The following is a 72089-nucleotide window of genomic DNA, read 5'->3' on the forward strand; positions in this document are numbered from 1 at the left end:
TCCCACCTGCTGGGTCGCATACAGCCTGACGTAATGATCTGTCATTACTGTGTGAATGTCCGGAGTACTCCGCACATATCCCTGGTCATCTACCAGCATCTGTATAGGGCATTGGGGATGCTCTTTCCATATCAGATAGGCCAATAATTTCCCTGCTTTGTCTGCTGCAGAGTGTGAACGGGACGAATGTGCCAAATAATTGTGGCACCGCAATCTTTACAATAGTGCCCTCCTTTCCGTGTGGGTATCATCCAGACGCCCACGCTGGTCAGGTCGAATGACGGTCTACGATTCGAGCTGGAACAATTGACTCAATAGCAGACAGTGACGTGTCCAGCTGTTTACGGACACTCCATGTCTACCCCAGGCAGTGCCATCTAACCAATACTTTAAAAGCCTCCCACCCCATCAGGGTGGAGTCTGTATAGCTCAAAATAATTGATCACCGCAGTCGCCAGCGAGCCTCAAAACACCGGGTCCTCTAGGGCTGCTGTCTGCAACCACCAGACCGGGGTTGGAGGTGGACCCACCTCCCAAGCCAGATGCATTATTTGTGGATTATGTTCCGAATGTGCCCTACCCAGGTAATCCGTAGATCCTATTAGAGGGAATAGGACAGCTGGTGTTAACATGCGATCTAGGCGCAAGTGCAAGTCATGCACCAGGGAATAGAATCTAGAATGCAGATGACGCTCCCGACAGACGTCGGAAAGCGGCCATAGAAGTTGTGCATTTGAGGAAGCCCTGGTGATATTTAGAGGAGGGAAGGAGCGATCGAGGGAAACATCGAACACAGTGTTGAAATCCCCCCCAGTAGCCATGGGACATCCTTCCACCGGAGCAGCACCTACGACGGACTGTTCAGGAAGGCGCCCTGCGCAGTGTTGGGGGCATAGATGGAGCCCAACAAGACAGATTGGCCATTCTGTCTACACTTCACCAGCACATATCGCCCAGCAGGGTCCACCAGCACCTCCTCTTCCTCCCAGGGAACACCAGCTTTAACCCATATAACCACTCCTCTAGCCATGCATGAGTAGTTAGTGCTATATAACTGCCCTCACCAGCGACGGCGCAACCGGACAGCCTCAAGACTCATCAGATGAGTCTCCTGTAATAGCGAGACGCTGGTCGCTCTGCGCTGCAGGCAAGCATATATGGAGTACCGCCTGGCGGCTGTATGTGTGCCTCTGATGTTCCAAGTTATGATGTTGAGATTAGTCATTGTGGCAATGTAAAGCGAACAGGTCCCACTTGTGCGGTGTGCCCACCTGTGTGAGATGAATACCCCCAGGAAGGGTATATGTGGTGGCAGCAGGCCTCTGACCCAGGTGACTCATGCAAGGGGAGAAAATTATTATGTATCTTCTGAACATCTTGAAACAATACAAGAACAGACCCCCCCCAACATGGAGGTCAACCAAAACAAGCATGCCTCATCATGGCAACTAGTCTATTGTCGTTGTTTGACTTTGGGGAAGGAGCACCGATTGAACGAGGAGGAGAGAAGAGAGAAACAGGTACACGTTCCAACCCCCTTATTCCCCTTTCTATAGAAGGAGATAGAGCATCGGGTGGGTAATTGTACATGGAAAGTCCCAGGAGTGCCTTGTGGATAAACGGGGACCGGCAGGCAATCCAGAACCTGTGATCTCTGTCCCAGGGAAATCCGAGGCAATTGGGGTGGCAGACTTCATGTTCTCAGATAATGTTGTCCGAGGTCTGGGGAGTGACATCTGGCGATCGAGGCGAGCAGTGGGTATGGAGCCCACATCTCCAGACTTTGGCAGGGATCTGACGGAGCTGGTGGGTGAAGGTGATCTGGCAGGTTGAAGGGTCGCTGCAACCTACAATGCCACTTGACGTTCTGATCGGATCTGATCTGGACCTGGGGCCACAACAGGCAACCGCATTCCTCCACCTTTCTTCCTGTGCCGGCCGCGACGGGGTCGCACATGTGCTTGGAAATCCTCGGATGGCCTAGGGGCCATTGTCAGCCAGTTTTCTTCAAGCCAGTCCCAGGCCTCCAAAGGGGAATCAATTTATCGGGTGTTACAGTCTCTGATAACCCAAAGTCGGGTGGGAAAGAGTAGGAAGTATCGGAGCTCCAAGTCTCTAAGTTCTTTCTTGACTGCGCCGAAGGTGACTCGCCTTCTTTGAACGTGGGCAGTGTAGACTGGGAAGGAGGAGACGGCGACATTTTGCACCTTAGGGACAGGGTGCTTTCCGATTTCCTGCAGTATGGTATCTCTGTCCCTAAAGTTCATTAAATGGAACAAGAAGGGACGAGGGAGAGCACCTGGAAGAGGTTTGCGAGCCGGAACTCTATGGGCCCGTTCCACCACAAACTGCGTCAAGAGCGGCCCTGGGGGAAGCAGTTCTCTCATCCATGCTTCTGTGTAGCCTTCTGGATCCCGGCCTTCTGCCCCCTCCGGTAGTCCAATCACCCTCCCCCTCATATTATCACCTTCTCCTCTAGGGTGCACACTCGATCCATCAGATCCTGCAGTGTGCACACACAGTCACGGGATTAGGGCTGGAGGCCTGCCAGTGTTGCCTCCGTTTCGTGGACCCTGTCGGACAGCTTGTGTTGATCAGCGCGGAGAAGAGTGAAGTCAGAGATGGTGTCCATCCTGCCCTCTAGGGAGGTGCGCGTCAGCTCCAGTGTGGTAACAATTCTTTCCACCGCCACCAATACCAAGTCTAATTTGGCTGATATGTCTGGTTGGTTTGCCCCCGCTAGTGGTCCTGAAGCCTTGGGTGATCCTTTGGACTGGCCTCTGGGAGGGACATTCTGGTGCGCATTAGAACGTAGGCAACTCATGACGATCTGCTGAGCACTCCGCATCGGGGGCGAGTTATGAATGTATCTTTTGTGTACTTTGTAGCGCCTCCGCCGCTCTTCCCAGCGTCTTAGGACTACGTCCTACCCCGGAAGTCACCCAGATGAACTAAGCACATGTCTTTTAAATGAAAGGTTCATGGGTGAGGGACCACTCTAGTCAGTTGTTAGCACTGCTGCATCCCCGCCCGACCAAAGCAGGGGAGATCCTGCGAGGGAGGAGCTTGGTCTGAACGGCCCCCAAAACCCCCCTATCGCAACTAGTCGCTACCAGACTCTGGCAACAACCTCCGTGGTGGAGTCAGGATCAGCATAGGCCTGATCTGGCCCCTGCACTGGTCCTCACACTACAGTGCCTAGGCAGTCTCCTGCTATTACTCTGTGTTGTGCCTCATGGGACCTAGGCCGGACTGACACCGGATGCCCCCACCTCAGTTGAAAAGTGCCGCCGCAAGCTCACCTGGTACGGCTCTGCTTCAGGGGATGTGTGCCCTGCAAGATATCCCCTCTTACTAAAAGCAAAGGCCTCTTTCCGTCTCTGCTGTCCTTAGGATCACCCCCAACGTATGCCTGCCACTTCTGGGGGCACAGCATAGCGTCCGGTCTGATTACCACATGTGCAGGCCCACCTCTGCCGCAGAGTTCAAATTGTGGCATTTCAAGAGGCCCGACCCAGTGGACCCCCAACTCCTGTTGACAGAGGCCTTATCAGTGCTACTCTGGGTTTGGGTGCCCAGCGCTCCAGGCCGGCTCCAGTCTCAAATGTGGCACCTGGGCAGCCCTGATCTCTTCTGCCGGCCCCACAGCGTGCCCAATCAGCTCAGGCCCGCCTCAGCTTTCCCTAGGCACACTGACAGTCTCTGGCTCGGGGGCACAGTCCCTCTGATTGCTCCTTGGGCAAGGACTCCTCGTGCCGCTCAAGAGCCCCAAATGGCACCGTAGGGGTGGGAACAGGGAGAAGGGGGGGGCGGGGGGGGGGGGGGGGAGGCCCCGCTCCGATTCCAAGGAGGACCCCTCGCACTCACCAGGCCAGCTCCAGTCTCCGCTGAGGCACCCGGGCAGCCTCAATCTCTACATCCGGTCCCAGGCACACCGGCGGTCCACAGCTGGTGGACAAAGTCTGTCCAATGGGTGTTCCCGGGCAAGGACTCCTCACGGATCACTAAAGCCGCCGGGCAATAGCGTGACCGGCAGCCTCAGGGAGCCTCGCCCCACCCCCCGGATTGGAAGGTGGGGCCCCTCTGCAGTCCTGTGAAAACCACAGACTGCTTAGTCAGTCCTGCCGCACTTGTCTCCCCTGCAGATACTGCGCTCAAATCAGCTACACCGCTGCGGCTGCCATTTTGTGCTTGTCCAGGAGCCCACGCCGCTCGGGTCCTCGTGGTTGGCCGGCGTAACACAGGCCGGCAGTCAGGGCTCCGTCACCATCATCTCCTCAACCGTGAGAGACCCCTCATCTGGAGCAACGTGTGGGCTTCTGCATACTCCTGGGCAACAGGGTAAGTTTCCCGTTGCTCCACCTCAGGATTGCCAGTATAACATGGGGATACGGAGCGGAGTGTTTTCAGATCACGTCCGCCATCTTTGGTGCTTGGCCACGCCCTATGTGCATCTTCCCGAATAGGGCCAAGGAAGGAGGAGCTGAAATCTGGATGTTTGGCTCCTGCACCCCTCAGTAGGGTGTGTCACTATGTTATAGCATGCTGGGAGTTCGATGACATTGGCTACACTTAAAGTGACAGTGCATTTGTTTTTGTTTCTATTGAAGGCCACATGCTGATGGTGAAAACTTCTTTTCACACTTTTTCTATCAAGAAAGGGGAAATGCAAAAGTGGCTTTCAATTTTTTTTTTCTTTTAAGGAAAAGGAAAATGAAAAAGGGTTTGGTAGGAAGATGTCATACATGTTTAAATGCCATTTTAAAATTAGTAATCAACGCGTTCATATTTTCTGATAAAAATGTTTGAAAAAGATTACAAATAAAAGCAAAATGTGCTTTCACCAAGGTATTTTTATTTGCTTTTTATAATGGAGAAATGTTTTTAAAGGGTTCGAGTGTTCCCTGCTGCAGGCATGCATGGTTATTCAACATTTATGAATAGTAGTGCTTACCATCATACTCACACCAGACAAGCACAACACAAGACCTCAGTTTGTCCTCCAGTTAATGCTGAAACAAAGAAAGCCACTCAGACATTGGTAGGTTTTTGGGCTACACAGGAAACATGAGCTTCCTGTTTTCTTGCAGCCGCTCATGAAGACGTGGCTCAGCTTCTACACAACACGTTGTTTGAGAAGGCAGTTGCCCAAACAAATAGGTCAGTGACTTCTAAATCTATCCTCACCAATACCAAATCAGTCAATGTTCGATAGTGACCGTTCCATTATTCAGAGTTATCATCAGATCTATAGATTTAATTTTGGTAATGGCTATTTACTTAGCTGCTGGGCAAATTGTGAATTTTTTGTACTATTGGCTTAGCCGAAAGCTAAATAGTAGAAATTATTTACTATTTGGCCGGCAGCCTTGAAAGTAGAAGAGCAACTCCGGCATTTACCCAGAACCTGACAAAATAGTAGAGATTCTGCACTATTTGGCCCACGGTCCTGTAAATAGCAGGAAAACTTCATTATTTACCCGTCCGGTGGCTAAATAGTAGAGATTCTGAACTGTTTAGCCTGTAGCAATCAAATTGCAGAAATAGTGAACTATTTAGTCACCTGCTGGCTAAACAGTTCACCTTCTGAACTGTTTGGCTGGCATCCATGCTAATAGGTAAAAACTTCACTATCTACCCGGCTACTGGTTAAAAACCGTAGATAATCTGCACTGTGGCTGGTGGCCATACAAAATGCAGGAAAACTTAAATATTTACCCAGTCGCTGACTAAATAGTAGAGATGTTGCACTCTCCATTTAGCTCCTGTGCAAATAGCAGAAAAACTTCACTGTTTACTCAGCCACTGGCCAAATAATATAGAATCTGCACTGTGTACCTGGGGCTGTGCAAATAGCAGAAAAACGTCACTATTACCTGTTCGCTGGTTGAATAATAGAGATTCCGCACTGTTTGTGTGGCGGCCATGCAAATAGCAGAAAATGTCATTATTTACCCGGCTGCTATCTAAAGTGTAGAGATAATACACTAGTTGGCCAGCAGCAGTGCAAGCAGCAAAACAAAAATCAAAATGTACCCAGTAGCTGCATAAATAGTAGAGATTCTGCAATGTTAGGCCAGCAGTTTTTGGAAAACATCTCCTCCCTGAACCCCTGAGGCTGTCAACATCCAGCCCTATGGGGCTTCCTTCCCCATTGCAAATTAGTTACCACCTAAACTCCGGGGTTGTTAGCTGATTAATGGTTTGTGACCGCAATTACAGTCACGAACTATCAATAAATTCCTTTCCGAATTGGAAAGTAAAGGGATAAACCCCATTTATGAACCTCCTATTTGCAATTCAGAAACAATCAGAAAAGTTTTTTACTAGTATAAAGAATTTTTCAACTCATAAAAAGGGTTTTGTACATAATGATACGTTCTTTTGTGACCACAAACGTGATTTTGGTACATAAGGCCCTTAGTGCAAAAAGTGGTTTAGATGTAGGCATTAATTTATACCTCTAATAGCTAATGACACACATTTGTGTCTGTTAGCCATTATGCACACTCAGTTGGAATTATCATAGAATAATTATACAATTTCTTATCACACAGTTGATCTTCAGTATGATTTGCAAAAGACGATCAATTATCAAAAAGAGTTAAAGATGGAATAGTGGGATTATTCAATTCCTTATTTTAGCTAACCCCAAACAAGTAGTCTGTTGGACTGCGTCATTTAGAAAAATGATTTGCATAGGTTTCAGACATGCACAGAAAAAAGATTCTGTACCTTGGACTTGACAGGACCTAGTAACCCATGCCAATTTAAAGTTAATATTGTCCTTCCAATAATCATTTTCTTTCAGGGCTAGGTCATTGAGAAAGAGGGATGCAGAGATCAATTTGTTCTGTGTGAGCGTCAAATGTTTTTGAAAGTGTGGTGACCAATTTAAAATAATATGATACAGGACCCGAAAGGTCATAACCAGTGAAATATGTGTACTTTATCTTTTGTGTATTGGACCTACCCTGCAATTGGGTTGGGCAATGTTCCCTTTGAGTATAATTAAATTGAAGACTCTGTCAATTAGCTCCATGTAAATAATGGTGTCCATAATATTGAAGTTAGAAATGGGGCCTCTAGTTGGCAATGGTTTGCACCTTTGTTCAAATAGGGACCCTTCCATCTAGTCAGGATAAGGGGGGATACACTACCGAAATATTCGATGCTTACCCCCTTTGTAGCTTGCCATGAGCATTCAGGCTTATCTCAGAGGCAGTGTGTAAAGCGTTTGCACATAACCAACAGTAATACAGTGAAAACACTACAAAAGGACACCACACCAGTTTTAGAAAAATAACCAATATTTATCTGTGCAAAGAAGACCAAAACAATAAAAGACCAACATACAGTAATAAAAAATAGGTACTTTGTAAGAACAACTTTAAATAAAGTTCCTTGAAGCTGGTAGCTCCATCCGGAGCTACCGCAGTGCTGAAAACAACAGAATCCAACAGTTCCGGCCAAACGCGTCGGTGGAAACTGGCATTAGTGTCAGCAGACTCGTAAACAGCACTTTTGTTTCTAGCCAACTGTTTCAGGGCGGGCCGGTCATGGCAACCGTCGCGGTTGCGATGTGAAGCGTAGTGGTGCCCTCAAGTTGAGGTGCAGGCAGCGGCTCGGTGACTGTCATCCAGAGGCGTTGGTGAGACCAGGCCTGCGGTGCAGAGTGAGGTGGTGCTCGTAGTAGTGCTCACAGGTCATTGTGCAAGCAACAGTGCCGGTTGATGGGAGCTGGCATCAGTCAGCCCAAAAGGCAATATGGAACAGGGCAGTGCATTGTGTGACTTTCGAGCGGTGCCCCCAAACCACGGTGCGGTCACATGTGTTGAGGTCAGTGTGCAGCAATGTCGTCGGTGAGACCAGGGCGGCGGGGTGAAGCGAGGCGATATAGAGTGCAGTGCTTACAAGTCACGGTGCAATCAGCAGCTCGGTGGCGGCAGCAGCAGTTGTTGGTGGTGGTGAGACCAGGGTTGTGGTGCGGAGTGTGGCGGTACCTTCTGCTGTGCCTTCAGGACACAGAGCCAGCAGCGTTGTTGGAGACGGTGATGGCTGTTTTTCCCCTCTGTGATAACTGAAACCCACGGTTCCAGCAGCGGTACCCAGAGGTAGGTGAAGTCTTTGCTGTCCCTGAGACTTTGTGAACAGAAGGCACGCTCTATTGCAAGCCCTTGGAGATACTGAGGGATAAGTGAAGAAAGTCCAGTCCTTTCAATACCCAAGGAAGCAGCAGCAACTGCAGGCCAACCTAGCAAAGCAACAGCACATCAGAGGGTCAGTACTCCTCCTGGCAGTTCTTCCAGCTCTTCTTCTTGACAGGTTGCTAAAGTCTCATCTACCTGAGACTTCGAACAGGAGGCAAGCTCTACTATAAGCCCTTGGAGAAATCTAATAGGAGGATGATGAAAGTACAATCCAGTCCTTTGCCCACCCAAGACAGACGCAGCACACAGCAGGCCAACACAGCAGAGCAGGAAGCAAAGGGGCAGTTCCTCCTGACAGATTTTTCAGCTCTTCTTCCTGGCAGGTTCCTTTGTTCAGCAGTAATATAAAGTTCTGGGATCTGTCCCCCAATATTTATACACAGTTTCTCTTTATTCTTTTGGACAGAGAGGGTCTGTGTTCATCCCAGACCAGTTCTGTCCTCCTTGGTCAGGCATACTGGCAGGAGGTGGAAACAGCCTTGTCCAAGGGAGAATGGGCCTATTCAGGTGCAAGAGAAATCTCCTCTCACTACTCTAAATTCAGACCAGGCCTTTTCAGGTGCTAGTGAAACTCCTCTCACTACTCAGAATGTAGCCAAGGTCTATTCAGCCCAGCCCTGACTCACCCAGGAAAGGCAGGACACACCTTAACCCCCCCCAGTGGCGGTCTGAAAGAGAAATGCACATCCCCAGCCTGTCACTCCAAAGCCAGACAGTCAATCCACATCTCAATAGAGGTACACAGGATGGCTAAGCAAGAAAATACCTACTTTCTAAAAGTGGTATTTTCAAACACAGAACATAAATATCATCTTTACTAAGAGATGTATTTCTATATTCGGAGTTCAGGCATACCAAACTCCATTTCCCTATCTTGTCTCAATAGGAAGATATACTCATAAGACATTATAAGTAAACTCCCATTCTATCCTATGGGACAGATAGCCTTTCAATAGTGAAAACAAATTACACTGCAGTTCACTATCAGGACATGTCACACACACCAGGACATGTCCTACCTTTCACATACACTGCACTCTGCCCATAGGGGTACCTTGATCCTACCTTAAGGGTGACTCACATGTAGTAAAAGGGACAGTGAGGGCTTGGTAAGTGGATGCACTTGCCAAGTCGACATGACAGTAAGAACTGCACGCAGACACTGCAGTGGCATGTCCCAGAACCCTTTGAAAGGCTACTCGTATGGGTGGCACAATCCGTGCTGTAGGCCCTTCGCAGGATTGGATTTACAGGCTATAGTACTCTCAGTGCACTTTACTAGGGACTTACCAGTAAATCAAATATGTCAATTATGGAAACACCAATCCATAATCCAATTCACAATAGGAGCACTTGCACTTTAACACTGGACAGCAGTGAGAAAGTTCGCAGAGACACTAAACCAGCAAAACCAGAGTCAAAACCAGGAGGTCAGTAAGCAATAAGACAGGGTAAGCACACCAAAAGATGCCAGGTCTAACACAGGTCCCATCCAACTTAATGTAGGGAGAACTACCCAACCTTCTTGGAGTTCTATTCACAAAGGCGGAAGAATCTGGACAGACCATCAGTGTTGACATGTGTGCCAGGGTGGTGTTCCACCATAAAGTCCATTCCCTGTAGGGAGATAGACCCCCTCAACACCTTTGGGTTCTCACCCCTCATTTACATTAATCATCTGAGGGGGTGGGTGGTCAGTTTGAGCTCGGAAGTGAGTTCCAAACAGGTGGGGGGTCCTAGCTTTTTCAGTGCCCAGACCACAGTAAAAGCTTCTTATTCCATGGCACTTCACCTCTGTTCATTGGGGAGTAGCGTCCTGCTAAAGAAGACTACACGCTGGTCTAGGCCCTAATTGTGAGAGTAACACTTCCACACCATGCTCTGAAGTGTCAGTCTGTACTACGAATTCTTTGAAGAAGTCTGTGCCTTGAGCACGGGTGCCGTCCACATAGCTGCCTTCAGGCCATCAAAAGTTTTCTGGCAGGTACCAGTCCAGATCACCTTCCTCGGCTGCTTCCTGGAAGTCCGCTCTGTCAAGGGGACAACAATGGTGTCATAGCCCTTGACAAACCTCCTATAGTAGCCAGTGAGACCTAGAAAGGCTCTCACCTCTCTCTGGGTCTTGTGGGCTCCCAAGCCAGAATGGGGTCAATCTTAGGCTGTGCCACCTGACTGCTTCCTACCTGATGCCCTGAGTACACCATAGATCCCTGCCTGATCTGGCTCTTACCGGCCTTGATCATGAGGCCTGCACTCTGCAGAGCCTTCAACACTTCCAAGAGGTGCTCCAAGTGTTCGTCCCAGCTGGAACTGAACACTGCAATGTCGTCCAGGTAGGCCGCACTGAACTCCTTCAGCCCAGCCAACACCTGGTTGACCAACCTCTGAAAGGTGGCAGGGGTACTCTCCAAATCTAAGGGCATCACCCGAAACTGGTAATGCCCCTCTGGGGTTGAAAATGCTGACCTCTCCATGGCCCCCTCGGTTAAGGCAATCTGCCAGTAACCAGATGTCAAATCAAACATGCTGAGGAAATTGGCAGCTCCCAAAGGATCAATGAGCTCATTAGCTTTGGGGATGGGGTGCGCGTCAGTCCTGGTGATGGCATTGAGCCCATGGTAGTCCACGCAGAACTGCTGTTCAGGAGTGGCACCGGCTACAGCAGCCTTTGGGACCAAGACCACTGGGCTTGCCCAAGGATTCTTGGAGGGCTCTATTACCCCTAACACCAACATCTTAAAGACCTCCTCTTCGATGCTGGCTCGGACATGGTCAATTAACCTGTAAATCTTTTGTTTCATCGGTGGGCTGTCACCAGCATCCACGTCATGGGTACACCAGTGAGTAACACCTGGGATTAGGGAGAACAGCATGGCAAACTGCCCCAACAATTGGCGACAGTCAGTCTGCTGCCCTGTGGTTAGTGTAGGGGGAGGATCACATCTTCTACTGACCCATCATGCCCCTTGGTAGACAGGAGGTCAGGGAGAGGTTCACTCTCCTCTTCCACCCCATCATCTGTCACCAAGAGTATACTTACTTCAGACCTCTTAAAGTGAAGCTGGAGGCAGTTCACATGGATGACTGTCAAAGGGTCCCTGGGAGTCTGCAAATTCACCAGATAGGTGACATTACTTTTGCGCTCCAGCACCCCACAAGGCCCAGTCCACTTGTCGTGCAAGGCACAAGGTTCGACTAGGGCCATGACACAAACTTTCTGGCCAGGCTGAAATTTTACCAGAGTCTCATTGTGGTCATACCAGCATTTGAGCTGCTTCTTGAAGGCCAGCATGTAGCTATATACACCAGGGTAGTTTTCCTGGGAGCTGTCTTCTAGCCTTCCTTGACCAAACTGAGATGTCCTCTCACAGGGTGTCCATACAGAAGCTCAAAGGGACTAAACCCTAAGGACTTCTGTGGTGCCTCCCTGTATGCAAAGAGAAGGCATGGTAAGAGGATATTCCACTTACGCCTCATGGGTTCTGTTAGACCCTTGAGTATGCTCTTCAAGGTTTGGTTGAATCTCTCCACCAAAACATTAGCTTGTAGGTAGTACGGAGTGGTGAAATTGTAGGTCACACTGTACTCCTCCCACAGGAATGTAGTATACTTGGATATGAAATTGGGTTCCACAGTTAGATGCCATCTCTGTGGGGAAACCCACACAGGAAAAGCCATTAATGCCCGGCCCACCACTGGCGCCATCGTTGTCCTGAAAGGGATAGCCTCCGGGTACGGGAGGCATGGTCAACAAGACCAGGATGTACTTGTTGCCCATGGCTGTTTTGGGAGCCATCTCAAACCTTTCAAAAGAGGTTCCTACTAGTGGAAAAGGTTGGAGAGAAGCCTTACACTTCCACTCTTACCACTTGTAGGAAAGTAGGATCTGCTTCTTATGGTTACCCCCACTTTTTGCACTTACTGCTTTGACAAGTCTGGCTGGGATCCTGTTATCCAGGACCCCAGCCTAACAGTGTTCTCCCTTAAATTGATATGTATGTACTTTGGTACAACTCCAGATTGGATACTGGGGTACCCTTATCAGTCCCTAGTATATGGTACACATGTACCCAGGGCATAGGTACCCCAGAGGCCTCTCATGGGCTGAAGCATGTATTATGCCACCCCTGAGAGGCCATGCAAAGTTGAACTCTCAATCTGCTACTGCAGCCTGTGTAAGATTGTGCTTGCACCACTTACCTTAGATATAGGTTCACTATATCTGTATAAATATCACTACACTTAAAACTTTATACGTCACCCCTATAGCAGGCCTTAACAATCCTGATGGCAGGGTGCTGGGCTTTACATGAGAGGGTGCTCCTGCATGAGCAGGGCCACTCTGCAGTCTTCGGAGACCATTCTCCCGGGCTGTACGTGATACTGCCAGACATTTAGGTAAAAGTGCATTATAACCTCGCGGTAAATGCTATCTCGAAAACGACTGCAATTAAGTATGTTGTGTTTGGGGTCAAACACCTTGGAATCATATTATTCCTCCCCTCAGAAGTGAGGTTCTGGGGTACTTAAGTCTACCGGTACCAACTTTCTGGAGCCTTACAGAACAAAATGGATGCTGCCAGCCACAGACACGAGTCTGCCCTCCTGCTGCTGAGTCAAGCTCGAGCAGGGGAAGGCAGCACAATAGGCATCCTGTCACAGGAAGGTGTGACCACCTCCCAGACAGGATTTAGTGCATTGGGGCTGGGCAGGTGCACTGTTACCATGCCGGAAAGTCTGCACAAGGGGCACATTTGGTGTCCCTGTGCATAGTCCAGTTCAAAGAAGTTCTAGGAGCCATCTGCTCCTGCTCTGGCACGATACTGGACAAAGGAAATGGGTGCAGCCACCTTCTGTCCTGACACTCCCCTAGAAGGGTACCTAGAATCTGTCCAACCATCTCCTGTGGCCATAAAATGGGTTACCTGGCTACAGGACATTAGATTTTACACGGACAAGATTCTGCAAGAAGATGCCACTACACTTCGCTGGACCTCCCTTGGGCTCGACTTGGTCTTCCCTTGCCGTCCCCAGTCTTGCCAGTGTCCGTGATCCATACAGGCTCTACACAGGACCCTGTGGACCTCCAAGACAACAGAATAATCTCCCTTGGAGTGAAGGAGTCACTCCCCTGCAAATGCAGGCACTGTAATGCATCTGACTAGTTTTCTGATCCTGAGCTCCTGTTGACTCCAAAGGCTCCAGCAACACAGGAGGTGGGTTTTGATGGTCTCCGAGGTCGAGCAGTCCTCTTACTAAGTTTGAGGCAAATATCCCTCATGGGGACCGTATAAACCGTATTCCTGTGCACCGCATCCATTTGCAATTGCACAGGTTTGTTGTCACGCAACAATTGTGCTTTGAGCCATTTGTAGTCCTGATCCCAGTGCATCTTTTCTGAGAAGGACTCTGACATCCTCACCCTCTGTGCCCTGCTAGATGGTATCCTATGAAACCACCTGAGGTCCCCTTGCGACTCCTGTGCCTCCAGCCTGTGGGTCACCTTGAGGGTCAACTTTGCTTCATTTAGGCTAACCCAGTTGTTCCAGGCCTGACTCCCCTTGCTGTGGTGAGTCTCCTGGTCCCTGTTGGGTGAGATCAACACCGAATTTGACCAGCTATGTTTGCCACTGCCAAGGCTTGTTGGAACTCCCGCCGGACACCGACCCCTCAGCACTCGACATTCTTCATGGGACCGCTCGTATCTGGCTCCTGGTCATCCTAGATGTCTCCTGGTCTGTGCAGCTGAAGAGTCAAGATCACCGTCATCACACCTCAAGCACCCAACATCGGTGGGCATTTGTTAACTGACCCCTGGTCACTCCAAAGTGATCCAGACTCCGTCCTCTCAGCTTTCAGGTTCTTCTCATCTAGAATCCACATTTGGATTACACCAGACATTCTTTTTTCCAGCAGCAGCATTTCTTTGTCAACATCTATAGAGAACGACGAGGGTTTCTGACGCCACTTCGTACCTATGCATCCGGCTCCTCTGGGATAGGTAACTCTGGTACAAAGGTATCCAAGGGTGGGGTGGCTCTACAACCTCCTAAATTCCAAGGGTTGTCTTCGTAATCTGCTGAGAAGGGTCCTTAATCTCCAATTTTCCAACCGCGACTTTACTCTTGAATTGTACGGAGCACACAGTCGTGTTCTCACTCTGCACCAGTCGTCCGTGTAGTCCCTACTCACTCACCTTGGGTGGTTCCTTGGGGTTCCAGTGATTCTACACCTTCTAGACTAGGCCTAGTCCCGAGTCGTGGTTGTTATACCAGTTATTTAGTATATGGTTTGGTCTCCCCCGAGTGCCCACCGTGTATTGTGCTACTTAAGTTTGATTCTTTGCAACTGTATTTGATTTGTGTTCTATTCTCATGTAGAGGATACTAGAGAGTGTTAGAGAATAAATACATATTTTTATAACTGTGTGGTTTTCCTTTCATTTAACCAATACTATAAGGTTGCATTCTGGTGAGGCAAGTAGCTTAACATTCCTTCAAGACTTAGCATGAGGGCTGCTCTCCATAGCTGCCACTAAGTTAGCTTTCAATAAAGGTTATCTTTGACCTAATCACCATAATGGTTGTTTGGATTGGTACAAGGTGGCCACTTTAACTAGTGGACAGCATATACCAGGCTAACTTCTCACACCACTTGCCCGGTAAGTTTGCAAGACATGCAATATGCATCTGACTGCCTTCGCATTTGTGGCCAAAAGAAGTGGATTACAAGCCTGTCATCGGTCTTGTCCTGCTCCAAGTGCCCTTCCAAAGGCACATCATGAGCCAGACCCAATAGGAAGGTCCCGTAGCACTGGGGTACCCAGGCTCAGTGACCTTAGGCCCCCTGCATAGGAACCAATTGTCCCAGTAGTTCTAGAGTGATCCAGACTGATCACCAGCTGCCTGGTGTGCAGCCTGTTGCTGCAAACCTTCTAGAGAAGGGCATTCCTTCTGCTCCCCGCAGTATTCTTCCCTGGTGGGACCACCTTCTTGCTGCCAATGGCTCAGCTCAGATAAGTCCCCCAGTTCAGCTACCCGATTTCCCCTCTTCCCCGCATTCACCTAATTGGCTTTGACATTGTTGGGCTGATCTGGTTGGTGAGGGAAGTTGGGATCCAGCATCAGTTCCACCACCTCACTTCTGCAGCAACACCCAGTGAGTTCCACAGAACGTGAATCCCACCTTTATCATTCCACCTGGGCGTGATGGAGGACCGCCAGATTACTTTACTGACGTGGCCCTCATGATTGGAAACCTGCAAAAGGAAACACAGGCCCCGACTCTTAAGGTGGACGCCTTACAGGACACCACCCTAACACCCTCACCAGACACAGTATCAGGCACCCATAGTAATTTCTTCTCACCTCAGCTGTCCGCCTCCAGTAATGTTTCACCTGTATATCATACAACAACCCCTCCTTCTATACCATTAGCTCCACCAGGACTGTTTCTGGGAGATTCAGCCAAGTTTGCTACCTTCATCAACCAATGGCAGTTGCATTTTATGAGCACAGCCTTTTGTTTCACCACGGAGCACAGAGTTTTATCTTATCTGGGGGAGGGGAACAGCTGCTACATGGTCCATCTCTTTAGTAGATCGCAATGACCCCTTGTTGTACAACTACATTGCCTTTAAAGAGTAGTTGCACCGACTGTTTGATGGACACTCATTCGTGCAAACAGACAACTGTTGAACCTAAAACAGGGGTCGAAAGATCTCATGACATATATTTCCATTTTTAACAGGTTGATAGCTGAGGCAGGACGGCCTGAGGCCAAACGTAGTGCTCTATTTTACAAAGTGTTAAAAGATGTGCTAAAAGACGTCTTGGCCAAAGTAGCGGATCCCCCTGACTCTTGCAAGGCACTAATAGATCTTTTGGCCAAATTAGATCAGACTACATGAGCAAAAAAAAAAAAAAAAAAAAGACGTTCTGAGACCAGGTTTCTTACATTTAAAGAAAGGAAGCCAGACACTGACAAAAACATTGACCACCCTGAGCCTATGACGATAGGTAGCATCAAAGGACCCTTGATTGAGAAAGACAAAGACACAGACACAAACAACTATGCTTGTATTGTGGGAAAGCAGGACTTTATTCTACGAGACTGACCTTTTAAACCAAGTAAACGCCCGAGTTGGTAAAATAGCAAATCCGAGAACTGCAGAGACAGGTTGCTCGGGTAGGTCAAGGTTAATAGTCTCTTAATTCTGATTCAGAATCATGCCCTTTCCCCTTGGCATCATTTCTTTATGAAAGCACAACTGACCTGGGGATAGAAATCTGTAGAAGTCCAAATCATGTCAGACTACGGAGCAAAAGGAAATTTTATAGATACTACATTGGTTGAACAAATGACCATTCCAGTTGAAAACAAAAAGGTAACGGAGATAGTAAAAACTAATTGATGAGAGTACCATAAAGTCAGGACCTGGCACTAATACTGCAGAATTGGGACTTTGTATCCACAAGTGCCATCATGACACAGTTTTGTTTGACTGGATTTCTTCTCCTCAGTTACAGGTGATTTTAGAACTTCCTTGGTTGAGAAATCATAACCCAGATATAAATTGGAGAGATCGAGATCTGGTTTTCTCTTCTGATTTTTGTATGTTACATTGCATGAAGGACATTACACCCACACAAGACATAGCCGTGACCACTGATTCTAACTTACCTGAATTGCCTGCCTGCTATCATCCTCTCAAAGAGATGTTTGATAAATAAAAGGCATCTGTCTTACCGCCTCATCGGCCGTACGGCTGTTGCATTGATCTCATTCCGAGAGCTAAGATTCCTTGCAGTTGAATATATGTATTGACAGAGAAAGAAATAAATGTACTTAAGAGAATACTTGGACATTATGTTGAAAAAGGGGTTCATTCGTCTTTCTAGATCTGCTGCTTCCCCAACCCTTTTTTTTATGCCCAAACAAAGAGGAGGTCTTCGGTGTTGCATAGACTATAGATCCCTAAACAATGTAACAATAAAGAACAAATACCCGTTGCTTCTTATACAGTACTTATTTGATCAAGTAAAAGATGCCCCCGTATTTACAAAACTAGACTTCGGAGGGGCAAACCACTTAGTGAGGGAAACAGAGGGCGATAAATGGAATACAGCTTTTTGTAACAAACTTGTGCTCTATGAGTATTTGGTCATGCCCTTTTGACTTTGTAATGCCCCTGCTGCTTTCCAATTCTTTATTGAAGAAGCTATAAGAGAGGTTTTGGATGTGAGCGCCATTTCATATACTGAAGACATTTCGATTTATTCTGAAAACGGCGTTAGAATGACTCAGATAATCTCTACATTAAACTGGACAAACGTGAATTTCATGTTACAGAAGTAACATTTTTGTCCGTTGTTTTATCCCCAAAAGGGGTGACAATGGATCACCAAAAGGTTGCTGCTATTAAGAAATGGTCTTCTCTTAGTACTTTAAAGTGAGTGCAGTGTTCCTTGGGCTTTGCCAGTTTTTACAGACATTTCACCAAAAGCTTTGCGTCTTTGGCGTCTCCCATAACTAAACTCTTGGAAAAAGGGGTAGCTTTCCTTTGGATTACAGCCGCTGAAGAAGCCTTTTCTCTTCTGAAAACAGCTTTTGTTGCTGCCCCTATCGTGCAACACCCTGATTCCTCTCAACCTTTTATAGTTGAAGCAGATGCATCACAGGTGGCAATTGGAGGTGTTTTATCTCAGAGAGACAGACCAACTGGACAACTAAACCCTGTTGCCTTTTATTCACACAAACATACATCCACCAAACAGAACTATTCTGTAGGAGACAGGGAGTTGTTGGCCATTAAATGAGTCTTTGAAGAATGGCAGCAGTACCTGTTAGGAGCTTTGCATACTGTTCCCGTCATCACTGATCACTGAAACCTACAGCTTGAAAACAGCCAGGCCCTGTCTATGCGTCAGTTGCGATGTACACAATATTTTAGTGACTTTGATTACATCATACAGTTCAAGGCAGGCAGGAAGCATGGTAAAGCAGACAACCTGTCACATTATGGCTATGATATACCAGACACTTAGAACACGCAGGACCAACCCTTTATCTTAAGTCCAAAGTAATCATTTTTGAAGAGGTGCTTCATGCACAAGACACAGAGGAAACAAAGGAGTACGAAACACAAAGGAGTGAAAAAGCAGGATCTATTTACATTCAAGGAGACTTGGTACTCCCTACCAAGGCATTACAGCAACAGGCTTTGGATTGGTGTCATTCACATGTCTTGGCAGGACACCATGGTTACAAAAAAACATTGCTTTACGTAGAAGATCGTTTTGGTGGCCATCTATGGTACAAGACACTCACCCATACCTTCAGCAGTGTCATATCTGTACTCAGAGTAAGAGCTCTCATCAATTCCCAGTTGGGCTATTAACTCCAATGCCCACACCTCCTACACCATGGCACTCAATATCTTTGGATTTTATAGTGGAGCTTCCACCCACTAAACAGGGACATACTATAATATTCATGGTTGTCAACATGTTGTCCAAAATGTCTCACTTAAACCCTTGAAAATGAACATAATTCTAAAGAGTTTACTTCTGTCTTTCTACAGCACATGATGAGAATTCAGGCCCTTCCCTCCATTATCGTATCTGATTGAGGCCCTCAATTTATGTCTAAGTTCTGAAAGGGCTTACTGCAAATAGATGTGAGGCTCTCTTCCGCTCCTCATCCCCGGGCAGACAAAGAGTAAATAAGTGCATAGAGCAATACTTGAGGTGTCACCTGCTTTACAGTTCTGCAGTCCAAAGTAAGGTATCCCATATACCTTACTTTGGACTGCAGAACTTGCTTATAATAATGGTGAACACTCTTCCATAGGAAACTCCTTTTTTCTGTAATTTTGGTTTTCACTCTCGTTGGGGGCTGTTGTCTTCTTCTCTTGCCATCCTCACTCCTGCAACCTTAGAATTCGTGAATCACCTTCTCGAAACACATAAAAAGGCCCAAAGCAATCTAGAGGAGGCGAAAAGTAGGTACAAAGACAGCACAGATCATCATTGAAGACCATCTCCTGATCATGCACCTGGAGATAAAGTATGGTTGTCCACAAGAAACATTAATATAAAAGGCATAAGAAAATTCAAACCTCATTTTGTTGGTCCTTATGTCATTTCCAAAGTGGTAAAACCTGTAGCCATGAAACTAGACTTGCCCGCTTCTTTGAAAATCCATCCGGTTTTTACGTCTCTCTACTGAAGCCAGTGGTTGTGGGTACTGTGGTCCCTGTTCTACCTCTCCCTGTACTGACTGAGGATGAGCCAGAGTACGAAGTGAAATGTATTGTGGACTCCCATTGAGTGAGACACAAACTACAATATTTGATACATTGGAAATCTTATGGCCCTGAGGAACGGCATTGGGAACCTGTTAGCCACATCCATGCCCCCGGTTATTGCAGTTGTTCCACAGGAGTTATCCAAATATACCTAAGCCTGTAGGGGGGATTTAGGAGGGAGTGTACTGTCAGGCACGCTCCAGTCGTGGACTGTGGTCAGCGGGTGGGCAAGGCAGACCCGGACACACATAACAGCGGCAGTCTGTGAATGGAACACGCTTCGCGTTCCATCACAGTTGCCGCCTAGCCTCCACACACTCCAGCCCGCATCTTACCTGTTTTGTGGCCTTGAAGCAGTCTGGTTCCAGACATGTCTAAGATATGTTCTAACAATGATGGTGGAGTCTTCTCTTCCTGCTGCATAGATTCTTCTTCTTGGTCGTTCTCTAGCTGGCGTTTCCTCGCCGGCTGCTTCCTGTTCAGCTGCGTGGGTCCCATGCCGTTGCTGTCCAGCATGGCCACGGTTAAGCTGCTATTATAGGAAGAAAAAGAGAATCGTTTTAAAAGAATCACAGTCTTCTAAACATTTCACTGAACGATCATGATATTTATGTTTTTGGTCATAATACTTATCTGATCAATTGAATTCCATGCAGAGTGGTTTCGGTTTCCTCATTTTGATTGTGTCTGCATTTTTCCTGAGCTGGAAACAGAGAAAATAGTTAGGCCTGGGCGGTAAATTCCGTTCCGTTCGCGGAATTTGCGGAATTTGGGTAATTTCGCGTTCCGCGGAGAACGCAAAATTGCCCAAAAATCTGCGTTCCGCCACTTCGCGAAATTTTTTGCTTGTTCGCGTTCTCAATATGCGTGTTCGCGAGATATTTCACCCCGAGCACGCAAACAGCGATCGCGAACAGGAAAAAAGTATCGCGAACAAGCAATTCCGCGTGTTCGCGGAATTTCTGCGTGTTCGTGGAGATTTTTTACCGTTTCGCGGAGATTTGCGTACCGCGATTTCGCAAATTCCGCCCACCCCTAAAAATAGTATACGTTTGTCCTAGAGTCTTTTGGATTAGCCTATATTAAAAATCTGACCCAACACCTTTGTGTAGTATTTTTTTTCCTTATTTTTATCCTGTCTAGGGAAATATGTTTTTTTTCCCTAGTATTACAGGATATACATATATAGGAATTTTCTTGGTCTAGTGGATATTACAGTGGTATTTGCTAAGGTTGGTAGCCTACCCTATCTTTGTAATTATGAATCTGGTTCCACAGCCCTAACGAACAAGTTACTTACCTTCGGTAACGCATTGTCTTGTAGAGACTATCTAGCTGCAGATTTCTTACCTTTGAATGTCCCAGGCGTCAGGCTGGATCCGGAAACATTTGCTGAGCACTACCCCTTGTGCACGACGTTGGGTGGCTCCATTCAGCTCTGCATAATGTCGATGTGTCGGTGGCATAGGTTATGACGTTGCGGTGCCACCCAGGGGAACGGACGTCAGTACTTTTCGTTTTTCCCATGCCAGAAGTGCAGAGCCACAAAGTAACTGATGTAAACGTGTGCAAAACTAGGGCCCTGAAAGGGGAGAAACCCTAGTCCTACATCAGTCCGCAAAGTGGGAAGGCATGGGTTGGACTGTAAGGAATCTGCAGCTAGATATAGTCTCTACCACATAAAGCATTACCAAAGGTAAGGAACTTGTTCATCTGGTAGAGACTTCTAGCTGCATATTCCTCACCTTTGAATCAGATACCCAAGCTACACCGTCCCAGCGGTGGGTTGCGGACTCATGGACTAGACTAAAAAATCTTGCAGGACTGAGCAGGCAAAGTGCCCATCCCTGAGCACTTGACCATCAAGGAAATATTGTTTTGCGAACTTGTGCAATGATGCCCACGTCGCTGCCCGACATATGTCTTGGACTGGGACACCCCGAGCCAAGGCCGTAGTCGCACCTTTTCCCCTGGTGGAATGGCCCTTAGGAGGCTGCTTCTTCGCCAAGGAATAACAGATTTTAATGCAGAAAAGAACCCAGTGAGAGATGGTTCTTTTCTGCAATGCCTTTCCCTTCTTTGCTCCCACATACCCCACAAACAGTTGATCATCCACCCTGAAATCTCTTGTGTGGTCAAAGTAGAATGACAATGCTCTTTTTTGGGTCCAGTTGGTGGAGACGCTCCTCTTCCTTAGAGGGATGTGGGGGAGCAAAGAAGGTGGGCAAAGTGATGGATTGACCCAGATGGAATGTGGTCACAACCTTTGGTAAAAAATGATGCCCTGGTGCGACGCATCACCTTGTCCGAAAGGACATAAGATAAGGAAGCGAGCTGTATAATGCCTGCAACTCACTCACCCTCCGGACCGATGTAATCGCCACTAAGAAGGCTGTTTTGATGGTCAACAGCCGGAGGGGACACTTGTGCAAAGGCTCGAAAGGAGCGCACATCAGGTAAGTGAGGACCAAAGTAAGGTCCTATTGTGGTATAATAAAGGGCGTGGGTGGAAATAAGTGAACCAGCCCTTTAAGAAATCTTTTACAATAGGATATTTAAATAGATGGGTGGTATGGCAGCCACAAAAAAAACAGACAGAGCAGAACGTTAATCCTTGAGAGTTCCCAAAGCAGGGCAATTCTGGGAAAGGGTCATAATGAATAAAAGGACAGTAGAAAGGAGCGGAAAGAGGGTCAATAGACCTTTCTGTACAGTATAATACAAATTTCTGCCAGCGCCAGGCGTATACCAACTTAGTGGAGGGCCACCTGGCCGCCAGAATAATATTACAGACTGCAGGAGGAAGGTCAAAACCCATCAACTGCTGATGCTGCTCAAATCTCCACGCATAGAGGCGCAGAGTTCACAGGTTTGGGTGGAGAACCCTCCCCTGCTGCTGCGACAGAAGATCCTCCCGAAGGGGCAGCCTGATTGGAGGATCGACACTCATGCTCAAAAGCTCTGGATACCAGACTCTCCTTGCCCAGTCCGGTGCCAAAAGGATGACTTGGGTCCGATCGATCCTGATCTTCTTCAGAACCCTGGGCAGGAGTGGTTTGGGTGGAAATGCGTACAACAGGTCCACTCATGACAAAACGAGTCACTGAGCGATAGCTGCCTTGGAAACTCCAGTGCGCAGTACTGCTGACATTGCACATTCTCTTCAGAGGCAAAGAAATCTAACCAAGGTTCTCCCCACTGCTGAAAGAGACCTTGCGCCACCTTCAACTGGAGATGCCATTTATGATCCACTAGGCATCGACAGCTAAGATAGTCTGCCCTGGCGTTCAGAGAACCTGCTAGGTGTTGAACCACCAGGGTTATGCCCTGCTGTTCCAGCCATGCCCAGAGACACAGAGCCTCTCGACAAATGGTCCATGACCTCACCCCGCCCTGCTTGTTGCAGTACCACATGGTGGTGGTGTTTTCCGTGAACACCTGCACCAACTTCCCTTTGACAGAGGGAAGAAATGCTTTAAATGCCAAGCGAATCGCTCGGAGCTCCAACAAGTTTATGTTGAGCCCCGTCTCCACTGGAGACCAGTGACCCCTGATCTCCATCTCTCCCAAGTGACTGCCCCATCCCAGAAGTGATGCATCCATCATGATTGTGAAATCTGGTTAGGGAAAGGAGAGAGGTCTGCCTTTGACCCAATATTGGTTCATTAACCACCACTGCACATTCTCCACAGTTCCTTCCAAGATCTGTACCACGTCGGTGAGATTTCCCTGATGCTGTGCCCATTGGAACTTCAAGCCCCACTGCAAAGCCCATATATACCATCTCACGTGTCTCACCCACAGGATGCAGGAGGCCCAACAGCCTCAGAGTCAACCTCGCCGAAATCCAGGATAGAGATTGAAATATCGGAATCATAACCTGAATATCCTGAACTCACTGCTCAGGAGGATAAGCCTGAACCTGCACAGTGTCCAGAACAGCTCCAATGAAAGGCAGTGTCTGAAAAGGAGTCAAGTGTGGCACATTTATAGAGAACCCCAGCAAATGCAGGAGGTCCGCTGGAGTCTGAAGGTGGGAGACGACTGCCTGGGGCGAGGATGCCTTCAGCAGCCAGTCGAGGTAGGGGCAAGACTGAAACCCCTAACCTGCGCAGATGAGCTTCAAACACCGCCATCACCTTGGCAAACACCTGAGGGGCACTGGTAAGGCCGAAGGAGAGCACGCTAAGCTGAAAGTGCTCGGGCCTACCTTGAACCGGAGGTAACGTCTGTGGCCCAGCCGGATGGGATTGTGAAAATACGCATCCTGCAGGTCCAACGTCACCATCTAGTCTCCTTGGTCTAAGGCAGATAGGACCTGAGCCAATGTGAGCATTTTGAATTTCACCTTCTTGAGGAAGAGATTGACGGTCTGAGATCCAAAATGGGCCATAGCTCCTTGTTCTTCTTCAGAATCAAAGTAGTGGGAATAACAGCCACTGCCTACTTCTGAAACGCAAACCCTTTCTATAGCTCCTTTGGCCAAAAGAGCTGTAACTTCCTCTTGGAGCAGGTTTAAGTGATCCTCCGTCAGCCGTTCCTGACTCAGCAGAATAGTAGGAGGAAAAGAAAGGAAAGGAAGAGAATAGCCCTCCTGGACGATCTGCAAGACCCACTTGTCTGTTGTAAAAGATCTCAAGGGGTGGGAGATGACAAATTCTCCCACCCACTGGAGTAGTGTGGACCTGCAGAATCTGTCTAGAAGTGCTTGGAGGCTGCGGCTGCTGGGGGCAGTGTGGTAGATTACTTCTGGCCTCCATTCCGAGGATGGAATGTACCACGTCCACACTTGGCTTGGCCAGTCTGTGTGGGACGGTGGCTAGGATAGGGCTGAAATGGCTGGAAACCTCTTCTGTTGCCACAATAGGGGTGAAAAGAAGACTGGCCACGAGGAATGGAGGAAAGGCCAAAGGATCTGGCTGTAGCTCGAGAGTCCTTGACTTTGACCAGGGCTGAGTCTGCCTTTTCCCCAAAAAGGCAGGTTCCATCAAAAGGCATGCCCATCAAATTGGCCTGGACATCCCCCGAGAAGCCAGATGTGCAAAGCCAGGTGTTGCGCCGCAAGGCCACGGTCGTTGAAATACATCTGCCCAGCAAATCTGTTGCATCCAAACCACACCATATGGTGAATTTTGCCGCATCTCTCCCATCCTTGACAGCCTGGGAGAGCACAACCCAGGCCTCCCCTGGGACTTGTGGCAGCACCTGCGCCACAGTCTCCAAAAGAGAATGGGAGAAACGGCCCAATAAGCATGCGGTATTCACCGACCACAATGCCAGACTGGAGGAAGAAAACATCTTCTTCCCAAGTGAGTCTTGTCTCTTGGATTCCCTAATCGGAGGGGCGGAAGGAAATACGCCCTGGGAAGTATAGGCCTGCACCACCAAACTTTCTGGGGTGGGGTGTTGGCTGAGTAACTTTGGGTCGCCTGGTGCTGGGCGATGGCCGCGTGCAATCATCCTGTTAACAGGAGGCCCTGTGCTAGGCTTGGACCAAGTTCCTAGTAGGACATCTGTAAGTGCCTCATTAAAAGGGAAACAGGGGTTCAGAGGTGAAAGCTCCAGGTTGAAGCACTTTGGTCAGGAGTTAAGTCCTGACCTGCACTGAGGGCAGTTCCAGTCTAAGGACCTCAACTGCCCTCTTAACCACCAAAGCATTGGAGGCCCCCTCCTCCGTAGCCACTGTAGGTGAAGAGAGCATACCAGAGTCTGGGTAAGTATCCAGACGACTGAATTCCCCAAGTTCCCTATACCAGTCCATTGTCTCCTCAGAGACATCCTGTTTCTCCAGAGGGTCCCCAGACTCCTCCCATTCCTCTCCTGAGCCTAGCACATCCACAAAGTGCTCGGGCAACAACATAGAACATCTGGGTTCTGTAGGAATCTGCTCCGTGTCGTCAGGGATGAGGTTGCGGTTTGCGCCACCCACAGCCACCAGCGAAGCCGCTATGCACCGACTTCCGGTTCGACACTGGGAAAAGTCGTGTTGGTACGACTGGCGTCTAACTGGATATGAGATCAGATGTCTGGAGCCCCACCGGTGCCGTGGCTGAAGCAGACTGCGTTGAACCCGGTGGGGCCCCATCTGACCCCACGGGCCCAAAGGCTCCCCAACGGGGTAGTTCCGCTCAAATAGGCAGCGCATGGCCTAGTAAAAATACCTAATCTGAGCTGGAGTTGCTCCTGGTCCCGGATATGGAGAGAGGCGCGAAGTCGACTCTTGCTCCGGCTCCATAGAACTGTACCTAGAGCGCAGGTGCTCCTTACCTCTTTCGATGATGGACGCCAATTGAGGTGAAGTCAAAATCCACTTGGACTTCTTCTCCTTGTGCCTCTTCCCAGAGTGTCCACATGACCCCGAATGGGAGGAAGAGGACTTAAAGCTCCGTGAGCGATCCCACGATCTCTTCTTCGAACAGGCTCATGACCTCCTCGGAGCCTCGCTAGATGGTGTTGACTGCCGGGTACTGAGCAACTTTATCACCTACTCCCTCAAGGTCTTCAGAGCCATCGCCCGACAGTCTGAAGACGACTTCGAATCGTGGTTGCCTTCAAGACACCACAGACATACGCGGTGGGGATCGGTAACCGACATCATGCGAGAACAAGTCCCACACGGTTTAAAACGCGTCTTCCTACCAGACATCTCTCGCGCACACAGTCGTCAAAAGTATCGACAAAAGTCAAGAAAAAGCCTGCCAAAAAGTGGCAGAGCGGTAGCTCTTCCCGAATCGGTGCTTAATTGGTGTGGAAAGAAAAGAATTGACGTCTGCACGCCTGGGTGGCGCCTATGTAGGCACCGCAACGTTATTATGTTAGCATTTATACGGCTAATACATTATATTTATATATTGTGTGTAAGACGTAATCAGTTGATACAGATGTCACGTTAGTTGGGTTGACACCTGTGCCACCATTTTAGTTAGAGAAGATGCGTTGTTCTGTTATAATTGAAACTGTTACTTGCACATTCAAAACTGTTGTGTGCTTGTTTACGAGAAATAGTCTTTGGTAAGTTTTGTTTCTTCAATGCTCATGTCAGCTCGTTAGTGCCTGCCTTTTCTCTTAGATCAAGGCCTTTTCCCACCTAGCTAGAGGGGAGGATAGGCCAGACGACCTTGAAATGCAGATAGCTTGTACCAGGCTGCGGAATAGAGATTTATGTTCTGTACCCCCATTGTATTACGACACCTACCAGTGTTTTTCCATGTTAGGCATGTCTTTGCGGACTCCTCCACATACATATTGTAACTTTATGCTTGTTAAAGTCAGTCCCTCGTAAGCCATCATAGTCGGCTGGTCGGATTGGACTCCACTGCAGTGTATTTTGTGAATAAACTAGTTTGCTTGTATTCTCCACTGCGTCATCGACTCTTCATTCTTGGAAGGCTAAAGGAGGTCAAGAGTGACCCGGGTGGCCCTAACCCCACACGATTTAGCCTGGTTCTCATAGCTGCCTGCCAGTCTGATCGGGCTGCTCCTCATCTAGCATTCACCTTAGCTGGGTTCCTGAAAAGGCGAAACCCTTGGATCTGACCGTTTGGTCCGAAGTGTCGGCAGTGGAGAATAATCTTGTTTGACCTGTGTGCACTGGGTGAGTTCATCTGGAATTCTTGGTATGTGAGGCGTCGTCTTGGTAGGTCTGCGGACCCTTGTGATACAGAGCGTTTTTGAACGTTCTGCCAGGCCAAATGTTGAATTCCATTTATTCTTGAAAAAGCCTGGGGCTAGAGCCTATCGTGTCTTGGTGCAGTCTACGGACTGTTCTTGAGAGCTCTTTGTGAGTTTTATTGTGTGTGCGCGTGTTGCTTTAGTGAATACGTGAATGTGCCTGATGCTAGGAAGCCTTGTTGAAGTAAATTGTGGTGTTTGGGGTGCCGATGCTGCTCTACGGAACAGCCTGCGCCTCCAGAAGGCACTCCGAATTTTTAAATGCATGTGAAGCACGGTATTGGCCCTATTATGTTTCGTACATTGTGGCACAAGTATACGAGGGACAATACTGAGCTACAGTGGCCACAGGATGGTACCCTTGATGAACAAAAATGTTATAATTATCAGGATAAACTATTTGCTAGAAGAAGTATGGCAGAAGGAAGCTAATCAAAGACATACGTGCTGAGGAGGAGTCCAGGAAGAAGGCAATGCAAACGGTGGTTCAGAAAGTGGTAGCTTATGCTAAAGAAAGGACGGAAAAGGGTATTGAGTGTGCAGATAGGAAGTTTCTATTAGAATGTGATAGGTCTTATGTTGTTCAAGAGGAAGAGGATCCTTTGGTGGAGGATCTGTTGGAAACTCTCCCTCACCCCCCTATGCCCCACAAAGAATATATCCTGCTGTCCTGTTGCCTCAGTCCTCTGTTCCCTCGCCTTCCCTTGATTATTCTGCAGCCTCAACAGCTTCGTCTCCAGCCGTATTCGTCTCCTCTTTGGTATCGCAATTTACGGGTACGGTGACTGCAGGCACCCCCGCAGTGTCAACTGTGTTTGTTTCTTCTCCTTCTCTTATACCTACCACACAGCCATTGTTGTCACTGACACCTGCATCTGCATCTTTTGCGTTTCCCTTAGATGTGTCACCCACAGTGTTGAGTAGTGTTGGGACACTGGTGCGAGGGTCAGATGGAGGAAATTTGGCGGCAGCACAGGAAAGATTAGTGTGGGCAATGATTCGATCTGATGTGGGTGAGGACGAGAAAAGAATGGTTGCAATTCAGGCAGCACAGAGGGCTAAGAGTGTGATTTATAGTTTGGAGGATATATGGAGTGTGATGAAGGATTTTGATCAGTTTGTCCAACATGCCCTTCAGCATATGTCCACTACATTGATTGGTCTGTGGGAACAGGGACTTGGAGGTACAGCTCCTCAAATCATTTATGATATTCGAGATCGTGTATATTCTGCTGGTATGGCCCCTGCAGAAGTCCATAGTAATGTTGGGACGTAACTTAGTTATAGGGCGAATTTTTATCACAATATTCCAGTATCCCAGTTTCCGATGAGGGAAGTGCATCCCATTTATCACCCTGGGATTCCAGAGCAGCTTAATGCATTATATGTTGTTACTCAGCAATGGGTAGAGGCTCCTTTCCAAGAGCAGTGGGTCTATGGCCGGAGGAAGAGAAGCAAGGTACTTGCCCTGAGTCAGTTACCGGGCCCCAGGAAGAATCCTAATGCATATTACAAAGAATTAACAGAGGCTACCTCCTCATCAGATATGACTTTAGCGGTTATTGAGATGTTTTTTGGGCTGTTAGTGCCGGTCGATATATGGAGGCAGGTGCATACACAGGATCACAGAGTGAAATTGGGTGGTGCATGGGACGAGATTAAGGCATGGGATAAGGAACAGAAGCCTGGCGACAAATGTAGGGCTGAGACTTTGGCTTTACCAAATCGCATTATTACCTACATTCATTCTCTTATTCCACCCAGATGAGTGGGTTGGGATAAGTTAACAGCATGTCGCCAAAAGAAAGAGAAGAGTGTGATTTTTTTACTCAGTTTGAAGGGGTGTTTTGGGATTTTAGTGGGCAGGATTTGTCAGTGGAAGGTGGTGTTTGTTTACAGGTTTGTTACAAATCTGCTTCCTGAAATTACGGCTGGGTTGCAAACTTCTGAGAGGACATGGACCACTTCCGCCCCTTCAGTGATATTGAGCATGGCTCAGTATTACGAACATTGAGAAAATGAGGAAAAAGATAAGGTGGAGAAAAAGAGTAAAGATTTAAAGACTAAGGTAGTGTTGCAGCAAGTTGCAAGGGGATCTGGAAGGGGTCGGGTACTGGTCAGGCCCAGAGGTGCTGGTAGAGGTGGTGTGCCGTTGGGGCTGAAGCAGTGTGACTATTGTAAAAAGGAGGGGCATTTTCGAAGTGAGTGCCCAGAACAGTTACAAAAAGTTGCAGTACCAAGAGGAAGGGGTTGGACTGGAAGGGGTCGTGGTGAGGGTAGACGAGATGAGGCTCAAGGGGATGCAATTTCCAGGGGCTGATCTGATCGAAATTATTTTGATGATCCCTGTGGAAGACAGTCTTATCATGATGAATATGATATGGATGAAGTTACAGTGTTGTCCCATAGCTAGGACAGCAAGCTTGTTCTCCTTCTCTGGTCCCCGGGGCTGCCATGTCTGGCCGCAACAATGTCTCGGTAGGTTTTTCAGGTGTACCAGTCGTGAGCCCCATCTCCAAACCTCTTGCCCTAACTGTTGATCCTTTTACTGTGGATTCCCCATTTTTGTTGACAACAAACTGTGGTGAAAATGTATTAGGATTGGATTTGTTGAAGAAATTATATGCTACTATTTATTGTTCCCTAGTTGGTGTTTACATGACTTTTGGACCTAATGTGGATGGTGCAAAACAGTGTTTTGCAAAGGATGCACCACTTCCTGTTGAATTTAATGACGTACCATCTTCTTTGTGGGCGGCAGGGAACACTGATGTTGGGTTGTTACAGATACCACCCGTTTCTATCAAGATAAAGGATAATGCGGTGCTCCCTCGTATTCCTCAGTACAAAATATCACAGGCTCTGATGAAGATAATACAGGATTTGATCAAGTTAGGGGTAGTGGGGGAGATAGCAGCAAATGTGTGTAATAGCCCCATTCTTCCTATTCTTAAAACAGCACCTGTGGATTCCCCTGATACACATCCTGATGTTTATCGTTTCGTGATTGATTTGCGGGAAGTAAACAAAATAGTTATTCCCTAGTTTCTGGTAGTTCCTGATATTACTGTCCTCCTAACAATGATCCCTTCCACAGCAAAATATTTCTCAGAGATTGATTTGAAAAAGGCTTTTTTTTTTTTTTTTAGCATTCCTGTCCACCCTGATAGCCCATATTTATTCGGCTTCACTTGAGCTGGCAGGAGATTCCAACTTTGTAGAGTTCCTCAGGGGTATACGGAAATTCCTTGTATTTATAGCTAATCTTTAAAACGTCAATTGGACTCTCTCTCTCTTCCCGCAGGTAATGTATTATTGCAATATGTAGATGACATTTTAATAGCCTCAGACACTGAAGAGGGGTGTCGGGATGCCACGGTTCAATTGTTAATGCATGTGGCGAAAAAAGGACAAAGTGTCCCTTTCTAAATTCCAATATTGTCAACAGCAAGTCACCTATTTAGGTCACCTGCTGTCTATGGAGGGTCGGAGGCTAACATCTGAGTGAGTTGATGCCATTGTTAAGATGCCTGTGCCTGTGACTCAAAGCGATGTGTGTGCGTTCATAGGTATCACCTCGTATTGTCTGCACTGGATACCCGCTTATTCTTTATTAATACAGCCCTTGCTTTACCTAACCACTAAAGACGTGCACGAACCCTTGCCCTGGATGCATGAATGTCAGCATGGTTTTGAACAATTCAAAAACTTTCCCTTTGCTATGCACCTGTGTTTGGCACGCCAGATTTCAAGAAGCCCTTCATGTTGTACGTACACGCAGTGGCTGGTTGTGCACTCTGTGTGTTAACATAAGCCTTTGGAGGTAAGCAGAGGCCGTGTGCTTACTTTTCTGCTACACTTGACCCTGTCGCCAGAGCCCTCCCGAGCTGCTTAAGAGCTGTGGTGGCTGCAGCCATCTCTATTAGGCAATCGGCAGGGTTCGTTCTCAATCATGATCTCACAGTAATGTTACCGCATGCTGTGGATGTACTTTTGAATAGAACGAAGACTCAGCACCTTACCAGTGCTCGGCTGACTAGATATGAACTGACGCACAAGTTAGTACTTGTGTAACGATATATCTGTAAGAGACATTAGTTAGTGATAGATTCCTTACCTTAGAATATCCCCAGGCGTCTCACTGGATCCGGAAAGTTTTTTGTCAGCGGTACCCCTGCGTGTCGGTAGGTGGCGTCGTGCGGCTCCATGTCCGTCGCTGGCGTCGTATGTGCTGAGATGACATCACAGACTATTAGGCGCCACCCATGCGCGCTGACGTCAGTTTTGTACACGACTATCCGCACCAGGAAAGCAGAGCCATGCAAGAAACTGACCACTGGTACCATGAAAGTAGGGCCCTGAAAGGGATGACCTTAAAACTAGAAATCAGTTCGCAGAACGGGCTGGATGGGTGGGGTGGTAAGAAATCTATCACTAACTAATGTCTCTTACAGATATATCGTTACACAGTAGTAAATTGTGCATCTGAAAGAGACAAGTTAGTGATAGATTCATTACCTTAGAATACATACCCAAGCAATACCACGCCCGGTGGAGGGTCTGCGAATAAGATTACACCAGAAAGTCACGGAAAACAGAACGGCCAAAGAAGCCGTCTTTCCAGACAAGGCAGTAATGCTTGGTAAAAGTGTGCAGCGAAGCAGACGTAGCTGCCTGACAAATGTCCTGCAAGTGAACGCCGCGTCCCAAGGCAGTAGTGGCTGCCGTCGCCCTGGTAGAATGGGCACGCAGCCCCACAGGAGGCTCCTTCTCAGCCAACGAGTAATACGCTTTGATGCACAGAACGACCCACCGAGAGATAGTTCGTTTGTGCAAGGCCCAACCTTTTTTGGCGCCCACGTAGCCAAAAAGAGCTGGTCATCCACCCGGAACTGTTGTGTGTGCTTCAGATATAACGAGAGCGCATGTTTTGGGTCCAGACGGTGGAGCCTCTCTTCCTCTTTTGAAAGAGGTGGAAAGAAGGTGGGCAAAGTGATGGTCAGCATGATGTGGAAGGGCGTGACTACCTTCGGCAAGAAAGAAGGACGGGTCCTTAAGACCACCTTGTCTGGATGAACAGAAAGAAAAGGAGATTTAGAAGAAAGAGCCTGGAGTTCACTCACTCTTCTGGCAGAGGTGATCGCTACCAGGAAAGCCGTCTTCAGAGTGAGAAGACGTAAAGGACAGTTATGAAGGGGCTCAAAGGGAGCGCACATCAGATAAGTCAGGACAAGGTTTAAGTCCCATTGAGGCATTATGAAAAGGCACGGGAAGAAACTTGTGTGTAATGCCTCTGAGAAAACGGTTAACAACCAGGGACTTAAAAAGAAAAGGCTGATCTGGAAGCCGAAGAAAGGAGGAGACGGGCAAAAGATAACCTTTGATAGTGCCCAGAGCAGAGTCCTGTTGGGCTAAGGATAGAAGGAACAGAAGGACCTCTGAAAGAGGGGCAGAAAAGGGATCCACAGCCTTTGCTGTGCACCATGCCACAAATTTGTTTCACCTGCAGGCATACAGCGTTTTAGTGGAGAGACGCCTGGCTGCCAGAATGACATCACAGACTTTGGGAGGAACAGCGAAAGCGGTCAACTGTCGCGGCTCAATCTCCACGCATGGAGGTGGAGGCTGGACAGTTTCAGGTGGAGGACAGTACCCCGCTGCTGCGACAGAAGATCCTCCTGAAGAGGCAGTCGGATCGGGGGATCGATCGCCATGCTGAGTAGCTCGGGATACGAGTATCTTCGTGCCCAATCCAGAGCCACAAGGATGACTTGGGCACGGTCATGCCGAATCTTCTTTAGCACTCTGGGCAGAAGTGGTATAGGTGGAAAGGCGTACAACAGACTGCAACTCCACACGTGACGAAAAGCGTCGCCGAGCGAGTGCTGCCTTGGATATTCCAACGTGCAGAACTGATGACATTACGCGTTCTCTTCGGTGGCAAATAATCTAACCAAGGCTCTCCCCACTGCAGAAAGAGACCTTGCGCCACGTCCGAGTGCAGATGCCATTCGTGATCCATCAAGCACCGGCGGCTGAGTTAGTCCGCCCTGGCGTTCAGATAACCTGCCAGGGGTTGAACCACCAGGGTAATGCCTTGATGTTCCAGCCATGTCCAGAGGTGCAGAGCCTTCTGACATAGGGTCCACGACCCCACCCCGCCCGGTTTGTTGCAATACTACATGGCAGTGGTGTTGTCCGTGAACACCTGCACTACACTTCCCCAGACAGAGGGAAGGAATGCCTTCAGTGCAAGATGGACTGTTCGAAGCTCCAAAAGGTTAATATGGAGCCTGGACTCTGCTGGAGACCAGAGGCCTCTGATCTCCACCTCTCCCAAGTGGCTGCCCCATCCCAAGAGGGATGCATTCGTCACCACTGTGTGCGCCGGTTGGGAGAGGGATCTGTAATTGACCCAGTCACAATTCGTGAGCCACCACTGCAATTGCCGTGCAGTGCCCTCCGAGATCTGGACATGATCGGACAGGTTGCCCTAATGTTGTGCCCACTGGAACTTCAGGTCCCATTGTAGAGCCATGCATTTGCCACCTGGCATGTTGCACCAGTAGGATGCAGAAGGTCATCAGGCCCAGGAGCTAGAGGGTGATCCTGACAAACCCGGGAAAGAGGCTGAAAGATCAGAATCATAGCCTGAATATCCCGGACTTGCTGCTAGGGAGGATAAATCCGAAACCGCGTCGAATCCAGAACCGCTCCGATGAAGGGGAGCCTCTGAGAGGGACTCAGATGCGACTTCGGCACGTTGATGGAGAACCCCAGCAAATGCAGGAGGTCGGCCGTAGTCTGAAGGTGGGTGACGACTGTCTGGGGCGAGCCCGCCTTCAACAACCAGTCAACGAGGTAGGGGAAGACTGACACCCCTGACCCACGCAGATGAGCTGCGACCACCGCCATCACTTTGGCGAACACCCGAGGGGCACTGGTAAGGCCGAAGGAAAGCACGGCAAATTGAAAATGCTTGTGGCTTACTGTGAACCGCAGGTAACGCTGGTGGCCCGGCAGGACGGGGATGTGAAACTATGCGTCCTGCAAGTCCAATGCTACCATCCAGTCTCCAGGGTCGAGGGCAGCCAAGACCTGAGCCAGAGTCAACATCTTGAACTTCTCCTTCCGGAGTAAGCAATTGACGTTCCTGAGGTCCAAGATGGGACGCAGGCCCCCTCTGTCCTTCTTGGGAACCAGAGAGTAGTGGGAATGACAACCACATCCTACTTTTGGCCCAGGAACGTGCTCAATTGCCCCCTTGGCCAGGAGGGCTGTGACTTCCTGCTGGAGAAGTGCAAAGTGATCCCCCGACATGAAGTGGAACTGAGGTGGCATGGCTGGGGGGGCAGACTCGAAGGGGAGGGTGTAACCCCTTCAGACAATTTGCAGCACCCACCTGTAGGAAGTGACAGAACGCCAGTTGGGGAGGTGATGTTGAATCCTGCCGCCCACAGGTGTGGGATGCACCCCAAAGCTCGGACTAGGAAGGCTTTGAGGTGGATGCTGCAGGAGCGGAGGTGGACTGACCCGCCCGTTGACCCATGGTGCCGCCACGGCAGCCTCCACGCCCGCGCCAGTGCCGATTTTGGTTCTGCGCAGGCTTCTGGCTGAACGAATGTGCAGGGGCACCCCTTCCGTGGCCAAGAAAGGAACGAAAGGTAAACATGGCCGGGCATGTGGTGGAGAGACCTAAGGACTTGGCTGTAGCCAGAGAGTAGCCCTAGAGTCCTTGGAAGGCTCCAGTGCACTGTCTGCCTTATCGCCAATCAGGCGAGTACCATAAAAAGACATGTCCATGAGGGAACTCTGGACATCTCCCAAAAACCCAGTGGACCTCAGCCAGGCATGGCGACGCAGGGCCACTGTTGTGGAGATCGCTCTCCCTAAAGAGTCCGTGGTGTCCAGCCCACAACAAATGGCGAACTTCATGGCATCCTTCCCCTCCGCAACAGCTTGGGAAAGTACAGCCCGAACCTCTTCCAGACACTGGGGCAGTGCCTGTTCCACTGTGTCACACACAGCGTGAGTGTAGTGGCCCAAGAGGCATGCAGTGTTGACTGACCGCAGACCCAAGCTGGCAGAGGAAAACAACTTATGGCTAAACTGCTCCACCTTTTTGATTCCTTTTCCGGCTGGGCGGTAGGGAATGCACTTCGGAAAGTGGAGGCCTGAATGACCAGGCTCTCCGGAGTCGGATGATTTGTCAGAAAGGCCGGTTACCCGGTGGGCTTCACTTGACATTGTTTGGGTCCAACTTTGTCTCCCTCTCAGTCTGAAGCATTGTGTGTGCCCTGAATACAGGACCCATGCAGGACCTCTGGTGCATCAAGGATAACCAAAGACATCTCCCTTGGAGTGAAGGACACACTCCCCTGCTTTCGCATGCACCGCAACACTGCTGTCTGGTCTACTGACCCTGATCTCCTATGGACTCCGAAGGCTTCAGCGACACAGAAGGTGGGTTTCTGTGTCCCATGAGCTCAGAGCTGCCCTCCCACCAAGCTGGAGGTCAGAATCCTTTGTGGGGGCTGCAATACCTGAACCATTGTGCACAGCATACATTTGAAAGTGCATTTTGAAAGTGCATATTGCAGTTGGTGTTTCCTGAACAAGTGCATTGTGCTTGGAGTAGCCCTAACCTCTGGCACCATTTCCTACCAAGAACACCGGCCTCCTCACACAGAGTGCTCAGTGGGCGTTTCATAAAATCGTTCAAGGTCCTCTCACGACTCCTGTGCCTCTGGCCTGTGAGTACACTCGAGGGTCAAATTTGCTTTTCTTGAGCTCCCCTGTCTGCTGCAGGCCTGCCCTGACACCCCTTGCTGTGGTGAGTCTCCTCGACCTTTCTGGTTTGAACCTCAACTATCTTTGACCTTATGTGTTGGTTGCCATTGCCAAGGCTTGTTGGTGCTTCCACCAGACACAGATGCCTCAGTACTCTACATTCTTCGTGAGACAGCTCGTATCTGCCTCCTGGTTGTCCTGGACATTGCCTGGTCCCAGTAGCTGCAGAGTGAAGGACTCCATCAATGCACCTGAAGCACCCGACATTGGTGGGAATTAGTCTACCAAGCCCCTGGTCACTCCTGTGTGACCCAGACAATGTCCCCTTTGCTTTCAGGTACTCTTCAGCAAGAATCCACCTTTGGATTACAACTGACACTCCTCTTCCTCCCAGCAGCGGCTCTTCTTCACAGTCCTCGATAGGGTTTGACAGCCGTTTCCGACGCCAATTCAGACCTATGCACCAGGTTTCTCTGGGATAGATAACTTGGGTACCTCCATATCCACGGGCGGGGTGGCTAACCAACCTTCTATCTTCCACATGTTTTCTTCAAAGTCCACTGGGAAGGGTCCTTAAACTCTAAAACTTCAACCGCGACTTTCCCATAGAATTGTACGGAGCACATTGTCGTGTTCCCATACTGCACCCGTCCTCCGTAGGGTCTCTACTTACTCACCCTGGGTGGTTCCTTGGGGTCGCAGCGATTGTACATCCTTTGAACACTATCTTGACTCAAGCTGTAACTCTTATACCACTATTTTACTATATGGTTTGGTCTCCCCTGAGGCCCACTCTGCATTGGTGCTATTAACTCATTCCTGTGCTTAAGTATTGTGTGCTTTGTGTTGATCTCTGTGTAGGAGATGGACAAGTTACTTACCTTCGGTAACGATGTATCTGATAGAGACACAGTCTAGCCGCAGATTCCTTAACTAAAAATATCCCCAGGCATCAGAATGGATCCGGCAAACTTTCCGCAGCAGCACCTTTGTGCGCCGGGGGGTGGTGCCGCACAGCTCCGCCCTGACGTCTACAGACGTGTCCTCAGCAGAGCCATATATTCCCCTCCTGGTGTGCTGACGTCAGTTTTCGTTGGAAAAACTTTTCTGCGCCACAAAGTGAAGCCACCACCAAAAACTGTGAGAGTATGGGAACAGTGTGCGTAAAGAATGAAAAAAGAAAATAAATTGAATGGTGAGAAACAGCACCATAAGGGAAAGTGCTAGGGACTGTATATTGCAAAATAATGAAGGAAAAGAGCAGAGCACCGCTCTGAGAAGCAACCCCGCAAAAGCGAAGGCTAAACCTTCCCCGGAGGCAGAAGATGTGAAAAAACATCATGGCAGACGACAGTCTGCAACCACAATATATAACCGTTAAGGACAACAAGTCCAAACACATGAGCAAAGGAAATCCACCACAAGACGGCACCCGAGAGGGACTCGTAGCCCCAGTAAGAGAGCCAGAGGCAGAGGCAATCGACTCCAACCAATGGGTAGCAGGGGAGGGAAGAGACCCCAATGCGATTGAGAAGGGGATAGCGGGGGGTAAACCGTGAATAGATCCTACACTCAACAACCCAGGGCATTGTGATGGAAAAAGGACACATGACACATAGGCATACCGCCCAGTGACGAGAATGGGCAGAGTAGAGCAAGCAAAGCAGAATGAAGCATTCTGTGTAGGAGTGAAGTGAAACATGTCACCCTGCAGAAAGACAAAGCCACCTGGAGGGAGGCGAATGCAGGAAGCCCACCTTAAAAGGTCCTTGCAGAACGGGGAGGATGGGCGGGCATTAAGGAATCTGCGGCTAGACTGTGTCTCTATCAGATACATCGTTACCGAAGGTAAGTAACTCATCCATCTGATAGAGACATCTAGCCACAGATTCCTAAACTTAGAATAGATACCCATAGAGGAGGTGGGTCTGCAATTGAACCCCACCAAGTTCCCAAGAGAACTTAGCAGTCTGCAAGGTGATGAAACACGGCGGGGGACAGCAAATCAGCGCAGCCACACCAGACCACGAAGCACTGAAAAGAGCGGGAAACAATGGGAGGCAAAGGCACCACAAGCCGTTAAACAGCATGAACAATCCTGTATGTAGATGCAGGCTGAGAAAAAGAAAGCATAAGCTAGAAATGGTGGTGTGGAAGTGAAAGGTCATGGCTTCGCAGGAAGAGGAACTGAGCCTAGGGTCCAATGGATCCGCATGATCCGATGTGTCGACGGTAAGCAAAACCCAGAGAGATGACAAACTGGTATGACAGGGTCAGCGCATAGCGGCCCAGTATGCACAACAGTTGAGAAAACACTGTCAAACCCGCACCAGTCAAAATAAGTGGGACAGCAGTTGCAGGATGCCGACCCATGGCCAGCAAGTGTCGGTAGTACCAGAAACACAAGACACTCCAGTACTCAGACTGTCACAAGACATGCGAGAGGGCTGACGGCAAAAACAGGACTACAGTAAAAATGATAGTCATGTAAAAGACAAGATCACACATAGCATACTGTGTGGGCGCTAGAACCACACTAAGCATAAGAAAAAAAAACATAGGGTAGCAGGAGCAGCTCAGATGTGAAGGATGCAGTAGCAAGCAGGCCATCTGTAAAAGGGGTTTCTGGCAAGTTGGACACTCACACAAGAGCTCGTACAACGACCACGGACACCTCAGGAAGGAACGCTGCCTGCATGACACAAAGCACAGAGCAAATATAGATTAAGAAGATAAAGCATAAATTGACGTGTTACAAATACAAGACGATGGTACGCAAAAAGTACCAACAGTCATGTGAAAGCAGAATGGGACAGGACAATGTCCAGATCCGTAATCAACATCAGCCACCCTCCTGGGAGGAGCCACGGTTCCCCGCTAGACAGATGAGGAGACGGAGCCAAACACGGTAGTGGAAATAGACAGGATTAAGCTAATGGCCCAGGGACCCAAGAAGCGAGTATCTTGAAGAGAACAGTCCCCTCGAGAGTGTGACTCCAGGAACCCAAAGCAGAAGTGTTGAAAACACCTGTGCTGAAGCAGCAGGGTAAGAGGAAAAACTCCTGTTGGGGAAGTGCCCAGAAACGGAGGTCACAAGGCCATGTACAGCATAGATGTACATGGTGAGAACTCCACCTTCAAGAACAAGTCCAGACATGGCAGAAGTAAGAGAAACTATCACCCATCCTGAAGAGGGGAGGGTAGAACCAGCACCGCAGAAGCGGAAGAAAGAACGCAAACACCCTACGATAGCGAATCATCTGCAATGTCAGTACGTGCAAACTACAAAGAAGCGTGCCGCACAGATGCTCTGCCCTGGTGCTAAAGGATGACAGGGCGTCAGCAATGGAAGAACTGTGCCTGAAAGAAACAGAACAAGGGCCCCAAGGGACAGTGGCTGGCAAAAAGAGGAACAGCCAACAGGGACAAAGAGCACAGTGATGCTGAACAACGTCCCTGTGAAAGACAGGCGAGGCAGAAGCCTCACGGTAAGCAACTTATACTGATGGTTCGAAGTATCACGGACAACTGTAGACCACAACCTCAAGAGAAAATGCAATAGAGCGATGCCAATCTGTGGGTCGCCTACAGCTGAAGGAGAGTACAGAGTGATCCACAGAAGACCATCTGTTAGGTATACTCCACAGGAGCGTACCAAGCCTCGCTTGAAGGAAGGCAGCTACACAACAGCTATTAAATACCCCACATAGGGTAAATCTGAACCCCGGCTTGGGGGCCTCCTCTTGAGCCAAGCTCACAGACAGAGGACTTCAAAGATGGTAGAACCAGCTGACCAGCTGTACCGACCAACATGGCAGAGTATCCGCCCAGACCATCTGGGTATTACGTCATGAACCCCAGGGTCCAAAACAAAGAATGCAACACTGCCTACCAAGAAAAAGCAACATAAAGTCACACAGCATGTGACAAAGACAGGTCACAAGGTCGAGAAAGCCTGGCCGTAAGGGCCAGCAAATCACGGGAGACCAGACATAAGGCGGGAGACCGCTGAATCAGCCTGACATTCAAAAAGGTCCACACCATTGAATGGCAGGTCCCGCAGAGCGTCCTGAACGTTCTCAGGAAAATGACTATCGCACAGCCAAGCATGGCGGCGCAAAGCAACTGACTGGGCCAATGTTCTACTAACAGAGTCGGTAGCGTCCAGGGCTGATCGAATGGAGTATTGTGCCAATCCAAGGCCATCAAGAAGAAAACTATTCTAGTCAGCTCGGGGCCCTTCTGGGCGAGAAGGAAGTATGAGCTCAACCAAGTCCCAAAGGAAGCACGTGCAATCACGCAAGACTTGTTTAGGGTACGGATGCCCGTACTGGCGGAGGCAGGAATATTGCGCCCACATGTCTCCAGCAACCAGGACTCCCTAGTGGGAGGGAGCAACGGCAGAGCAAAAAAAGGCTGCAAGGCGAAAGCCACCTAGACATCTAGAACCTGAGCCCTAGGGTGAAGAGACAAGAAAACTGGATCGACTGGGGCCGGGCGATGCCGGTGAGTTATTGATCTATCCACAGGGTCACCAGAGGAGGGCCGTGCCCAGGCACCAAGCAGGATATCAAACAAGGACCCACCAAGGGGCAGTAAAGGCTCCACGTCCACATGCTCCATGTGTAGGAGATCCAGTAAAGGATCAGTGGGTAGGGAAACCCCAGGGGGCTGCAAGCAGAGAATATCAGAAGCCCCGCGAATAGCTCTCAAAGGCCGCACTAGCCTCCGTCGCAAGCCTGGGAGGCGACAACAAACTGTCGGTTGGGGCGGTTGAAGACTAACCCGACCACTAGAAAATAAAGGCAGAGCAGTTTGGTGTTGATCCAAAGGCCAAGAAACACTAGGCACCTGCACCAAGGGGCTGAGAGTCGACCCTGGGCTTGGTGAGTGCAATGGGGGCACATCCTACAGAAATAGTGGAGCTGCCGGCTCTGGCTCAGACGTCGGTTGGACGTCGAGAACCTCCAGAGGCGAGTCGATACGGGCACGGATGGACGGCGATTCGACCTCCACCGGCAGGGAGGAAGTAGATTGACAGGGCGTCTTACTCTGTGCTGCAGCCAACGTCAGCGCAGGAAGCTGCACGGGGCTATGCATGGATTGGACGGGTGGACTAGACGGACGACTGGGATGCCCTTCTGGGCTGTGTCCCGTCGACGTCTGACCGACTTCGGGGTCGGAGTCGATGCACTCAGCCGGTGCAGAGGACGAAGCCACCGGCAAAGGCCCGACATGAGTGCCTTCCTCTTCTGTGGGACCTGTAGATGCACCAGGGAGAGGGGGTAACCCAAAGAAAGACTGGAGAGCCTTTGAATAGGCCTCCATTTGGGACTATAGCTTCAACACCAGGGAAGTGTGGGTATGGAGGAGACGACTGCAGGGCGCCTGTGCCCGGCAAGCACCGAGGGCAGCGGGCCCCAGTTAAAGTTTTTCGGACAACCTCCATGACTTATGCTTGTGCTTACCCATCTCCGAATGGCATCCGCTGGAATGGCCCCGTGAGCGGACCGAATCCCTAGTGGGAGATCGGCGGTGTGAAGGAGCAGGAATGGACATCCGGGCGGCCAGCATCTTCATACGACACTCCCGGAGGGACTTAGGTTTCATCCGTTTACAGGCGTCGCACTCTTCGGAGTCGTGGTGCACTCCCAGGTACCACATACAAATAACGTGCAGCTCCGTGACAGACATTTGCCGTTTGCAGGAATCGCACGCCTTAAAGTCCAAAGGCATTGCACACTGATCCGCGACGCCGAAGACGTTGCAAAAAAATGCCTGAAAAACAGGCCAAGGAACCGCTGGGTTTCCTGGACCTGCTTTAGGACGCGGAAGAGAAGAAAACTGACTTCAGTGCGCCGGGAGGGGCATATATGGCTCTGCTGACGTCACATCCGTGGACGACATCAGGGCGTAGCCGTGCGGCGTGGCCCCCGGGTGCACAGAGGTGCTGCTGCGGATCCAGTCTGACACACGGGGATATTCTAAGTTAAGGAATCTGCGGCTAGATGTCTATCAGATACTGTGTCATACTAGATCGTGTTATATTAATAAATACATATTTTTATAACCACTGTGTGGTTCTCCTTTCATTTTACCAATACTCTAAGGTTAAATTCTGGTAAAATAAGCTGCTTAACATACCTTCCAGACTAAGCCTGAAGGCTGCTCTCCACAGCTACCACTTGGATAGCTTTCTAAGGTTATCTTCGACCTCAAATCACCATATGGGTTGTTTGGACTGGTGCAAGGTACCCACTTAATTACTGGACCACATATACCAGGCCAAATTCTCGCATTGGGGTGCAGCGGTTGGGATTCACGCCTGAATTGTTTTACCAGATAAATCTTTGTATTGATTAACTGAAAGGAAACTAGTTATAGGTACATATAGTACTAGCTTAGAATAAGTAAGTTCTATTGAAATTAGGGTTGGGTAAGTCAAGGGTATAGCACACCCTTTCTCCAACCTCAGAGTTTAGTTCCCACTTGGTTAGGTAGGTGCAACCCCTCACCACAAGTAGTATTACTACTCTGCCTTCTAGATACAGAATGCTTTCACTCCAGGAATTGAAAGCCTTGTGTGCCTCTAAAAAGTTGGAAACCGGGAAAAGTGCTAACGCATCTGTGATAACGTATCTGTAAGAAACATTAGTTGGTGATCGATTCCTTACCTTAGAATTACCCCCAGGCATCAGACTGGATCTGGAAAGTTTTCTTCAGCAGTACCCCTGCGCATCAGAAATGGCGTCGTGTGGCTCCGCGTCTGTCGTTGGCGTCGTGGTCACCGAGATGACATTGCGGCAGCTACTTCGATGCCACCCTTGTGCGCGGACGTCAGTTCTGTACACGACTTTCCACACCAGGAACGCAGAGTCATGCAAGATACTGACCACTGGTGCATTGAAACTAGGGCCCTGAAAGAGATGACCTTAACCCTTGAAATCAGTTCACAGAACAGGGAGGATGGGTGGGGCGGTAAGGAATCTATCACTAACTAATGTTTCTTACAGCTATATCGTTACCGAAGGTAAGTAACTTGTGCATCTGAAAGAAACACATTAGTGATAGATTCCTTAACATAGAATAGATATCCCAGCAATACCAACCCCGGTGTTGGGTCTGCGGACCAAGATCACACCAGGAAGTCCTGGAGAACAGAACAGCCAAAGAAGCCGTCTCTCCGGACTTGACTGTCCAGGCAATAGTGCTTAGTAAAAGTGAGCAGCAAGCTGCCTGACAGATGTCTTGTAAGGGGACACCACGTTCCAACGCCGTAGTGGCAGCCGTCGCCCTGGTAGAATGGGCACGTAGCCCCAACGGAGGCTCCTTCTTTGCCAGAGAAGGACAGGCTTTAATACACAAGATGACCCATCAGGAGATAGTCCGCTTGTGTACGGCCCGACCTTTCTTGCGCCCACGTAGCTAACAAAGAGCTGGTCATCCACCCGGAACTGTTGTGTGCGATTCAGGTAAAATGAGAGCGCACGTTTTGGAACCAGAAGGTGGAGCCTCTCTTCCTCTCTGGAAGGATGCGGAGGCGGAAAGAAGGTGGGCAAATTGATGGTATGCCTGATGTGAAAGGCAGTGACAACCTTCGGCAGAAAGGATGGACGTGTCCTGAGCACAACCTTACCCGGATGGATAGACAGAAAAGCAGGTTTACAAGAAAGAGCCTGGAGCTCACTCACCCTCCTAGCAGAGGTGATGGCAGCCAGGAAAGCAGTCTTCAAAGTTAACAAACAAAGTGGACAATTGTGAAGAGGCTCAAATGGAGCACACATTAAATATGTAAGAACCAGGTTAAAATCCCACTGTGGCATTACGAACAGAATAGAAGGGAAAAGATGAGTAATGCCTTTGAGGAATCTATTAACTAAGGGGGACTTGAAAAGAGGGCTGATCAGGAAGCCTGAGAAAGGCTGAAATAGCAGAAAGGTAACCCTTGATAGGGCTCAGAGCAGAGCCCTGCCGGGCCAAAGAAAGAAGGAACAAAAGGATATCTGAAAGAGGCGCACAAAGGGGATCCACAGCCTTAGCTGTGCACCATGCCACAAATGTGTTCCACCTGCAGGCGTATACCAACTTAGTGGAGGGACGCCTGGCTGCCAGAATGACATCACACACTTCAGGAGGCAAGTTGAAAGGAATCAACTGCTGCCACTCAATCTCCACACAAAGAGGTGGAGACTGGATAGGTTCAGGTGGAAGACGGTGCCCCGCTGCTGCGACAGAAGATCCTACCGAAGAGGCAGTCGGATCGGGGATCAATGGTCATACTGAGTAGCTCAGGATACCAAACTCTTCGAGCCAAGTACGGAGCCACATGAATGACTTGGGCCCAGTCGCACCTGATCTTCAGCACTCTGGACAGAAGTGGTATAGGCAGAAAGGCGTACAACAGACCGCAACTCCACTCGCGACAAAAAGCGCCGCCTAGCAAATGATGCCTTGGAAATTCCAATGCGCAGAACGGCTTACATTGCACATTACCTTCAGTGGCGAGTAGATCTAACCAAGGCTCTCCCCACTGTTGAAAGATCTTGTGCCACATCCAAGTGACGCCATTCATGATCCATCATGCACCTGCTGCTGAGTTCGTCCGCACGGACGTTCAGTGAACCTGCCAGGTGTTGAACCACCAGGGAAATGCCCTGATATTCCAGCCATGTCCAGAGGCACAGAGCCTCCCGGTATAGGGTCCTCGACCGCCCCCCGCCCGGTTTGTTGCAGTACCACATGGCGGTGGTGTTGTCTGAACACTTGCATGCCTTCAGTGCAAGTCGGATCGTCCGGAACTCCAGAAGGTTGATATGGAGCCTGGACTCCGCCGGAGACCAGAAGCCTTTGATCTCCACCTCTCCCATGTGGCTGCCCCATCCCAGAAGGGACGCATCCGTCACCACTGTGTGCTCCTGTTGGGGAAGGGAGAGGGATCTGCCATTGACCCAGTGTCGGTTTGTGAGCCACCACTGCAATTGTTGTGCAGTGCCCTCTGAGCTCTGGATGCAATTGGAGAGGTTCCCCTGATTCTGCACCCACTGGAACTTCAGGTCCCACTGCAGAGCCCGCATATGCCATCTGGCATGATCGACCAGCAGCCTGAGGGTCACCCCGACCAAAACCCTAAAAGATCGGAATCGGAGCCTGAATATCCTAGACTCGCCGTCCAGGAGCAAACGCCCGAAAGTATGTCGTATCCAGAACCGATCCGATGAAGAGGAGCTTCTGAGAGGGAATCAGGTGCGACTTCGGTACATTGATGAAGAACCCTAGCAAATGCCGGAGGTCAGCCGTAGTCTGTAGGTGGGAGCGACTGTCTGGGGCAAGCCCGCCTTTAACAGCCAATCGTCGAAATAGGGGAAGACTGGAACCCCTGATCTGCGTAGATGAGCTGCGACCACCGCCATCACTTCCGTGAACACCCGAGGGGTGCTGGTAAGGCCAAAGGGGAGCATGGTACACTCAAAACGCTCGTGGCCTACCGTAACTGCAGGTAACGCCAGTGGACCGGCAGGACGAGAATCTGGAATTCTGCATCCTGCAGGTCCAACGCTACCATCCAGGGTCAAGGGCAGACAAGACCTGAGCCAGAGTTAACATCTTAAACTTCAACTTCCGGAGGAAGCGATTGATGTCCCTGTGGTCCAAGATAGGACGCAGGCCCCTGTCCTTCTTGGGCACCAGAAAGTAGTGGGAATAACAACCACATCATACTTCTGGCGCAGGAATGTGCTCGATGGCACCCTTGGCCAAGAGGGCCACAACCTCCTGTTGAAGAAGTGCCAAGTGATCCCCCGACATGCAGTGTTACTAGGGTGGCATGGCTGGAGGGGTAGTCTCAAAGGGGAGCGAGTAATGCCTTCGGACTACTTGTAAAACCCAAATGTCTGAAGTGATGGTGTGCCAGTGGGGGAGGTGATGACTAATCCTGCCGCCCACTGGCATGTGATGGGCCTGAAAAACCAGACTAGGAATGTTTGGAGGCAGTGGTGGCCAGGGTGGAGGTGGACTGACCTGCCCACTGGCCCCCTGACCTGGCTTAGCGGTTCCCACGTCTGCCCTGAGACTGTTGCTGTGCAGGCCTATTGCTCTGAAGGGAACGTGTCGGGTGGCCCTGCCTTGACCACTAAGGGAGCTTAAAGCAGGAGGCGGAGGAGGGCACGTGGCGGAAAGGCCCAGGGCATGTCCAACAGGGTGTTCTGGAAATCCCCCGAGAAACCAGTAGTCCTCAGCCAGGCATGACGATGGAGCGCCACTGTCGTGGAAATCATCCAGCTCAGCGAGTCGGCGGTGTAAAGCCCATATCAAATCGTGAACTTTGCTGCATCCCTCCCTTTAGCAATAGCTTGAGAGAGCACTGTCCGGGCCTCCTACGGACACTGAGGCCGCACTTGCGCCTTCGTATCCCACACAGAGTGGGAATAACGGCCCAAGAGGCATGCGGTGTTCACAGCCCGCAACCCAGAACTGGCAGAAAAAAAATATTCTTACCAAACTGCTCCAGTTTCTTGGATTCCCTGTCTGGTGGTGCGGTAAGGAATGCGCTCTGAGATGCAGAGGCTTGGACAACCAAGCTCTCCGGGGTGGGGTGTTGGGAAAGGAAAAGGGGGTCTCCTGGGGCCGGGTGATGGCGTCTGGCCACATTCCTACCACAGGAGCCCCTTTGTTGGGCCTGGACCAGGTGCCCAAAAGAACGTCTGAAAGTGCATCATTAAAAGGCAGCAGTGGCTCTGCACAGGTAGCCGCCAACTGAAGCACTTCTGTCAGGAAGTTAGTCCTGACGGCCACTGTAGGGAGCTCGAAGTGGAGGGCCTCTGCCACCCTATGGAACACCACTGTGTAACTTACACCCTCCTCCGTAGCCACTGTAGGAGGAGTTAGCATGCCAAAGTCAGGAGAGGTAGCAAGGCCACTGGCATTCCCCAGCTCCTCTGCCCAGTCCTGGTCAAACTCACATTGTGCTGTGAGAGGGTCCTCAGACCCCTCCCAGTCCTCCCCTTCCTCCGAAGGCTGATGAACAGGCAGAAAATAAGGAGGCTCGACATAGGGATAGAAAGGCCCCATTCGCGTCGGAATCTGCGTCGAGTGACGCAGTTCCGTTGCCATGTCTACATCGGCAAAAAGAATGGATTGATGTACGGAATGCAGAACAAATCAAAACATTCACCCCCAGTCAAGAGATCTGGGTTAAATCTATCATTCTTTTGCTCACCATGCCATCGCAGTTTAGACCTGGCCATATGCAAATCAGTCTTGACCCTGTGCCTCATGGGAACAGTCCAGCCCAAACTGCCAAGCCAGGTCCTCCCTGGACCAGAAACAAGCATCCTAGGACCGGTTTCGGGGTTTCACCCTTCTTCAGCCAGGATTGCTTGATTCCAGTGGCATGGAGATAACGGGACTCACGTCTGAGCATACCCGTCCCACTCGGGGTGACAAATACAAAAAGAACCATTGATGGACAGAATGCAGAACAAATCAAAATGGCATGGTGAGCAAAAAAACGATGGATTTAGGCCCAGATCTCTGTACTGGGTGAATGTATGACATTGTTCTGCATTTTGTCCATCAACTGTTTATGCATTTGTATGTATGTATTTATTTCTTGTTAAGCGCAGCTGTCACCCAAAGGGTATCCTGGCGCTGAGACCCTATCAAACCATCGGAAGAAGTATTTACATTACTCTTGGGAACAGGTAGGTCTTAAGATCCCTTTTGAAGGAGAGCAGATCTTGACTACTCCTCAGTGTCAAAGGCAGGGAGTTCCATACTGTGGCGGCCGTATAACTAAAAGCGCGGCCACCCATCCTTGCTCTGATAATCCTGGGTGTCCTCACCAGGAACGCCGATGAAGATCTCAAAGGTCGGGCAGTTTGATACCACGAGAAAAGATTCTGAAGTGGGATTGGTCCAAGTCCATGCAGCGCTCTGAATACAAGGAATAACGCCTTGAAGGCGATCCTCTGCTGTATCGGCAACCAGTGTAGATCAGCTAAGGCTGCAGAAGAAGAAGCGGAGCGTGGTCGCGACAGAGCCAGTTTCGCAGCCATGTTCTGAATCCTCTGCAACTTAAGGATCAAAGTTTTTGGAGCTCCCAGAAGTAGCGCGTTGCAGTAGTCTAACCTACTGAGAATGGTACTGCGCACTACCTCTGTTCTAGCACCCTGGGGTAGTATTGGTAAAATTTTGCGCAGGGCACGAAGCAGGCCCATACAAGTCGCTGCAGTCTTATTGACTGATACATCCAGCTGTAGACCAGGTTCAAACATCACTCCTAAGTTCCGAGCCGATGTAGCGGCTTCCACAGAGCCCGGAATTGAAGTTGGCCAGAAGTCGTCAGGTAAAGCACGAGGAAAACCATCAGGAGAGCAGTGGAGAACCTCAGTTTTTGACCCATTAAATTGAAGCGAGTTAGCTCGCAACCACTCTGCTGTTGCAGACATACAGCGGTGAAAGTTGTCCTTCGAAACAGACTCACTGCCCTCAAATGATAAAATCAATTGTGTGTCATCGGCATAGTTGATAACCGATATGCCGAATGACTTGATTAGTTCTATGAGGGGTCGGAGATGTAGATTAAACAGGATCGGACTAACCGCCGACCCTTGAGGGACACCCTGATTCACCTGTCGAGTGGCTGATCAAAATGGTGGTAAAGCTACAGCTTGCTGTCTGTTACTGAGATAGGACGCTAACCAACTTAAGGCTAGACCGGTTACTCCCACGCGTTGAAGACGATCCAAGAGAACCGCATGATCAACCGTGTCGAACGCGGCCAACATGTCGAGCAGTACTAAAAAAGCTGACCTGCCCCTATCGACCCGCGTTCGTAGATCGTCTAACACGGTGACCAATGCGGTTTCAGTGCCGTGGGCCGGTCTAAAGCCAAATTGGGCTGCATCCAGACAGGAATTTATTTCCAGAAAGTTAGACAAGGCTCTCGTGACCCATCTCTCAAGGATTTTTATCACAAATGGTAAAAGCGAGATGGGTCTATAGTTGGCCGAGCATGAAGGATCTAAAGAGGCCTTTTTTAATAGTGGAGTTACTATTGCCAACTTCCAACTGTCTGGAACAGTCGCTGTCATCAATGACTGACAGCAGATAGAGTAGAGTGGAGGAAACAACTCATCTTGAAATGCCTTCCAGATCTTATGAGGCATCAGATCAAGTGGTGAACCTGAGGATACTCCGTTGGCCAAAACACCGAATTCCTCTAACGAAAAGATGGGAAAACAAGACAAGTGAAAAGAATCTACCTTGTTGTTGTCCCATACCGGCGCCGAGTAGCAAAAGGATTCCAGGGGGAGAGGTAGTGATGATGCCAACTGCCCAGGCACTGAAAGTCCACTCATAATGGTCCTGATTTTCTCCTCAAATGCAAGGGCCAAAGAATCACACAGATCTTGAGAGGTCGGGATAGCTGGGACTGTACAGGATGGATTGGATACGTTTTTAACCATCTTGAATAGGGTCTGCGATTTATTAGTGGCCTTCCTCAAGGTATCTTCTAAGAACTTTGCTTTAGCACTTCTTAGCTGGGTCTTGTATACCTGCAGGGCCACTTTATATGCTACCCTATCCAACTCCTTGTATCCTCTCCTCCAAGTACGCTCAGCCTGTTTACAGCGGATCTTATGCTGTCTGAGATCTTCATTGAACCAGGCATTAGCTCCTCTAGGTCTATCCCTCACCCTCCGCAGAGGGGCTAGCTCCTATAGTGATGTCAGAATTTGCTGACAGGGCAGCATAGCTCTTATCCACACTATACTCCACCAAAAAACCCCTAGGCAGTAAAGTGGGGCAAATCGGCTCTCTAAGAAGACGGGCCCATTGGCGATTAAGTTTAAAGCCACTTGAGTTAGTTGTTTTTAACGGAGCAGGCAAAACAATAGACAAATTAATCAAAGAATGATCTGTCCAGCACTGCTCTAAGACCTCTTTCACTATGACCAATTCCCTCTCGGCAAATACCAAGTCTAGCGTGTGCCCCTTAACATGAGTGGGTAATAAGACTATCTGTATAAGTTGAATGTTAATACACGCTTGACAGAGCTCTCTATAGGCCAGATCTTGAGGGCCATCGGGCCAGAGGTTAAAGTCTCCCAATATTAAAAATTTAGCATGGGAGTTGGAAGATTGTAGATCAGATCAACCAGTGCCTGAAGGGAAGTTACGGTCGAGGAGGGAGGTCTATAACATAGCAGCCCTGCAATCAAGGTGCCGCCCTGGGCCAAGATCGAAAAGCCCATGAGCTCAAACCCTGGCACTTTTTACTGCCAGTTCCACAAGGGAGATTGAATCTTTAAAAATGTAACCTACTCCACCCCCCCTACCAGAAACTCGAAGCATGTGTCTTATAATGTAGCCCAGTGGGCAAGCCCAACCGAGTTCCGGCCCACAGTCCGTCGTGGTCCATGTTTCAGTTACAAATAGTATATCCAGGTGAGAGGATTCTATTAAAAGAGCTATCTCAGTATGATGTTTCACGAGGGAACGAACATTCAATAAACCACAGGAGAGTCCTGTCAGATGATGAATATAGCCGAGATTGGGCATCGTCCCCCGTACGGAACACTAAGTTATTGCGGTCCTCGCAGTTGTCTACCAGGTGAGTGGCCACGCAGGCACCCGCTCTTGCACTGGGAGCACCCGGGACGCGAACAGGCGCAAACGGGCTTAGCACTGGCGCACCTCCGGCGCGTCTACGGCACGTCCGGTGCGCGCCTGCCCATACATGCCTATTTATAATATAACGCCGCGCGGGCTTCCGGCTGCTAGAGCCTCTAGCCCCGACCAAGATGGCGCTTACGAGTGGCCCAAGCGTCAGCACCCACCCAAGATGGCGGACGGAGCACCACAACCCCACTAACTAAATCCCGCAAAAATGCGAGTGAGGACACAAATTATAGTGCAGGTAAGCCTAAACTGTGCCCCTGCTTGCTGTCTCAACAAACGCCAGATAATTAGCAAAAAAGCAGCAGCGCGATTTCCTACAGCGCGATTTAAAATAGTATGCCCAAAAGTATACCAATACTAATAAAAGCTGTCCAGCAATGCACACGATGGAAAAAAGGTCACCCCGAGTGGGACGGGTATGCTCAGACGTGAGTCCCGTGCTCTCCATGCCACTGGAATCAAGCTATCCTGGCTGAAGAGGGGTGAAACCGCGAAACCGGTCCTAGGATGCTTGTTTCCAGTCCAGGGAGGACCTGGCTTGGCAGTTCGGGCTTGACTGTTCCCTTGTGGCACAGGGTCAAGACTGATTTGCATATGGCTGGGTTCATACTGGAATGGCATGGTGAGCAAAAAAAACAATGGATTTAGGCCCAGATCTCTGCACTGGGGTGAATGTATAACATTGTTCTGCATTCTGTCCACCAACTGTTTTTTGCGTGAGTCTACATCGGGACTGAAACCGGGAAAGGCATCGTCCGGTGGCACGGGCGATGTCGGAGGTGGTGCCAGTGGAGGAGTCACAAGGTCAACCGGCATCAACCTGGAGCCCAACCCTGGATCCATGGGGGCTCTGCAGCGCAGAGGCTGGAGCAGACAGCAGTGCCGGAGCTGCCGACAGTAAAGGGCGAGGACCCCCAGTCTGGCCTGCGGGGCCCAAAGGTGGTCCAACGTTGCCAGACAGCCCAAAGAGGCGAGCCATGGATGACAAATTCCTGTAGCTGTGCCACAGTTGCCGACAGACCCGGAAAGGGCGGGTAGGTTGACGCTGACTGCGTAGGCTCCACCGGAGCTGCAGGGGAGGCACCACCCGCACCCTCAGCACATTGCACGAGGGGAAGTCAGAGAGCGATGACGCTTCTTCGACTTCGTGATGCTTCGTCTTAGCTCACCCTGAGAGCGAAAACTTCGATCCTGACGAACGATGGTGTTGGCTCTGCGACTGGTAACCTCGACCTCCCACGGGACTGGGACCTTGAGCGGCACGGAGCTGACTGCCCTACTTCAAGCAACCTTTGTGACTGCTCCAGCAAAGTCTTCGGTGCTATGGCCTGGCAGTCGGGGCATGATTTGGGGTCATGGTCGCACCCCAGGCAGTAAAGACACATGGTGCAGGTTCGTCAACGACCTCATGCGATGACAGTCCCCACAAGACTTGACGCCGGGCATACCTACTGCACCAGGAGTTGATTGACTCGAAAAAAAGAAAAAAGGCATCGAAAAACTCAGTCAAAAAGTGACTGGGGGTACCGCTCTCTCCGGATCTGCACTTGCTGGCGCGGAAAAAGAAAGAACAGATGTCAGCGTGCGAGGGTGGCGCCCAAGTAGCTGCCGTGACATCATTTCAGCGAGCACAACGCCAATGACTGACGCGGAGCCGCACGACGCCACTTTCCGACGAGCAGGGGTACTGCTGACAAAAACTTTCCGGATCCAGCCTGATGCCTGGGGGTAATTCTAAGGCAAGGAATCTATCACTAATTTGTTTCTTTCAGATACTCAATGCCTGGTAGAGGTGGTACTGTTAGATGACCTAAGGAAGACTCCTAGGTCAGATGCACAGGACAGTGGGTGGGACAGGGAATAAAGACAGATCAGGAGGCGATAGCATTTATGACCAGGGGGAATATGATGTTTCCCACCTGTAATGCTCAGATCTTCTAGAGGAGGCCACAAGGGCCCAATTAATAAATGATGAGTAAATTGAATAAATGTGAGTTTGACTTACCCTGTTAATTGATAAATGAATGCAGAAGGTAGGATCTTTTTGTCTTAAAGCTGAGAAATTCTCTTCTCTAACACGGCCACTGCCGGTCATGCAGTATATTCTGCAGATAGAAAAGCCCACTGTGTGCATTTACCATAATTAGAACAAAATATTTTCAAACTAATGCAATGCAACAAAATATTGACATTTAAAAAGCCTTAATAGTTCAGTACAATGGAGTGTGGAATATTTGCACATCTCAATTTTTGTTTTCAAGCTAGCATACGTCTCTCAATCCTATGCATCATTTGCTACCCCTCTCTACGCAACTCTCCCACCTCTATTAGGATGTAAAGAACACCATAGTATTGCCAGCCAAGTGACAGCATACCCTTCTCACAGCAATTCTTGTAGGTTATGGTACATCAATAGCAATAAAGTCGACTGATAAATTGAGGGAGGAAAGTTTATGCTAGAGTTAGAGGGAATATAATAAATTATGATTAACAGATGTTTAACATCTTCATTCTAGCACATCCTTGTTAGATAAGCAATAGTCAAGGTGAAAAGAATATGATCAACCACAAAGTAACCTCTTCCCAGGAAGAAAGATGCAGATGCTTAGAATGTGAGTTCAAGTAGGTTTATTCTAAGTTGTAGGTTAACAGCTCATCCACCCAACCGTCAGCAGGTTCATCACCACACTCACTCTAACATTCTTCTCTCTAGCCTACAGTCACTTGACATTCTAGAACACTAGAGATCCCACAGAGATGCAGTGACATGTAACCAAGAAAAGGAGAAAGCCTTTACAACATATCTCCCTCCTTTACACAACACAGAAGAGAACAAAAACAAATTAAGATAATATATATACATCCCAATTACATAACACATTACATAACATAATCATTCAAGTAAGACGGAGTGCGTGAAACCCTGTTGGGCCTCAATCTCCTCCGGAGTCACTTCCCCTTTTTGGATAACACGAGAGGAGCTTAAGACCTTTGCATTACATGGAGCAACACGTCCCAGATTCCACACCCTGTGATCAGAGGTTCTTATAGCATTGTCAAAAACTCTTGTAACTCTTATAGGCTTTGAGAATTTAGAACCAGAGACACAAAACCCCGGTCTTTTGATCCGAACAAAATCACCAACCTCAACCTTTGTGGACTTAACAGCATGACGCTTGTCATAGTTCTCTTTACTCTTTAAACATTTCAAATCTTCTTTCTCTTGCCACGATGTAGAATCCAACCTTACACCTTTATCAGAAAGAAACTTGTTCACCCAGGGAGGTTCTAAAAAAGTATCAGGATCCCTTCTCCGAAACAGAAAAGGAGACTTGCCTGTAGTAGTATGGGGTGCAAAACGATACACACAAACTCTTTTCGAAACTTCATCCTTCCAATTGAGCCCACTTAATTTGGCTAGGGACACAGTTTTTTAAAACCCTATTGAAGCGTTCAACAGTGCCATTGGATTCAGGGTGATACAAAGCACACTTTTTAGGAGTAATGCCACAATTACTGAGAAAAGACTCCATATCACCCGAGACAAGTTGTACCCCATTATCTGTCAGTAAGGGTTCAGGAATCCCTTCTCTAGCAATGAGATCTTTCAGACAATTAATAATAGTGTTGGTGTTAACATTCCTTACAAAAAAAAATTCTGGCCACCTTGAAAATAGATCGATGACAACAACAATAAATATGTCGGACCCATCACCATGAATGGGACCTAAAATGTCAAGGGCTATGTCCTTCCAGGGACCAATAGGACGAGATCTCTTCTCCATAGGTTGTGTCCTAGTCTTCAAACTCTTTTCGCTAAGGGAACACTGGACACACTCCCTAACTAAATGTTCTATTTGAGAGTCAAGTCCTGGCCACCATTAACTGGAGCGTACTCTCTTTTAGAGATGCCTAAATGTGCCTCATGTGCTAGATCTAGTATCTCCTTCCTTAGGGATACTGGAGGAACTAGCCTATGACCTCTCAGCAAAAATCCTTCACAGCAGGAGAGTTGGTCCTTAACTGACCAAAAGTCTTTCACCGAGACTCCGCCTTGTTCTCTATAACTCCAACCATCACAAATAAGTTTCAAAACATCTTGGATTATAGTATCATTCTTGCAGGCATCCAACCAACGTTCTTGAGAGATTACCTTGTAATCCACCCCACAAACAAAATCATGAGGATGACCAAATGATGGATCACCATTCTCACCAGATACGTCAGATTGGTTAGTAGGAACTAACCTTGACAGAGTATCCGCTCCAAAATTATCAGAGCCAGGAACATGTTTGACAATAAAGTCAAACCCCTGCAAACCAACAACCCATTTCGAGATCCTAGGAGATATGGAGTCTATGCCCTTGTTAGTCAACACCTCACAAAGAGGTTTGTGATCAGTTCTCACAACAAAGGAAGTGCCCCACAGGAACTTTTTCAATTTTTTAATAGCCCAGTATACCGCAAGAGCTTAACGTTCAATCACTGAGTATCGACATTCCGCACCCTTCAAACACCTTGAAATGAACATGATAGTGTTGTCAGGCGATGTACCACCTTGATACAGGACTGCACCAACTCCCTTTAAACTTGCATCGGTTGAAATAATGGAGCTTTTGTTTGGATCAAAATTCCGCAGATTCGGTGCATTCTGTAATCTGAGCTTTATGTCAAACTCTTTATTGCAAAGTTCGTCCCAAACAAACTTTTCTCCCTTTTTTAGCAGACTCCTCAGGTTGAAAGTGTCTTCAGGAAAATTCTTAATGAATTTGATGTAGTACTCAGCCATCCCAAGAAAACGCATGAGTTTCTCTTTAGACGAGGGAGATATTAAATCTTTGATGGTGTTCACCAGATCAGTTTTAGGAACTACACCATCAGCACTGATGGTATGCCCTAAATAATCAATTTTGCCAAGCCCAAACTTACATTTCTCTCGTTTAATAGTCAAGTTGTGTGTAGTGAGTCTGTCTAACACTTGCCTGACCCTCTTGCCATGTTCTGTTACATCTGAACCGTATACCAAAATGTCATCCTGGTATACACAGACCCCAGGGATGTTAACTAAAACCTTTTCCATAACACGCTGGAAGACCGAGGCAGCAGAAACTAAACCAAACGGGAGTCTTATGAACCTAAATGTTCCAAAGGGGGTGACAAAAGCTGTTAAATGCCTTGATGATTCATCAAGTAGAATTTGGTGGTATGCCGAAGTAAGATCGATAGAACTGAAAATCTTAGTGTCACCTACCATACTCAACAACTCGGATATGTTTGGCAGCGGATAGCTGTCCACAAGTACACACTTGTTGAGTTGTCTGAGATCAATACAAAGTCTCAGGGATCCGTCAGCCTTCCTGGCGGCCACTACCAGAGCTAACCATGATGTCCCCTCTACTTCCTCAATGATGCCCTGAGACTTGTTTGTTTAATTCCTTAAGCATGTCTTCCCTGACAGTAAAAGGAACATTCCGCACCTTACTAGATACTGGAACTGAACCTGGAGATAATTTAATCTTGTGACAATAGCCTTTAAGACAGCCTAATTTGTCCCCGAACACCTGTGGGTATTCTTTTATTAAAAGAGATTGCAAGGATGCATCATCAACAGATTCAACAGCTTTCCACTCTTTGAGAATGATGGGGGGAGAGTTATTTGGATCTAACATGATCCCTAAATCTTTTTGATGCCACCAGCTGATGATGCTATCTCCTTTCTTCGAGACATAAACTCTCCCTGCAGTGAAACGACCCTCATATTCTATGAGTCCATCAAAATACCCTCTTAGTTCAATGGGATCACCTCCATATGCAGTTGGACGAATGTCAGGCTTTAATAATTTAATTTTCCCACTCAAATTGTCAAAGAATTTACTTGAGACAATGGTAATCTTTGCCCCAGAGTCAAACAATACCTTGGTTTTTTGACCTTCTACTGAAATGAAGTCCAGTGGTCCATCACCACCAACTTGGACTTCAATCTGTCCACACTCTAAATCATGCTGGTCAGACACGTTTCCATCAGAAACTTCACTAACACTCTTTTTAGAACCTTTGATCCTACAGGCATTGACAAAATGACCCTTCTTTTTGCAATAAGAGCACACAGCATTTAAGGCAGGACAAGACTTGTCATTGGCCCAGTGAGAAGTACTGTTACACCTATAACACTTATTCTCTTTATTAAGACTGGTTCGAAACTTATTACTAGTTTTTTGTTTGAATTTTGAATTAGTTTGAGAGTCTTTTGCTTTTGAGTTTACATCTGTATTGACCACAGAAACTTCTTTCTTGAGATCTTTGTTGAGATCTTTTTTGATCTCTGTTACACATTGTAGAGAGTGTTCTATCCTCTTTGCCACTACTAAAACTTCATCTAGAGATGGTTCATCTTTCATCCAGAGTTCATCACGCATTTTTTCAGAAACACATCCCAGCATGAACTGATCTCGTATCCTTTCCTCCATGTGAACATCAAATTTACAGGAGGAAGCTAGGCGCCTAAGATCAGTTACATAATTCTCTATGTTTTCACCTTCTTTTTGCATACGCTTACCAAAATGATAGCGTTCTAAAATGGTGCTGACCTTTGGTAAATAATGTGCATCAAGTTTATAAATACACTGTTCAAATTCGTTCAAACCAGATGCAGCACCGTCAGGGACGTCTGGAAGATGATCAAATACATCCTGCCCTTCCGAAAGCTGTCTTCCTTTCAACACTAAGAGAGGTGCCACACACACGAGCATATCGCTCAAAGACTTTTTTCCATTTGGACCATTTGATAGGTGGGTCACCTGGTGACTGCAAAAAGAATGGAGCCGCTGTTAAGTTCTGCATTATTAGATGTTTGTAAGGTCAAAATGAGAACAGAGAAATGAAAATGTGAAGTGACACAAATAAAAATTGAGAGTCTAAAATATACTTAATTTGGGCTGAAGAAATTGAACAATTGTAAATTACCCAAGTTTAGAAAATGTTTGTATATTGTATATTTCAGTAGTATGTTATTTATCAATAATAATGAATGTACAGAAAATGCTGTTTGATACGCTGTAACTGAGCTATAAGGATACCAATGCGCGTATCTGGTATGTAAGATGAGCCTAATACATTTATCACATTATCATAAAAATATGTGGTGAGACTAACACAATAAAATACTAGAAGTACTGTTTCCCGAAAGAGCAATACAAAAAGCTGAGATGTTTTCACAACAGAATATTGTAAGCTGTGAGCTGTGCGCATCAGCGCTGTGCCTTTAAGACGGTTTGACACGCTTTAATCATCAAACTTGGAACTGTGCGTGTCAGTGTAGTGGCAAGTAGAAATCACTAGAAGAACTGACAAGCATGTAGCTGTGCGTGTCAGCGCTGTAACACCGGAGTCATTTGACACACTCATGTAAATTGAGACTGTGTGTCAGTGTAGGTGTACAGTGGATCCACTACCAACCAGCTGAGCAAACCGAGAAGAGTTGACAATGAAGAGGCTGTGCGTGTCAGCGCTGTAACACCGAAGTAATTTGACACGTTCAACCGAATATTGTAAGCTGTGAGCTGTGCGCATCAGCGCTGTGCCCTTACAACGGTTTGACACGCTTTAATCAGCTACCATCCAGCTGATCGAACGGAAGAAGTAAGATCTGTTTTTAGCACTGTATCGGTGAGATGACAAAGACCGAGTGACAGACTTGTTGACTGGTTGCTTAGCAATCATGTATTCATCAGCCAATAGTGTGCGCAATGAAAATTCACAGCGCGAGAATTTAGTAAGCGTTCCAAACCTCTGTTTGTATGACGCTGCTGTGGATGCGAAGTGTTTTCGTGCACGCCAGACGTAAGGCGTCACCGTCATGAAAATGGAGGAGCTGAACACGGAGAAACAAGAGTTCTGGAAAATGAAACAGCGCGTGACAGCGCGAGTGTCGGAGTAAGTGACATTCAAATTTAAATAAGCAGAAAAACGTATGAGGAGAGTTTTAAAATGAATTTGGCCCGTGTATTTACTGACAAACCGACACTAAAAGTTGAAAAGGCAACACAGTAGAACTAAACAGATATAAATGTTAGAGAGACACCCGAAGGTTTGAAGATCAACAAAAATATACCGTTTCCTCTCTTTTTTTTTTAAGTCAATAAATTAAAGCGCGGTGAGGCCACGATGCAGAGTTGAAGTTGAGTAGTTTGTCACTAGTCTTTTGTGATGAGTATTAAATAAAAGAACATTCTTACTTGAAAGTTTAGTCCTCTTCACAATAAATGAAACAGATTGGCCTTAAAGATGTAGTTGAGGGTTGGAGTTGAGCTGATGATGATCCCAGTCGTCGCCAGTGTTGCAAAGTAACCTCTTCCCATGAAGAAAGATGCAGATGCTTAGAATGTGAGTTCAAGTAGGTTTATTCTAAGTTGTAGGTTAACAGCTCATCCACCCAACCGTCAGCAGGTTCATCACCACACTCACTCTAACATTCTTCTCTCTAGCCTACAGTCACTTGACATTCTAGAACACTAGAGATCCCACAGAGATGCAGTGACATGTAACCAAGAAAAGGAGAAAGCCTTTACAACATAAGTCTCAAACAATGCCCTCATTTCTTTAATCTCAACATCATAGTCTTCAGCTGGGCATCCCGTCTACCCTGCAACCTATTTCAATACCATGATTAATGTATCCTATTGCTTGCTAGGCAATTGATTGGCCATCTTGTCAAATGACATCCTGTTGTAGCTTTATGATGTCAGGGCACCACTTGACCAATTGTCCTGGGTGAAGGGGACACTAGAGGATGACACTTCATCTACTATGCACTAGGTTACTATCTGTAATTATGATAGCAAGGCAAACAGGAAGTGCAACAGGAAAGTGCTCTGAAGCCATGAAAGCATTGAGCTCCTTTGGAAAGTGAAATGGAGTTACAGGAACCAAGAGTATCCTCAGCAACAATCCATATTGATTATAAGAGTCCCACATACAGAGTGCAGGGAAACAGGTTAAATGAGCTTAACTCCATGAGAAAGTAAGTCAGTCGCTCTAACTTAAAGCAACTCATTCCATCCTCGGATTACATATTGCTAGCACAAGTATCTAAAGCAGGGTTTGTCAGCCTTGGCGACGGTAAGTCTTTGTTCTGCTATCATGAGCACTATAATGTCATCCACATTACTACCACCTCAACAGAAATTATATTTATGCTGAAGAACCTACTACAAGGTACTGATGACTTTCAGATGCTATGGACTTCTTTTCAAGATGAGCAAAATGAATAAATGCGAGTTTGACTTACCATGTTAATTGGTAAAGGAATGCAGAATGTAGGTTATTTTTTTTTGGTCTCAGCAATGCGGAGACATTCTCTTCTGCAACACCACCACTGCTGGTCATGCAGTATACTCTGCAGATGTTAAAGTACACTGTTAGTGCATTTACCATAATTAAAATTAAATATTTTCAAACTAATGCAATGCAATACAATATAGATTTTTATAAATCCTTCATAGTTCAGTACTATGGCATGTGGAATATTTGGAACATCTACACCTCACTAGAAATTCACATCTGAATTTGTCTTTTAAAGCTAGCAAACAACTCTCAATTCTATGCATAATTTGCTACCAATCTCTGCGCAACACTCGCACCTCTATTAGGACGTAATAACACAATTGTATTGCCAGCCAAGTAACATCATTCCCTTCTCACAGCAATTCGTTCAGTTTATGGTACACCAATAGAAATTAAGTCGACTGATAAGTTGAGGGAAGAAGGGATATGCTAGAGTTAGAGGGAATATTATAAATTATGAATAACGGATGTTTAACATCTTCATTGTAGCACATCCTTGTTATTAAGCAATAGTCAAGGTAAGAATATCATGATCAAACACATTTTTAAGTCTCAAATAATGCCCTCATTTCTTTAATCTCAACATCATAGTCTTCAGCTGAGCATCCTGTCTACCCTGCTGCCCATTTCAATACCATGATAAATGAATGCTATTGCTTGCTAGGCAATTTATTGGCCCGCATGTCAGATGTCATCCTGCTGTAGCTTTGTGGTGTCAGGCCACCAATTGACGAATTGTTCAGGGTGAAGATGATGCTGGAGAGTGGCAACAGCAATCATGCACTAGTTTACTATCTGTAATTATGATGGCAAGGCAAATAGGAGGTGTACTAGGAAAGTACCCTGAACCTTTGATACCATTGGGCTCCTTTGGAAAGTGAAATTGAGTTAGAAGATCCTCAACAATCTATCCTGAGTATCAGAGTCCCAAATTCAGAGTTCAGGGAAACAGGTTACATGAGCTTGCTTTCAGGATGAATTAAGTCAATATCTATAACTTAAAGCAACTCATTCCAGCCTTAAAGTTAGTAATTTCCTTGGATGACAAATAGTTCGCACAAGAAGCTAAACCAGGGTATGTCAGCCTTGGAGACAGTCAAAGTCATTGATCAACACTATGATACGAGACATATTACTATCATCCTGACAGAAATGAGGTTTATGAGGAAGGCTCCACTACAAGGTACTGAGGACCTTCAGATGCTATGGACTTCTTTCAATGACTAGCAAAATGAATAAATGCGAGTTTGACACTCCTGTATAAATTGATAATGTTATAAAGAAGGCTGATTTTTATTTTTTTTGTATCAGCCATGGTGAGACATTTTCTTTGGCAACACTGCCACTGCTAGTCATTCAGTATATTCTGCAGATGGAAAAGTCCCCTGTTAGTGCATCTACTATAATTAGGAATTGCATATTTTCAAACTACTACAAAACAACAAAAACATGATTTTTAGAAACCATTAATAGTTCACTACTATGGCCTGTGAAATATTGTGAAAATCTATGCCTCACTAGAAATTCAAATCTCAATTTCTGTTTTTAGGCTAGCACACATCTCTCTCTCTCTCCTATACATCATTTGCTACCACACTCTACGCAACCCTAGCACCTCTATTAGGACGTCGAAAAAAAGCTCTTATTGCCAGCCAAGTGACAGAGCACCCTTCTCACTGAAAATCTTCTAGGCAACGGTACACCAATTGCAATTAAGTCCTCTGATAAATTGACAGAGGAAAGCTTACGCTACAGTTAATGGGACTCATAAATTGTGAATAACAGATTCACATATTCATTTTAGCACATCAATACTAGTTAAGTAATAGTGTAGTCGAGAATATTATCAAATACACCTTCAAATACATTTAAAAGTCTGAAATAATGCCCTCATTTATTTCAGCTCACCATCTTAGTCTTCAGCTGGGCATCCTGTCTACCCTGATTCCCATTTCAATGCCATGATAAATGTATCATATTGCTTGCTAGGCAATTTATTGGCCTGCATGTCAGACGACATCCTGCTACAGCTTTATGATGTCAGGCCACCAATTAACCAACTCTCCAGGGCGAAGGTGATGCTGGAGAGTGACATCAGCAAGTACATACTACTTGACTATCTCGAATTATGACGGCAAGGCAAATAGGAGGTGTACTAGAAAAGTAATCTGAACCATTGATAGCATTAGGCTCCTTTGGAAAATGAAATGGAGTTAAAAGAACCGAAAATATCCTCAACAATCCAAGCCTCAAAGTCAGTAATGTCCTCAGACGACATATTGTTAGCACAAGAATCTAAACAAGGGTTTGTCAGCCTTGGAGACAGTCAAAGGCACAAGTTACTACTTGTCGAACGATATATCTGTAAGAGACATTTTTTAGTGATAGATTCCTTACCTTAAAATATCCCAGGCGTCAGACTGGATCCGCAAAGTTTTGTCAGCAGTACCCCTGCGCGTCGGTAGGTGGCGTCGTGCGGCTCCGTGTCCGTCGCTGGCGTCTTATGCGCCGAGATGACGTCACGGAGACTACTTGGGCGCCACCCATGCACGCTGATGTCCGTTTTGTACACTACTTTCCGCGCCAGGAACGCAGAGCAATGCATGAAACTGACACTGGTGCCCTGAAACTAGGGCCCTGAAATCAGTTCGCAGAACAGGGAAGATGGGTGGGGGAGTAAGGAATCCATCACTAACTAATGTCTCTTATAGATATATCGTTACACAAGTAGTAACTTGTGCATCTGAAAGAGACACGTTAGTGATAGATTCCTTACCTTAGAATAGATACCCCAGCAATACCAACCCCGATGGTGGATCTGCAAATAAGATTATACCAGAAAGTCACAGAGAACAGAACGGCCAAAGAAGCTGTCTCTCCGGATTTCACGGTCAAGACAGTAATGCTTGGTAAACGTGTGCAGCAAATCCAACGTAGCTGTCTGACAAATGTCCTGCAAGGGAGCGCCACATCCCAAGGCAGTAGTGGCTGCCGTCGCCCTGGTAGAATGGGCACGCAGCCCCATAGGAGGCTCCTTCTTAGCCAACGAGTAACACGCTTTGATGCACAGAACGACTCACCAAGAGATGGTCCGTTTGTGCACGGCCCAACCTTTTTTGTTACCTATGTAGCCAACAAAGAGCTGGTCATCCACCCGGAACGGTTATAACGTTTCAGAGAGAACGAGAGCGCTTGTTTTGGGTCCAGATGGTGGAGCCTCTTGCTCTTTTGAAGGATGCGGAAAGAAGGTGGGCAAAGTGATGGTCTGCCCGATGTGGAAGGGCGTGAGAACCATTGGCGAGAAAGAAGGACGGGTCCTTTAAACCACCTTGTCCAGATGAACAGAAAGTAAAGGAGGTTTAGAAGAAAGAGCCTGGAGCTCAATCACTCTTCTGGCAGAGGTGATAGCTACCAGGAAAGCAGTCGGTCGAGTGAGGAGACGTAAAGGACAGTTATGAAGGGGCTCAAAGGGAGCGCACATCAGATAAGTCAGGACAAGATTTAATTCCCATGGAAGCATTATGAAAGGCACGGGAGGAAACTTGTGTGGAATGCCTCTGAGAAAACGGTTAACAGGGGACTTAAAAAGAGAAGGCTGATCTGGAAGCCGTAGAAAGGAGGAGATGGCCGAAAGATAACCTTTGATAGTGCCCAGAGCAGAACCCTCCTGGGCTAAGGATAAAAGGAACAGAAGGACATCAGAAAGATGCACCATGACACAAATTTGTTCCACCTGCAGGTGTAAACCGTTTTAGTGGAGGGACGCCTGGCTGCCAGAATGACATCACAGACTTTGGGAGGAAGAGCGAAAGCTGTCAACTGTCTCCGCTCAAACTCCTCGCATGGAGGTGGAGGCTGGACAGCTTCGGGTGGAGGACAGTCCACCGCTGCTGCAACAGAAGATCCTCCTGAAGAGGCAGTCGGATCGGGGGATCGATCGTCATGCTGAGTAGCTCGGGACAACAGTATCTTTGTGCCTAATCCAGAGCCACAAGGATGACTTGTGCCCGTTCATGCTGAATCAACAGCACCCTGGGCAGAAGTGGAATAGGCGGAAAAGCGTACAACAGACCGCAACTTCACTCTCGACGAAAAGCGTCGCCGAGCGAGTGCTGCCTTGGAAATTCCAACGTGTCTAACTGATGACATTGCACGTTCTCTTCAATGGTGAATAGATCTAACCAAGGCTCTCCCCACTGCAAAAAGAGACCTTGTGCCACATCCGAGTGCAGACGCCATTCGTGATCCATCAAGCACCGGCGGCTGAGTTTGTCCCCCCTGGCGTTCAGAGAACCCGCCAGATGTTGAACCACCAAGGTAAAGCCTTGATGTTCCAGCCATGTCCAGAGGTGCAGAGCCTCCTGACATAGGGTCCATGACCCCACCCCGCCCTGTTTGTTGCAATACTACATGGTGGTGGTGTTGTCCGTGAACACCTGCACTACACTTCCCCAGACAGAGGGAAGGAATGTCTTCAGTGCAAGACGGATCGCCTGTAGCTCTAAAAGGTTGATTTTGAGCCGGGACTCCGCCGGAGACCAGAGGCCTCTGATCCCCCGCCTCTCCCCAGTGGCCGCCCCATCCCAGGAGGGACACATTTGTCAACACTGTGTGCTCTGGTTGAGGAAGGGAGAGGGATCTGCCATTGACCCAATTGCAATTCTTAAGCCACCACTGCAAATGTCGTGCAGTGCCCTCCGAGATCTAGACATGATCGGACAGGTTGCCCTGATGCTGTGCCCACTGGAACTTCATGTCCCACTGCAGAGCCCGCATATGCCATCTGGCATGTTGCACTAGCAGGATGCAGGAGGCCATCAGGCCCAGGATCCGGACTCGCTGCTCAGGAGGATAAACCCGAAACCACATTGAATCCAGAACCACTCTGATTAAGGGAAGCTTCGGAGAGGGACTCAGGTGTGACTTTGGCACGTTGATGGAGAACCCCAGCAAATGCAGGAGGTCGGCCATAGTCTGAAGGTGGGTGACTACTGTATGGGGCGAGCCCGCCTTCAACAACCAGTTGTCGAGGTAGGGGAAGACTGACACCCCTGACCTGCGCAGATGAGCTGCGACCACCACAATCACTTTGGAGAACACCCGAGGGGCACTGGTAAGGCCAAAGGAGAGCACGGCAAATTGAAAATTCTCGTGTCCTACCGTGAACCGCAGGTAACGCTGGTGGGCCGGCAGGACGGGGATGTGAAACTATGCGTCCTGCAAGTCCAATGCTACCATCCAGTCTCCAGGGTAGAGGGTAGCCAAAACCTGAGCCAGTCAACATCTTGACCTTCTCCTTCTGGAGGAAACAATGGACATCCCTGAGGTCCAAGATGGGACGCAGGCCCTCTTTGTCCTTCTTGGGGACTAGAAAGTAGTGGGAACAACCACCACGTCCTACTTCTGGCCCAGGAACACGCTCAATGGCCCCCTTGGCCAGGAGGGCCAGGACTTCCTGTTGGAGAACTTCCTGTTGGAGAAGCGCAAAGTGATCCCCGACATGCGGTGCAACCGAGGTGGCATGGTTGGGGGGTAGACTCGAAGGAGAGGGAGTAACCTCTCCAGACGATTTGCAACACCCACCTGTCTGAAGTGACAGAATACCAGTGGGGGCAGTGATGTTGGATCCTGCCGCCCACTGGCGTGGGGTGCACCCCAAAGCTCAGACTAGGAAGGCTTTCAGGCAGAAGCTGCAGGAGTGGCGGTGGGATGACCTGCACGCTGACCCCCTGTGCCGCCACGGCGGCCTCCACGCCCACAGCGAGTTTGGTTCTGCGCAGGCTTCTGGTTGAACGAGCATGCAGGGGCTCCCCTTCCGTGGTCATGAAAGGAATGAAAGGAACGAAAGGTAGACGTGGCGGGCGTGTGGGTGAGAGACCCAAGGACTTGGCTGTAGCCCGAGAGTCCTTGAAATGCTCCAGCACACTGTCTGCCTTATCGCCAAACAGGCGAGTACCATCAAAAGGCATGCCCATGAGGGAACTCTGGATGTCCCCCGAAAACCCAGTGGACCGCAGCCAGGCATGGCGACGCAAGGCCACTGTTGTGGAGATCACTCTCCCTAAAAAATCTGCGGTGTCCGGCCCACACTGAATGGCAAACTTCACGGCATCCTTCCCCTCCGCAACAGCTTGGGAAAGTATTGCCCAAACCACTTCCGGGCACTGGGGCAGTGTCTGCGCCACTGCGTCCCACACAGCGTGAGAGTAGCAGCCCAAGAGGCATGCAGTGTTGACTGACCGCAGCCCCAAGCTGGCAGAGAAAAATAACTTCTTGCCAAACTGCTCCAGCTTTTTTGATTCCTTATCCGGCAGGGCAGTAGGGAACGCACTTCCTGAAGGCCTGAATGACCAGGCTCTCCGGGGTCGGAAGATTTGTCAAAAAGGCCGGGTCACCCGTTGCTGGGCGATGACGTCTAGCCACGTTCTTATCCACAGGAACCCCTGTGGCTGGCCTAGACCAGGTGCTCATCAAAACATCTGTCAACGGAAGCAGAGGTTCCATAGAACTTGCCGCCGGCTGAAGCACTTCAGTAAGGAGGTTTGTCTTTGGAGTGACAGTAGGCAGATCAAGGTCAAGGGCCTCAGCTGCTCTATAGAGCACCACAGTATATGTGGCGCCCTCCTCCATGACAGCGGGAGGAGACATAAATCCAGGCTCAGAGGACAGGTCAAGTCCACCTGCATCCTCTGAGTCCTCCGCCCACTCATGTTCAGACTCGCACTGCCATGCAAGAGGGTCCTCTGACCCCTCCCAGTCATCCCCCTCCTCCACGGCCCGAGACACAGGCAGCGGGGGAGGCACAGGGGAAAACAAATGCTTCAACAGTGCCAGGAACGGTGCCAGGCATGGCGCCAATCCGGCTCCATGTCCCAATTAGGGTCCCAAGCCAGAGCAAAATTGGCCGGACACTAGGGCAAGGGCGGAGGTGGGACGAACGGAACCCATGGCGGCGCCAGGAACGGAGCCGCAGGGGGCACCGTGGCCGGAGCCAGAGTAGCCGGTGGCAAGCAAGGGCCCTCAATAGGGCCCACGGGGCCCGAAGGCACACCAGTGGGAGCTCTAGGCCTGAAGAGGCTGTCCATGGTGGCAAGAAATTCTTGCACCTGGGCCGGAGTCGCCTATGGACCCGGATAGGGCGGATAGGGCGGGTAGGCCATGGGACTCCTAGGCTCCAACGGAGCTGCAGGGGAAGGACCCCTGGCCCCCTCGTCCGTGTCCAGAGACCGACGGGGGACGTCGGAGAGGGAACACGCTTCTTTGACTTTTTCTTGTGATGTCTCCTACCCGATTCCGAGGGAGAAGACTTGGACCCCGAGAAGCGATGATGATGGCTCCGCGGTCGGTCCCTCGAGCGACCCCTGGACCTCGAACTACGCAGAGACTGCTCCCTGGCCTCCAACAGCTTTCGGGACCGCTCCCGCAAAGCCTTCGGAGCCATGACCAGACAGTCGGAACATGTCCGGGAGTCATGGTCGTGCTCCAGACAGAGACAGACACCATGGGGGTCGGCCACCGACATCGTACAGCGACAGGCCCCGCAGGATTTAATCCCAGGCATCCCTACATGGCACCAGGAGTCAAAGACTCAAAAGAAGTGGAGACAAAGGTCTCAAAAAGTTAGTCAAAAAGTGACTAGGGTATGTGCTCTAACCGGATTTGCGCTTGCTGGTGCGGAAAAATAAAGAACTGACGTCAGCGCGCATGGGTGGCGCCCAAGTATTCTCCGTGACATCATCTCGGTGCATACGACGCCAGCGATGGACGCAGAGCCACACGACGCCACCTACCAACCCGCAGGGGTACTGCTGACAAAAAACTTTCTGGATTCAGTCTGACGCCTGGGGATATTCTAAGGTAAGGAATCCATCACTAACGTGTCTCTTTCAGATTCATTGATTAGCTATCATGAGCACTATGATGTCAGACATATTACCATCATCCACAGAAATTATGTGTATGCGGTAGACCCCACTACAAGGTACTGAGGCACTTCAGATGCTATGGACGTGTTTTAATGACGAGCAAAATGAATATATGGGAGTATGACTCACCATATAAATTGATAATGTTATAAAGACAGCAGATTTTTTTGTATCAGCAATACTGAGAAGTTTTATTCTGTAACACTGCCATTGCTGGTCATTCAATATATTCTGCAGATGGAAAAGTCCACTGTTAGTGCATCTACTATAATTAGAAATTGCATATTTTCAAACTACTGCAAAACAACAAAAACATGATTTTTAGAAAGCGTCAATAGTTCACTACTATGGCCTGTGAAAATCTATGGATCACTAGAAATTCAAATCTCAATTTGTGTTTAAGCTAGCATACATCTCTAAATCCTATACATCATTTGCTACCACTCTCTACACAAACCTAGCATCTATTAGGACGTAGAAAAAAAGCTCTTATTGCCAGCCAAGTGACAGAGCACCCTTCTCACTGAAAATCATTTAGGCAATGGTACTCCAATAGCAATTAAGTCCTCTGATAAACTGACGGAGGAAAGCTTAGGCTACAGTTAGTAGGATTAATATAAATTGTGAATAACAGAATCACATCTTCATTTTAGCACATCCCTACTAGTGAAGCAATTGTGTGGTAGAGAATATTATCAACCACACCTTCAAACAAATTTATAACACACAAATAATGCCCTCATTTCTTTCATCTCACCATCTTAGTCTTCAGCCGGGCATCCTGTCTACCCTGCTTCCCATTTCAATGCCATGATAAATGTATACTATTGCTTGCTAGGCAATTTATTGGCCAGCATGTCAGATGACATCCTGCTGTAGCTTTATGATGTCAGGCCACCAATTGACCAACTCTCCAGGGTGAAGGTGATGCTGGAGGGTGACATCAGCAAGTATGCACTACTTGACTATCTCTAATTAGGACGGCAAGGTAAATAGGAGGTGTACTAGGAAAGTACTCTGAACCATTAATAGCATTAGGCTCCTTTGGAAAGTGAAGTGGAGTTACAAGAACACAAAATATCCTCAACAAGCCATCCCGAGTATCAGAGTCCCACATACAGAGCTCAGCGAAACAAGTTAAATGAGCTTCCCTCCAGGAGATATTAAATCAACCTCTCTAATTTAAAGCAACTCATTCCAGCCTCAAAGTCAGTTATTTCCTCTGACGACATATTGTTAGCAAAAGAATTTAAACAAGGGTTTGTCAGCCTTGGAAACAGTCAAAGTCATTGATTAGCTATCATGAGCACTATGAGGTCAGACATATTACTATCATCTCGACAGAAATTTTGTGTATGAGGAAGACCCCACTACAAGGTACTGGGGCACTTCAGATGCTATGGACTCGTTTTAATGATGAGCAAGTAGGGGTCCCAGGGTTCCAGTAACGATTAAGTCAGGGTCCTCAGCAGGCAAAAGGTTAATAACTACTGGTCTAGAGTTTGTACTTTCTATAAGCAGCCATCATACCTGCAATATAGTTGATTGAGCAATAGGGGGGCATAGGATAAGCCTGAAAAAATGGTGGACTGCTTCCAGTTATGGTTGGGAATAAGGATGCACACCATATTTTAAGTGGAAACCTACACAGTAAGAGCAACCTATGCCTGCAGGTACAAAATACAAACATTATAGTTTGGGCGTGGAAGCCACGTTATCCTAGCATTTTAGTCTCACTTTTTTTTTTTTTTTTTTAACTGTTTTTTCCCCATGGTATTCTACCAAGTGTTTGATGCTGTTGATTTCGCCTTTTCCTGCTTGCTCCTAGATATGTACTCATAATTAAGTTTACTCGGTGATACTGAAAAGAGATTAGAGTTCACAAACCCTCCAACAATTTTTCTTATATTCACTCAGGCGTGCCATTCGCTGCCAGACCTAGGGCTGTAGAACTTGTTTTCTGAATGGTGTTTGAAAAGCAGCATTTGAGATTTGATATGCCGATTCCGATATTTTTCGAGTTGCAGGTCACAAACTCACAACATGCTTTTTATTTGGAAGTCTTTCCTGACAAGTTAAGTCCATATCTTACCTGGTTTTGATAATAAATTAACCTGAATGGACTGCATTACTTTAAGTAGTCAGATTTAACTCTTTGTTAAATATCAGTAACCTTTTTATAGGGTTTTTTCAATAGATTAATCCAACAATTTTCATTTCCGGGTAATATTTTGTCAGATGTTTCTTCTGTAGGTTATCTTGTGAGAAGCATAAAGCACAGAGTACTACCACGATCTTCTCTATGAGACGGTGAAATTGACTCCTCTTCCGTGCAGTTCAGGTAGGATTCGGAGGGGGGGGGGGGGGTAGCATTAGTGCTTTACCAAATTTTACTGTTTCCAATTGATAGAAAAAAAAAGGCAATTCTGTTGTCTATTGCTTTGCCCCCACTTTTGTAGCTTTAAGCAGTGGTAATTTGGTACTCCTGTAATCTGGACCTAAACCTGTAAACATATGAAATGGACTCTGAGATGGTATAGGTCTCATTGCTAAACCCCTTCCTTTCCAATGTGGGGAGCACAGTCTTGCATTACATTTCATCTAATATTCTGACCCCAAAGAAAAGACATTGCCCTTCTGGCAGTGGTGGCTGATGAAGATGGAGTGGTGGGCTGGGCTTGGTCCAGGAAGAGGGGGGTCACTTTAGAGGGGCATGGTATTTTTTGGGAGGCTAGTCACTATTTCCTGTGCAAATGTTTAACAAATATGAGATAAAATGATGCAGCTGTTGGAGCATTATTACAGTATTCTAGCTACATATATAATATGTACTAATTATTTTTAGCAAAACTGACATGTATTCACACTATAATGTACAGAAAATGTACAGAAACTGGGCAAATACAATGTGCATGCACAGTATGCCAAACAAACTGTCCAACCATTTCCAATATACAGGCACAGCATTAAAAGAAGTGAACATTAATATTATGCACAAATACTGTACTAATGCACCGCTCACATGCATTTATACCATATACAGATTGTATGTGTGCACGCGGACTAAATAAACCAATATTATTCTGAGCACAATAGCATTGTCACAATCTATACTCCCAAAAATCCTCTACAAGATAACACTACACACTACACACAATATGCTGAACAAGCAGGGCATGCACACCCAGCATGCCCAAAATTGCAGGATACACACTAAGTGCACTTAGACAATAGTGTACAGGGAAAGCATGCGTATCGACTGTTTAGCGCTTTAAAAACTGCAGCAAGCATACCTAAATAAAAACAGTCCTTGTTTTGGTTTTGGCTGCACCACGCTTGCACTAGGTTTTTGAAATCCATGGTTTTTAATATAAACTTAAAAAGCGGCTTACATCCCACACCCCTCTCTTTCCTGGCTTTTCATTGGTTTCTGTGCTTGCCACTTTTCCTCCAATTTTATTGGCTGTAGCATATTTTTATGCATTTACCAATGCTTGCTCCTCTGTTGCTTCTCTTATCAGTTTGTCGTTAGCGAAATATTGTTAACTGGTTTGTTTCAATTAGTTTTGCCTCTTTCTGCTTTTTCATTTTGCAGCACATTTATATAGGGAAACTTATCACCCGGAGAGATGAAGAATCACACGATGTTGTGCCGCCGAGACACGTATCGGGATCCCCAGCTCTCGAGTCAGCAGCTCTGGCACTGCCCACATCCTCTCCACTCCTGAGATACTTGTCAGGGAGCACTTTTCTTCATCCCGGACGGTGATTGATTAAACGTTTATTTTTCATCATAGGAGAAACCGATCCATTACCAATGCTTGTTATTTTAACTCTCACACACGCAACTTGCATCCACAAACTGGTGTGTGACTCTGCCCACACAAAGTGCACACAGCATCCAAGAAGGCAGTAGCAGGAGACCCAGTTATCCCTGGCTCCTATCAGACAAAACAAACAAACTATTTTAACCCCTTCGACGCTCATGACGGAGCGGTTCCGTCATGCACGTCGGTTGCGCTGTGCGCATGACGGAACCGCTCCGTCATGGCACCGCCCGCGCACAGAACCTTCAGCGCGGCGCGGAAATCCGCGCCGCACTGAAGGGGTTAAAACAACAACAACTACACAAATCAAAAGTGTTTACAGAAGCCTCATGAA

The sequence above is a fragment of the Triturus cristatus genome, chromosome 12 (genome assembly GCF_964204655.1).
Source record: "Triturus cristatus chromosome 12, aTriCri1.1, whole genome shotgun sequence".
NCBI lineage: Eukaryota > Metazoa > Chordata > Amphibia > Caudata > Salamandridae > Triturus > Triturus cristatus.